This window comes from Phragmites australis, chromosome 14, assembly GCF_958298935.1.
Source record: "Phragmites australis chromosome 14, lpPhrAust1.1, whole genome shotgun sequence".
Lineage (NCBI taxonomy): Eukaryota > Viridiplantae > Streptophyta > Magnoliopsida > Poales > Poaceae > Phragmites > Phragmites australis.
In genome coordinates this window covers 7,183,679-7,255,767 of record NC_084934.1, presented here as the reverse complement: position 1 = coordinate 7,255,767, position 72,089 = coordinate 7,183,679, and the positions used below count along the sequence as shown (strand labels likewise).

At 43.3% G+C, this 72,089-nt stretch overlaps 3 protein-coding genes across 3 annotated transcripts in view; 2 read left to right on the top strand and 1 right to left on the bottom strand.

Moving 5' to 3' along the window:
- Positions 1 to 17,551: 17,551 nt before the first annotated feature.
- LOC133890205 (GDSL esterase/lipase At5g03610-like) lies at positions 17,552 to 18,336 on the top strand. The gene is made up of 3 exons (XM_062330659.1): positions 17,552 to 17,665; positions 17,757 to 18,030; positions 18,119 to 18,336. Exons 1-3 carry the CDS (start codon positions 17,552 to 17,554, stop codon positions 18,334 to 18,336), a joined length of 606 nt encoding a protein of 201 aa, XP_062186643.1.
- Positions 18,337 to 37,792: 19,456 nt separating this feature from the next.
- LOC133890049 (uncharacterized) lies at positions 37,793 to 38,455 on the top strand. The gene has a single exon (XM_062330490.1). The coding sequence runs from the start codon at positions 37,845 to 37,847 to the stop codon at positions 38,247 to 38,249; it is 405 nt and encodes a 134-aa protein (XP_062186474.1). The 5' UTR covers positions 37,793 to 37,844; the 3' UTR covers positions 38,250 to 38,455.
- Positions 38,456 to 69,785: 31,330 nt separating this feature from the next.
- Positions 69,786 to 72,089, bottom strand: part of LOC133890882 (exocyst complex component EXO84B-like) — an 8,445-nt gene continuing 6,141 nt past the window's right edge. Inside the window, exons 5-7 of the mRNA XM_062331503.1 lie at positions 71,861 to 72,049; positions 71,656 to 71,789; positions 69,786 to 70,223 (exon numbers count right to left, since the gene is read on the bottom strand). Of these exons, the coding sequence (XP_062187487.1) occupies positions 70,061 to 70,223; positions 71,656 to 71,789; positions 71,861 to 72,049 (486 nt within the window). The 3' untranslated portion in view covers positions 69,786 to 70,060. The remainder of the gene's footprint in view (positions 70,224 to 71,655; positions 71,790 to 71,860; positions 72,050 to 72,089) is intronic.

The following is a 72,089-nucleotide window of genomic DNA, read 5'->3' as shown; positions in this document are numbered from 1 at the left end:
CTAAAAACTTCTCACCCGACATTACCAAAAGCACATTTGAGTGGATTCATTTTTAGACCATACCGTCATATTCTTCCAAAGGCTAAACGTAAGTCAGCTAAATGAGAATCATCATCATCCGATTTAACAACTATGTCACCAATATATATTTCTAATATGGCACCAAGTAGATCATGAAAAATTAAATTTATAGCCTTTTGATAAGTAGCACCAGTATTTTTCAAACCAAATGTCATAACCAGTCACTCAAATAGACCAACAAACTAGGACAACGAAAAGCTATTTTAGACATATCTTTCTTGTCCATAAAAATTTGATTATAACCAGCATTACCATAAAAAAAAACTAATTATTCTATATTTTAAAGTATCATTAATTAATATATCGGCTATAGGCATAAGATATTTGTCTTTAGAAGTAGCTTTATTCAAATCTCTAAAATCAATGCAAACTCGTAACTTACCGCTACTCTTCTTCTCCACTAATGATGTTGGAAATCCAATTAGCATATCTGCATAGCCTAATAAATCATGCTTTCAACTATCGATCTATTTCTTCTTTAATCTGATCATACATATTAGGATTAAACCTTTTAGGGTACTGTTTATAAGGCCTAAATCCTGTTTTAATAGGCAACCAATATTCTACTAACTCTCAGTTAAGTCCCGGCATCTTATGATATTTCCAAGCAAAACAATCAATATACTCTCTAAGCAATTCGATTACTTTAGCGCCTTGTAATGGGCTTTCATATTTTTGTTTACAAATATCGGCCTTGGAATACTACCATCAACTATATTAACTTCTTCCAATAGATTGGCTGATGAAAAACCTTGACCTAGCTTATCTAAGTCATCTAAATCTTCAATGTCCTCACAAATATCGTTCTTATCAGACCGATATTGCTCCATACGCTTGTGTAGCCATTCTAAATTTCTATCTCTACTCATTGATACATCATGTCATTGAGCCAATTATCACAAGTCGACTTTACAACCACGAGTATAAATCCGTCCTTGGAGACACTAAGAAAATCATAATCTAAAAAATTAAGACCCGACAAGCACTCGGTATTGTTGTATCTCCAATCGACTAAAGCATCGATCAAAGCAACATAGGGTGAAGTATCTGCATAAATTATCTCTACCTCATCAACCACCCATTGAATTAAAAATTGATGCAAGGTGGAAGGCACATAACCATTTGCATGAATCCAATCACACACAAGAATAACACTATAGTTACCTTACACCTCGACGATGAAGAAGACGATGGATAATGTCTTGCTTCTAATAGTGAGCTCTATAGAGATCGCACTAAATTAGTTTTCATTAATTCACTATATCTCTACCAAGCTTCTTAAAAATTGAGTATGATATCAAATTTATAGCAGCTCCACCATCAACAAGCATCCTAGAGATCGGCTTCTCATTAATATGACCCTTCACATATAGTGGCTTCAAATGTCGATCTTGGCTTCTCAAAAATAACCTCCTTTGGCCCTAAATCCAATTGAGCTACTTCACCTTCATCTATAGCACGAAATTCTGAAGATAACATAAAAATCATATTTATATCTGTACCTTTAATCGGTGAAGCATCATTAGTATGCACTGGCAAATCATCATAATCAATCAAATCCTTATCTTCCTTGTCTTCTTAAAGGGGCTACTATAGGAGATGTCATTGCATTTATCTTTGGTCTCCACACTTGCTTTGTGGGTTGCATTGGCTTAACTTCATTGAAAGTATCATCCCGCAACTTTTTAGCTTGCTGCTCCATTAATTCTTGCTTGCGTAGCCGCTGCAATATTCTCTTTTTCGTGTGAGATAAGCCGGAGGGACACCACTTCGGATGTAGATACTTAGAAAATGGTTTGCTGTTACTTGCCTCATGATTATCATCCTTGGAACATAATAAAAAATAGTAGATATATTTTCAGATTTGACCGATTTATTGGTAATAATAATCGGTCCCTTGCCAAACTTTTCGGCAGCCACTTTCATTGAACCAATTTCAATAATATCAGCAGCAGTGGTCCTTGTTTCAACAACATTAAAATCTGAAATTTGAGTAGAAACTCACTCTCCTTAACCCGGTATATTTTCTTTACACTCTTAGCTTGTCTAACATCACTAAACCAATTTGTATGCCCCAATCGGTCATGGGCAAGACGTGGTACTCTATCAAAAACTGGCCTATGTGGTGTTGTCCAACTCGAGGAGGAGGAGGTATCCACATACCGTTGTAACCCCAGAGAGGAAAAGACATCAGAGGAGGCATCCATGGCCATGGCACCGGCCCAAGTGGTGGGTGAGTAGCAGCAACACAATCCTCATTTGGTGGTGGGTGAGTAGCAGCAACACAATCCTCATTTGGTTGATGATGATCATGCACTTCTTGCTTCAAAGGTGATCTTGGTCGCTTGAGATTATTTGGCCGATTCACATGAGTTTGGACGGCTTTATCCTTTTCATACTTGGACAGAAGTTGCTTGAAAGTGGTTTTGAATTTCACAACCTTGTCATGTCCCTCTGCTTTATTAATCTTCCACCTACCAACCTCCAGATTTTTGGGTTTGATCATCCTAGCACTGCCATGCCCCCCGTGGGTCGAAGTGTTCAACACAACTTTGATCAATTCCTTGCCTTCGGGAGTCTTCTCAAGAAGTACTTCTCTTAGCAAATTCTTGTTACCTCCCAAAGGTTTTAACCTATCTTCACCAACAATTACATTTTTTTCCTTTAGGTGTTTCGGCTTGAGTTGGCCAAATTAGAACACTCTTGTCTTGGAGATCAATAACTTTAACCGGGAACAGTTGCTTTTCAACTTGCATCTCTGAGAATTTTAATTGTTCTTCGTTAATGGTCGATTGAATTTGTCGACAAAAAACATTGCAATCGTTAGTTGCAAGAGAATAAGAGTTATGCTATGTACAATAAGCTCGCTTCCTCAATTCTTCTAATGGTGAAATCACATGACCATGAGGAAGCCCAATATGTCCTTCTTGTAGCAAATAATCAAAACTTCTTTCACACTTTGCTACATCAAAAGTAAACTTAATTTTCTGTTATCGATTCTTGGGAGTAATTGGCTTAAGAGCAGAGCAAACGAATGGTTTGGACTTAGAAGATCAAGCCCATTCGGCTACACACATATCAACATCATCATGGTCCGAATTTTCAGACTAATACTCAAGCATATGAACATTAGGATGATCAACTCTAAATTTATCATTTGATTTCTGAAAATTCTTAGACTCTTTAGTCCGGCTTTGTAATGCCAGAGCTCTTGCCAAAACTTGGCTAACATCCTAAAATTCATAACCTTCTAGCTTTTCCTTAATATGAGACAACAAACCCGAATAAACTAATTCGGATAAGTCTTTTTCAGAAAGTGTCAAGTTAAAATATCGGTTTTTTTACATATAAATCTCCTAATATAATCAACGACATATTCATTATATTTTTGCTTAACCGATGTCAAATGTGAGAGTCTCAATTCAGTATCAGTGCTATAAAAATATTCATGGAATTTCTCTTCTAATTGAGACCACACATGTACGAAATTAGGAGCAAGACATGTAAACCAAGTAAAAGTGGTTTCGGACAATGATAAAGAAAATAATCTAATTTTCAGTACATCATTGGAACTAGCTTCAACTAATTGTGCAAGAAATTGGCCTACATGCTCCTTAGTTGTCCTATTATCGTCCCCGGTAAACTTCACAAAATCAGGAACTTTAAAACCACGGGGATATGGGATTGTGTCATAATGCTCGGGATATGGCTTTTGATATGCATGAGCTTTCTCCTAACATCTAAGCTAAATTGTTCTCTCAAAATAGTATCTACTTTCTCTCACATGATTTTTGTATAATCAGCCACAAGCTGATTAGTATTAGCTACTAGTTCAAGTGGTGGTGTAGGTACGTTCGGCACATAAGAAGTGATAGGAGGTCGTATGGTAAATTTTTGTTTAAGTATCGGCCCATAAGGGATGTCCGATCCTTGTGATGGTATAGGTGGAATATTATATGCTACGGTTTGATAATAAGGTGTTTGCATATTGGGATAACTTTTGATTCTATAAGCTTGAGCCGAAGATGAAGCATAAGGTTTAGCATATGATGTTTGATATGAGTTTTGTATCACATCAGTTTTAATTGCAAAAGAAAGAATATGATTAGGTGCAACATTATCCGGATTAGTTTGGCCATCATGAGGATTATTTAAATACGCATAAGAAACACTAGTTAATGCATTAACAACAGTAGGTACAATTGGAGCACTAACATTACTAATGGTATGTTTTTTTAGATTTTGTTCCTCATGAATTTGCAAAACTAAAGGCCAAATTTTCTCAGCCAATGTATCATCAATCATCTTTTTTATACTATTAGCCATGGTTGCACCAACAGATTGATCGATCATAATAGCAACCTCTTGATGAGAAGAAGAGGGCGGAGAACTCACATTTGCCTGTACCTTCGGGCTTTGGTCGACAGGCGGTGTGGAATCTCCTTTCTTGAATACGCCTTGCTGAATCTTTACATAGCGCAAAAGAAACTGTTGCCAACGTTGCTCCAAGTCGGCTTCGATTGCCAATGCGCCTCTTCAGGCAACTCGTCGTACGACGCCATAATGATGTTGTTTTTGCCAATATCCGAAGTAGGCATGGCTAGGGCTTTAGAATTTGGCTATGAGAAAGCCGAACAACTCGGTCCCCAGCAGAGTCGCCAAAAAATGTGTTGATACGAAAAGATATCACGCCAAATACTGAGCACATCTTGTATACAACCCGGTGAGCAAATCCAGGATACCCCGGTCGTGGCGCTGCGTTGTTGGACCTTCGTGGTAATCTATGCTTGGGAGGAACCCTATCAGAGTGTGGATGGCCGATGACTTGCCCTTGGTCGTTGAGATCAAGAACAGATAGCAATGTAGATTGACAGAGAGAATATGACTATATAAGCTAGGCAAAAGAGATAAAAATGAAAGGTAGATTGTGTTTTGATCGATTGGTTCATTCTTTTAATTGGTCATGACCCTCTCATATTTAAAGGGTGACAGATCATAGCTGTAAGAGATCGGGACTCCTAATTCAAATTGAACAAGACTTACATATATAATTCAGCTATGACTTTTGACCTTCAAACTTCTATAACTAACATAACTTTCCTAATCGACCACGTAAACTCCTATATATATATATATATCCGAGTGTCTTTTATTGCAACTCAGCCTTCTTAGATTTGACTAGATGCTTGACGTATCCATATACTTGAATCCGACCAGCTCTTCTACCTATCCAGAGACCAACTGCTGAAACAAACTGTGGTCACTGATCGCGCTCACTGATCGTGACCACTGATCATAGTCACTGGTCGTGGTCATGAAGTATTGTTTACCGGTCGGATTTACTGGTCATTTGGTTAAAGGTACTGTTCATCTAGCCGAGTACTGTTTACTGTGGTCGGAGTATTGTTCACTGTGATCGAAACACGGTTCCTTGTGGTCGGAGTATTGTTCATCGTGGTCGGAGCACTGTTTATCGGTGGATGTATTGATCACTGGTCGCCCATTAAACTAGTCATTGCTGCAATGACCGTTATAAATACCGAATCTTGTCATCAATACAAACACTACCCAAGTACAGTAAGTTGATATAGTTGAATCTAGTGCAATCTCTTTCTCAGACACTATCATGGATCAGAACGGGCCAAGCTAAGAAAAAGATGTAGTTATAAGCATATACTAATTCGGTAACTTCTTATCTGTCTCCTCTACACTCCTCTCATCCAAATGTGTTTTATAGACAAATTTTTGGCTTAATTAACCAGGTCGTCTCGGTTAAACTATCCCACTTCATCAATATGAGATGATGACCAAATCATGAAATTGAAGGATGTCACCTTTTTTTTTTCTTGAAAAAGTCCATATGGGCGACATGTGATTTAGTGGGTACGACCAAAGGACCATGATCTCACATGGTGAGCTAATTCCAAAAACTAGTAAAAGCATTGGTAGATGACCCACTGACCACATCATTCTCTAGACCACTAGGGAAAGCATGAACATATGCTTAATGGTATGATCCTGGATCGGGAGGACGAAATAACATGGAAATGGATGGCGCATAGGGTTATACAGAGCAAACTCCACTTTATTTGTTCCAGTTCCAAGGCTCGTACAACGATTTATTTTGATGATCACGATCTAATTTCAGCTGTCTGTAGAGTAGCATCTCCCTTTTAAATCTCATTGCCATCTGTTGATCATCGATCTAGCACCAAGACGATATACTATAACATTCCTCATGCGACTTAAAAAGTCAAACGGTGCAGTTCACGTGGGCACATAGCTGCACGGTACGGCTGTAAAAAAATTGAGAACTCGATTCACCAATTCGACATCAGCTCGTTTAAGATTCGAAAGCCTGACTCAGAAGTTCATAAGCCTAAACAAGCCGAGCTAGAAGCTTACAAGCCTCTTATTCTATTCAATAATTTAATAATTTATATATTTAATTAGAAATAGAGAGAAAATTTATGAATTTTAACTATTCACTATAAAAAATTATTTTTTTAGACACATAAAGTATCTTTTCACAGACGGTTCATTTAAAAAACTACCTCAATAATTGGCGAGGACCTCCTGTGGTTACGAATGGTTTGTGAAAATTTATCACAGGCGGTTCACATAAGAAAACACCTGTAAAAATAACTATTTTTTACAGACGGTTTCTTATATGTACCGGCCCGACTCAGCCGGACCGTGTTGTGCCGCGCGCTCAGTCTAGACATAACCTATGGCATCGTACCATGACTGGACTGTGTCTACAGTATCGAGCCTCGAACCGGTCTAAGTAGACATAGCCTATATAGACAGCTCTAAACTACTTAGAAGAAAAGAAGGACCTGCAGCTGTGCAGGCTGATGCACTAGAGCTGTGAGCACAAGGCGTGTAGTTGCGAGCATGGAGGTCAGTGATGACTGCGAGTAGTGGAGCACGGAGGTCGACAAAGGCGTCAAGCGTGGCGAGAACGCGGATCGGCGAGCCGCGCGAGCTTCTACATCTGCGACCTGCGTCGTTTTTTTACAGATAGGAGAGGCATCTGGGCCTAAAAAGTCAGCAGATTTTTCGTTCGTTAATGGGCTGCCTGCTAGTACTAATAACTAAGTAATAGCCTTGAACTCCATTACCTGCCTAAAACAATTGCACGGAGAAGGGTGAAGGGGGGGGGGGGCGGGAGGCGGAGCCCAGGTTGGCCGACACCTGGCTCCGCCTGTGGGTGCCAAAGGTTCGGTTGCATGCGTGCCTTTGCCTTGCAGTTCAGGCCTCCGCGCGCCGCGGTAACATGAATGTGCCGGCACGTCCATGCACGGCAAAAGAAAATCTGAAACAGAATGTCCAGAGAAAGCCGTACGTTCCAAGTGCAAGCGTGTTCGTTGGACACTTGGCCTTTGTTGGGCGAACTGAAGCAGCGACGGGGCCACCAAGTGCATTGTAGCAGGAAGAGGACACGATTGTTCGGTATGCACGATCAGGTTATTGTTTTAATCAAGATTTTTAGTTTAGATTATCCAATCCTTAGTTTCAACAAACAGTTTAGATTCGATTCCATCCTGTTTCCTATATATAAATAGCTACGCACGTCGCTGCCATTTGCATCTCACCAGCGCAGCCATTTTTTCGTCTACCTCACGCGCTGCAAAGATGAAGCTTCATTTCGCCATCTGCATCGTTCTCCTTCTAAATGGTGTGCATGCTTGATTGTTTTGCTTTTTCTGTTCTTAGAGTTCGCTATCAATTAATAATCAACATGACGTGCGCTATTTTAATTTGCATGGTCGCGTAGCTGCTCATATAGAGTCCCGGCGGCAGGGTGCCTCCGACGACGCCGACCAGCGGTATAAACTGTTCGTGTTTGGTGACTCCTTCGCCGACACCGGCAACGTCCCGATGTCAGACAAGAGTGGCACGTCGCGTGCCTGGTACTACCCCTACGGAAGCTCGGACTACGACCACGACAAGAAACCAACCGGACGCTTCTCCAACAGCATGGTCCAATCTGATTTCGTCGGTACGTAAGCAAGCTCAGATCCATCTATATCTTAGTGAAGCACTCGCTATAACCACGTAGAATTTCTTTGTTCATCACTAGACCTATTCGCCATGCATGTATGCGTCTTAGCCATGTCTCTCTTGGTCGTTTGCAGCGAAGATTCTGGGGCGGGACGAGTCCCCTCCGGCGGAAAGGCTAAGGGGCCAGAACGGGGTCGACCCGTTTGGCATGAACTTCGCCGTCGGTGGCGCCGGCGCGTTCGAGGTGTCTCGAGAGTGTAACACCCTACTTTACAACCAAGCCTATTTATATATAAAAAAGGAAATTTTGGCAGTATTTCCTCTATAGAGAGGTATAACTGACCAAAAGAAATATCACAGGCAGGCAGAAACAGATATAACCAGCATATATATAGAGTCCGTCATGACGCTACCAGCGTCGAACCACAACATAAACAAAAACAAACGACGGACCATCAGACACACCACTTGTATACACCGGTTGAGCTATCGACATCGTGATAAGTTAGTGTGTGCAGCTACCGAGATCCATCCCCAAAATGTACGTCAACATCTAAACATACCTGTAAAGAAAACACGGGTGAGATTCGAAAATCTCAGCAAGTGAAAGGTACTTTAACAAAAAGCTATTTAGCCACAGTTGAATATGCTAACAATTCTAAATAGAAACTAGTAATGAAACAGACCGCCAACACCAGGAGAAACAGTTATGACTAAGAAAATCCAACGATAACATTAAACATTTTAACATTCGGTTGGTATAAGCCTTCAGAGCCGCATATATATCTATATACATGCTAATTAAAGAAAATAAGATTTGATATGAATAATTCATTGAATTTCACAAGAAGACATAACCATGCACATGACATGCTCTTCTCACCCTTACCCCTCCTCGGGTAACGTAAGGGTGTGCACCGTACCCCTTCTCGGGTGACATACGGTACTGTACCGGTACGGTCGCGGCCAGAAGACGACGACAAACTTCCAATGCATGAGACATATATGTATGACGTGCTTCAAGCATAACCAACATAACTTCCGGAATATGCTTGAGACTTCAAAAAAAACATCGCATACAACACTAATGAACAACTGCAGAATGGCATATTATGCCTACTGCACTTCATAAATCAATCATCGAGTAAACTTCTGGAAACGTAAACAACATAGTACTCAGTCCAGAATCAGTCATTCAGATTAGATGAATGCACTGTAATTAAAGAATGTAGGCAACCCAATATTAGGTTAAAGCATAGTCATACAATACATTCACTTGCCTTTACCGACGATGAAGAAAATTCGATCAAGAACGTCCGGAAATAGTACCACCTGTACAGGTATGCTATTAGCACTAAAACACATTTAAAACACATAAAATATGAAGCGTCAACTCTACGCTTGAAAACGTCGCGTCTTCGCCTATATTCCGGACAACTGAATAGAGAACTGTATCACAAGAAATGATACTCTATTTCCAATTCAGAGTCGAACCAAAATCTCACTAATTAGACTTCGCTCTGATGATCGAAATAAATACTTCGACTCGGATATCGTATCTTCGAATCAATAATGATTATCGAAACGAAACAGACTATTGATCACATGAAATAATACGACAGGAATTGATTGATTTGATTTAGTCCAACCACAAACATCTAAGAATTACTGAGAAATCACCTTCGAAGGATTGACGACGAATCCGACAAAATTCCGAAATTTCCAATTTTTCTCTTTTTTTCCTTTTCTCTTTTTCTTTTTCTTTTCTTTTTCCTGGCTTCTCTCCTGCGCTGGTTTGCTTGCTTCTCTGTGCTTGCTTGTTCTCAGCTGCTAGCACAGAGGCAACGACAGCCTGCTTGCTTGCTTGCTTCTTCACGGCGGTTGGCGTAGAGCGAGCGCGACGGCACGCATGACGGCGCGACGCGGTGGCCCGGCGCGACGGCGGCGCAGGCGCGTGGCACACGCAGCAGCGGCGACGGCGTACGGCAGCAGCGCGCGCACACAGCAACAGCCACGGCGGCGCAAGCGCGCAGCGCAGCGGCGAGGCGCAGGCCGGTCAGGCGGAGGCGACGTCGGCCGGCGGCGCGCAGCAACCAGTGGCAGCGAGCGGCCGGCGCGGCGGACGGCAGCGTACGGCGCGAGGAGCTCGGCAAGCAGCGTGCTCAGCAACGAGGAGAGAGAGAAAAAGGAAAACGGTGGAGACGTCTGGATGGATCGGCCGGTACTTATCTTCTTTCTTTTTTTTTTTTTTTTAAAAAAACAACGAACGGTTTAAATTTATTGGGCTTGCTACGGGTCATAAAGTGCTCGGAACGGACATATGAATAGCAAAATGGGTTCGTCTCGACGAGATGAACGCAACCACGGTCTCCGATTGTCCATATGAGCAACGGATCAAAAAGTCAAATTTTGGTCAAATCTCACTTTTTTTCCTCTCTCAAAAATTTGGTATTACATTCTCCTCCCCTTAAAGGAATTCGTCCCCGAATTCTGCCGCTTCCATGGCACTATGGAACAGAGGTAAAATACTTCAAAACTTATGACTCACGAGTCTCAAAGAGCTCAGGATACTCCTTGCGCATTTGTTCTTCGAGTTCCCAAGTTGCTACTCGTTCTGTTTGATTTGTCTAAAAGACTCTCACAAACTTGATAGTCCTCCTCCTCGTAACTCGCTCTGAGGAATCCAGGATACGTACCGGGTGGTACTTTACGGTCAGATCTTTCTCTATCGTGATTGATTCCACATCAACTTTATGCTCCGGGTCTGTCAGATATTTTCTTAGCATAGAAACATGGAAGACATTATGTACTCCATTCATTGAGTCTGGTAACTCAAGATGGTATTCCAAACTGCCTACTCGGTCTGTGATTAGAAAAGGACCAATGTATCTCGGGTTAAGCTTCCCAGAGATACCAAAACATACAACACCTTTAGTTGGCGACACTCTGTGAAGAACATAGTCACCAACTGTAAATTCTAGGTCTCGTCTCCAGATATCTGCATAGCTCTTCTGTTGACTTTGAGCAGCCAACAGGTTCTGACGTATTTGGTATACCTTCTCTGAGGTTTGCTGGACCAAATTTGGATCAAGTAGTGATCTCTTTCCAACGGAATCCCAACACAAAGGGGAAACACACCTTCGACCATACAAGGCCTCAAAGGGAACCATCCGAATACTAGCTTGATAGCTATTATTATAAGCAAACTTTGCTAAAACTGGGATACAAATTTAGAATCCCGATCTGAAATGATCGGTTTTGGCACATCATGCAACCTCACTATTTCCCTGATATACAAGGGAACCAAATCATGTGCCGAACTGGTTGTCTTCATTGGAAGGAAATGTGCGGATTTGTAAGCCTATCCACGACAACTCAAATAGCATCTCTGCTTCAAGGTGAATGAGACAGCCCAACAACAAAGTCCATAGTGATATGTTCCCATTTCCATTCTGGAATTTATAAGGATTGCATTAATCTTGCAGGTCTTTTATGCTCAGCCTTTACTTGTTGGCAGACACCACAAGCTGCAACATACTTAGCAATATCCACTTTCATCCTTTTCCACCAAAAATTTTGTTTTAGGTCTCGATACATTTTGGTTCCATCCGGATGAATTGTATAAGGAGTCCGGTGGGCCTCTCTCAAGATATTCATTTTCACATCTGCCTTTTGTGGTACACAAAGACGTCCTGTGAAGCGTATTGCGCCATTCTCATCAATGGTAAATTCCTTTGAATTTTTTCATCGAAGTCCTCTTTCGAACTTCTAAAAGAAGACGATCATATTGTTGAGCTTCACGTACACACTCAGGTATAGCAGATTGGATGATCATTTGAGTTTCTTTCTGCACAGTGCCAGCCAAGCAAAAAGATATCCCCATCCGATCCAAATCCGAATGTAAAGACATTATTGTTTTAGGTACACTTGTGCTGCTAAGGCATCAGCTACCATATTTGCCTTTCCGAGATGATACTGAATTGTCAGATCATAGTTTTTGATTAATTCTAACCATCTTTGTTGTCTCAAATTCAGATCTCTTTGAGTGAAAATATACTCGAGACTCTTATGATCAGTGAAAATATCACATGACTCACCATACAGGTAATGCCTCCAACTCTTCAAGGTAAAAATCACTACAGCCCATTCTAAGTCATGAGTGGGATAATTCTGTTTATGAGTTTTCAATTGTCTGGAAGTATATGCAATTATTTGATCTCCTTGCATAAGCACACAGTCAAGTCCAATTCGGACAATATCGGTGTAGACTGCGAAACGCTTGCCACTCTCAGGCAAAGCCAGAAAAGGAGCGTTCACTGACTTATTCTTCAAAGTTTGGAAATTTATCTCACATTCATCAGTCCATACAAATGGAACACACTTCTCAGTAAGTCTAATCATAGGCTTTGCAATAAAGGAAGAATCTTGTATAAAATGTCAGTAATGGCCAGCGAATCCAAGAAAACTCTGAATCTCGGTTACATTGGACGGTCTTTACCATTCCGTTGCCTTCTCACTCTTAGAAGGGAAAACGAATCCAAGAACACACAACATTTCTGCTAATACTATACCAGCCAATTATGAGACACTCTCTTCGACTACTTATAAAACCAAGGCATTAATTGCCCAAAAACATCCTTTTTGGTTGATGAAATCACACCAAAAAATATTATTTGGCTAACTCCATAAACTCGGGTCGAAACCCCCCAATAAGAATATAAACCTTCTTCGCTTCAACTTCAACTCCTTCACAGGAAGGATCAATTTAAAACCTTTATGGTTCCAGATTAAAGAAACATCAACACTTCACCTCTTCTACCAACATCACTAACTCCAAAAAAAAAAAAAACAAGTGCGGGTAGATCTACGCAAGAGACAGTCACAATGTTAAGATATAAACCTCCAGTTGGTCACTCTCATCCCGATGTATCACCAAGTCTAGAAGAGGTGATCAGGAGATTACAACCACTTACCTAATTCAATCCTTCCAAACATCTAACGACTCATCCTTCATGGTACAAGTTTAGATTTGCACTTTCCAACTTGAATACCAGAACACTTCCATCCAGAGGCAGTTGGACCAATAGGTAAACTGTGTTGACTGGTATATTCAAAAACATGCCAAACTGGCATACTAAAGAACTTCACATCTTGCTCACATTCCCAGGACAGTCATACTATCGGTAACCACGCCACAACTTCTTCAAAGTAAAATTGCATGCAAAAACACATCCTCCTCAAAAGTTGAAAAGACATCGGTTAATCTAACCGACAAGATGATCACTGCGGAAAGCTCATGGAGAGGGTTGAAAATATGACTTCTGCAAACTCAACCCTGTTAATCCAACTCCAATTTAATTATTTTGCGAATTTAGTTTAGCAAGCACCATTTGCAACACCAATTTACCATCAACGGGTTGAGCGTTAGCATACAATGCTTCTCTCCGGGTCCTTAGAAGGCATACCCTCTCCTAAACAGCAAACAAACTACAAAGATACACCCCAACGGTTCATCCTCTTTCACAACACTCCTTTAAACAGGGAAGCAACCCTTAGCTCCCAAACATAACTCTAATCTCAGCACTTAAATTCCGGAATGAACTCCACTTTTACAACTCTCTTCCCTTGAACCAGGGTTTAGATAGACTTACTCCCAATAGAGGCAAACTTCCAGTATATAAACCCACTCAGGCAACTCTCAGTCAAATCTCCATTCTTAGAGAAAACTGGGTCACCAACAGAAATTCAAAACTTTCAAGTCAGAAACTAGTCAATTACTTCTTTAACTTCATTCACTCCACAAGAGCCAACAAGAAACAAAGTTCTAGAACGGATCATGTTAAAAATCTGTCGATAAAACACCACGACAAGCCCTAACAACACCTTCGGTTATTAGGTCAGGAAAAGTTCAGGCGACCTTAAATTTCAATATTCACTCAACGAGCAAAGCTCACCAGGTTCAATTAATAATGCTCCAATGGTGACAAGCCAATATAGCATCCTATCATGATGTTATAGGTCATAGACTATTCAACAAACCCTTCATAACGCCAATTCTCCTATAACCCAAGTATATTCTTAGCTTCAAGCTTCAAAGCAAACGAATCCCCATGTCAAAGATGACAGGTTTAGCTAAGCGATATCAGAAACATAACACGATTCAACCAAAATCTCTACCTCAGCCCCACAAGGGTCAACCTTAGGTATTTCAATTGTGAAACCTCACAAAACAGGTTTGAAACAACTGATGCATCCTTAAGGAAGGTGTCGCTCCATTAACATCACTTCGATACAAATCAGTTGTATCAACGCAATCGATATCTCCAACTCCCATAGCCAGTGGACTATTCCACAAAGGCTAACTTAACCAAAATAACTACCTCAAATAATCATTTCAAAACATGCATAGATATTCCAACCACAAAAGATTATTCTCAGATATTAAAGAAACTGACACATAAGATATGTAAACATTTCAACTTAAACACGAGGTGTTAACTAACCCTCAACACATCAACAACTAGGGTACAAGTCTAGCAAAAGATTAGAAAAAAAAAACTCCCAGAACCCTATTAGGATCTCGCTATCAACACATCTTCACACAATCGACAAAAAGATCGCCCCGACTCCATGGGAAAAGAAATTCCTACACCATTCTGATGTTTAGGTTGAAAACATTATCACCTTATCTTCTATGGTAAGGCACACATCGATCCATTTCTCCGACATTCCAAGAACGAATAGTTAGGGTCAACGATATGGGGGCCAGTCCATCTCGTACCCAAAACATTCGGTCTGTATGTGGACAGTTGGATCGCAAACCTAACTCTTGGTCAACCTCACCTGGCAATGCAGAAAAGGCATCATGGGGGCCCTCCACTTAACCCATCTGCAGTGCCATACACCAGTTATGCTATTGATCCTCTGAAGCTTCTCAGGTTCTAATGACCAAGGTAACTATTTTAACGCCCTGACAAAAACACCATTCCAACGGAACTGACTCCAACAACTTAACAATATATATCAATGATAAAACACTAAAGAATATGTGGATAATCAAACAAGTAACTTCAATAGTACTTATCTGAGATAGCGAACATAAGCGAACAAAGATAAACAAGACGTATGCAATGAAATGCATCCCATACCCATCCTATTTGTGCAAGTGTGTCAGGTTCGTCATTCCATTACCTAGGATCTAAAGCCTAGGCTCTGATACCAAGCTGTAACACCCTACTTTACAACCAAGCCTATTTATATATAAAAAAGGAAATTTTGGCAGTATTTCCTCTATAGAGAGGTATAACTGACCAAAAGAAATATCACAGGCAGGCAGAAACAGATATAACCAGCATATATATAGAGTCCGCCATGACGCTACCAGCGTCGAACCACAACATAAACAAAAACAAACGACGGACCATCAGACACACCACTTGTATACACCGGTTGAGCTATCGACATCGTGATAAGTTAGTGTGTGCAGCTACCGAGATCCATCCCCAAAATGTACGTCAACATCTAAACATACCTGTAAAGAAAACACGGGTGAGATTCGAAAATCTCAGCAAGTGAAAGGTACTTTAACAAAAAGCTATTTAGCCACAGTTGAATATGCTAACAATTCTAAATAGAAACTAGTAATGAAACAGACCGCCAACACCAGGAGAAACAGTTATGACTAAGAAAATCCAACGATAACATTAAACATTTTAACATTCGGTTGGTATAAGCCTTCAGAGCCGCATATATATCTATATACATGCTAATTAAAGAAAATAAGATTTGATATGAATAATTCATTGAATTTCACAAGAAGACATAACCATGCACATGACATGCTCTTCTCACCCTTACCCCTCCTCGGGTAACGTAAGGGTGTGCACCGTACCCCTTCTCGGGTGACATACGGTACTGTACCGGTACGGTCGCGGCCAGAAGACGACGACAAACTTCCAATGCATGAGACATATATGTATGACGTGCTTCAAGCATAACCAACATAACTTCCGGAATATGCTTGAGACTTCAAAAAAAACATCGCATACAACACTAATGAACAACTGCAGAATGGCATATTATGCCTACTGCACTTCATAAATCAATCATCGAGTAAACTTCTGGAAACGTAAACAACATAGTACTCAGTCCAGAATCAGTCATTCAGATTAGATGAATGCACTGTAATTAAAGAATGTAGGCAACCCAATATTAGGTTAAAGCATAGTCATACAATACATTCACTTGCCTTTACCGACGATGAAGAAAATTCGATCAAGAACGTCCGGAAATAGTACCACCTGTACAGGTATGCTATTAGCACTAAAACACATTTAAAACACATAAAATATGAAGCGTCAACTCTACGCTTGAAAACGTCGCGTCTTCGCCTATATTCCGGACAACTGAATAGAGAACTGTATCACAAGAAATGATACTCTATTTCCAATTCAGAGTCGAACCAAAATCTCACTAATTAGACTTCGCTCTGATGATCGAAATAAATACTTCGACTCGGATATCGTATCTTCGAATCAATAATGATTATCGAAACGAAACAGACTATTGATCACATGAAATAATACGACAGGAATTGATTGATTTGATTTAGTCCAACCACAAACATCTAAGAATTACTGAGAAATCACCTTCGAAGGATTGACGACGAATCCGACAAAATTCCGAAATTTCCAATTTTTCTCTTTTTTTCCTTTTCTCTTTTTCTTTTTCTTTTCTTTTTCCTGGCTTCTCTCCTGCGCTGGTTTGCTTGCTTCTCTGTGCTTGCTTGTTCTCAGCTGCTAGCACAGAGGCAACGACAGCCTGCTTGCTTGCTTGCTTCTTCACGGCGGTTGGCGTAGAGCGAGCGCGACGGCACGCATGACGGCGCGACGCGGTGGCCCGGCGCGACGGCGGCGCAGGCGCGTGGCACACGCAGCAGCGGCGACGGCGTACGGCAGCAGCGCGCGCACACAGCAACAGCCACGGCGGCGCAAGCGCGCAGCGCAGCGGCGAGGCGCAGGCCGGTCAGGCGGAGGCGACGTCGGCCGGCGGCGCGCAGCAACCAGTGGCAGCGAGCGGCCGGCGCGGCGGACGGCAGCGTACGGCGCGAGGAGCTCGGCAAGCAGCGTGCTCAGCAACGAGGAGAGAGAGAAAAAGGAAAACGGTGGAGACGTCTGGATGGATCGGCCGGTACTTATCTTCTTTCTTTTTTTTTATTTTTTTAAAAAAACAACGAACGGTTTAAATTTATTGGGCTTGCTACGGGTCATAAAGTGCTCGGAACGGACATATGAATAGCAAAATGGGTTCGTCTCGACGAGATGAACGCAACCACGGTCTCCGATTGTCCATATGAGCAACGGATCAAAAAGTCAAATTTTGGTCAAATCTCACTTTTTTTTCTCTCTCAAAAATTTGGTATTACAGAGAGGCACCGACGCTCGGCGAGCAGATCGACAAATTCATGAGGCTGGTTAGGCACGGCATCATCGACGAAGACCTCAAGGATTCGGTCGCGCTGGTCGCCTTCTCCGGCAGCCACGACTATGCACGCGTCAACATGTCCAGCTACGCCGACGTGAGTGCCAACACTGGTGAACCGATCGACAGATTGGTCGGCGGACATGTGATATATTTTTCACGCGCTTGATTACTTTTGCTGCTCGCAGATTGTTGCCTTGGCCAAAAACGTGGTGGACACGATCGCCGACGGCGTGGACCGGCTGCAGGAGCTCGGTGTGCAGAAGGTGCTGGTGAACTCTCTGCCCCCGCTCGGCTGCAGGCCTTGGTGGTCTAGGTCGAACAACTACACCGCTTGCTACGGCCCCCAGGACGTGGTCACAAGCGTCCACAACGTGTATCTCAAACAGAAGCTGGGTGAATCGGATACCATCCTCCTGCTCGATCTCAACACCATCTTCATCAACATCATCGTTAGTCAGGGTACGGTGTTCAACCGCGTGCCTTCGTCTCTCGGTCACCAAAAACTAATCGCACACTACTAATTTTTCTCAAAATCACATGATCGCAGGTTCGTCTCCATTCAAGCACAGGTTCACGCCATGCTGTGATAGCTTCGACCCGGTCGGGTATTGTGGGCAGGAAGACGAGGATGGAGACGTGCAGTACAGCGTATGCTCTGTCCCAGACCAGTCTTTCTACTGGGACTACATGCACCCGACGCAGGCCGGCTGGAAGGCTGTCATGGAGCAGCTGGAAGAGCCCATCAAGGGTTTCCTAGATATCTAAATATCTATTGGTAGTTAACATGCGTGGTTGCAATCACGCATGAGTTTGTTAATTAGGTTCTGTATTAATTAGCTTCGATCGATTCTGTTAGTGTTAGCTTCGGTTCTTTCCATGAGATCTCGGTATTTAGTTGGTAGGGATATGCAATTGATAGGTTATAAGGGTGAGTGGTTAGTGAGTCGAACTGCTAAATTGCCGTGTCAGTTGGGCATATTTTGTTTTCCTCGTTCGGTTGGTCGTTACCAAATATGCACTGGTATAATTTTTACAGCGATCTCCTTTCTTTGCAAGAATATTACTAGAAAGTAACTGTGTGAAAAAAGCGTAGCGAGTAATTCTCCATGGTGTAATTAAACCCCACCAAATGCGTCTTTCAGTGTAACGCGCTCGCATGCGCTAGGCTCTTAACCGTGAGGTCCACACGATCGAGAAAAATGACGAGCCCTAGCTCCAGACCACTGGTGCAATGAAATCTTGCGCTAGTCCATCCACCAATCATACGTTCAGCAAAGAAACACGCTGGATCTCGTTCTAGCTCGTACGCTGGTGGTGGGCATGGCAAGTGAGCCGTGAGCGAGCTTGCATGCATGTGTTTGCACCAGCGTCATGTGTTTACGTAAGTAAGTTTAGAGGCGGCGAATACCTGCACCTGCCGATGTATTTAAGCATAGATGTTAATGAATAATTCAGCATAGTGAATGGGCTGTGAACATCCAGAGGGACAGCTATGCCTCTTATATTGGTCACTATCCAATATTAACGAGCCTACTGAAAATAAGTCGAGTTTCAGTCAAATCGAGATCAAGCTCGAGTTGTCTCTAAACTCAATCGGCAACTTATACTCGCTTGAACTTGCCATGTCAGGCATGCTCAAGCTTGCTCGTTGACAGTCCTATTGCATGGATATGTGATTGTTATCCGGATTCTGTGTAATAGTAGTTTATTATGGGATGATTTGATAAATATTGGTCACGTGATACGATGGATTCATTCTAAATTTCTAATGCTAATATGATTTTATTCAGAGAAGCAACTTGTAGCCATCTCTCTTGCCCAACCCTCTATTTGAACGATGTCACTGCCAATCTGCCATCATAAGCGAGTTCGGCTCCCTGCTTCTTGCATCTTGTCGACACCTGTTTACTGACCAGCGACATCGATCGAGCTCCAAGAAGCACCATATGGCAGAAACAAAGCAAGAATCTTCTTCTCCTCTCCACGTCGTGGTGTTCCCATGGCTCGCCTTTGGCCACATCATCCCCTTCCTCAAGCTCTCCTAGCATCTGGCCAAGCGCGGCCACGTTTTTTTTGAAAGGAGGGTATGAGATCTGCCATTTATTAAAGAAGGAAGGAAAAGAGAAATATAACAAGGTTCACCGCCAAAAGACAGATTACAAATAGCAACAACAAGAAAAAGAAAGTAGCAAAACAATTACAAAATATGAGCTTACAAAGTAGGAAAAACCGAGCGGCAACACAGGCTAATCAACCAAACACCATGATCGTTCCTATCTTTGTTGAGGCCACTTGGTCACCTTCATCTCAGCCTCGAGGAACATCGCCAGGCTGAGGTGCCAACGTCCCTCTGGAAAAGGTCGAGCACCTCAAGGCGGCCTTCGATGGGTTTGTTGAACTTAATTCTAGTCGTGGGCCTTAGGGACTCGATTGAAGTTTGAAGTCCTGGTCGTAACTTGGAAGGTTCATTCGTGCGGTGTGCACGGGAGTAGTCAAAGTCGGATCGTGGGATGGCATGATTCATTTTAGGATTCAGAGTTAGCAGGTCGCTATAAATATGAGTTGTAATCTCTAGTTTCTGTAAGCAAGATATAGAGTCGTGCAAGTTGTAAGATAATAGAGTTAAAAATTTCCTCCAGAGAGAGCTTTCATTTGTGGTTGTTCTCATCGAGTATTTGTCTTTGCGTTCTCGCTGGGAGGCTCGCATGGTCGAGCAAGGTGCTGGTCATGAGACTGGTCGTTCTCTCGACGTAGTCGTGCTCGACTGGTCGCTCGTGCGATCTAGACGTGTATACTGATTGGAGGTGTGGTCGCTCTCTCGTACTGGCGGGTCGTCGAACTACTCGTGGTTGGATTTTGCTAGTCGCTCGCGTGATCAGTAATCATGGGCTGGTCGTTCGTGTGGTCGCGCGTGTGATAATGTGGGTCGACGAGACCCAACATCTGGTATCAGAGCCAGAACGGCGTATCACTAACTTGAGGTCGCATCTCTTTCAAGCGCTCCCGAAGGATCTCTTGATGCAGGTGGCAACGAAGAAAAGTACAAAGGAGGTCTGAGACTATCTCAAGACAAGGTTCATAGGTGCGGATTGCGTCAGGAACACGCGGCTGCAGACGTTGAAGAGGACTTCAATGCTATGCGCATGCAGGAGGGAGAGACGCTAGACTAGTACGCCGGAAAGCTCAACGCTATGTCCGTCAGATATGCTAATTTGGGGGAGATGCTCGATGACGCTGCATTGGTCAAAAAGCTGTTTGACACTGTGTCGGATCGATTCCTAGGTATGATCGTCAAGATCGAGCAGTTCTATGACCTCGACAAGATGCCATTCGAGGAAGCCATGGGGCGGCTGAGGGCGTTTGAAGAACATGCTCGCCCGCGCGCTTCCAACAACAATAGCACCGGCAATGGCCAGCTCCTTCTCACTTAGGCTGAGTGGAAGGCACGACAGAAGAAGGATGGCAGTGACTCCTCATCGAGCAACAAGGGCAAATCCCACCCTGTTGTAGATAGCAGCTACCACGACCGGGGTGGTCGTGGACGCGGCAGAGGTCGTGGCAGAGGTGGTCGTGGTGGTACGTCACGCAATGACGAGGAGAGCGGCTCGGGCAGCGATCACCGCAACAAGAGCCAAATCAAGTGCTACAACTGCTACAAGATGAGGCACTACGCAAACAAGTGCAAGGCACCAAAGAAGGAGGAAGAGAAAGGCGAGACACATCTCACCCATACTGATGACACCGAGCCAGCCTTACTGCTAGCAGTGTCAGAGGAGTCAGTACCGTGACGCTGATGCATATCCTCCAACTTGTCGAGGGCTCTATCGACCTCAGCGTACAGGGCGGCGATGAGGCGGTCCTGCTCTCTCAGACAAAGATCTGGCTCATTGTTGACGGGCACGAAGATGACCTCCAGACTGCCGGACGGGCGTTGCGGGAGCACGCGCTTACGCGGGGTGATCATCATGTGGGCCATCTAAAATTTTGAACAAGATAGAAAATTAGTAACAATTTTATAAAGAGCAATAGACAGAGAACGGGAAAAACTGAAGGGGAAATAATTTTCAAAATTAGTTTGTACAAACATAGGTCCTTAGCACGTCCTTTCTATCAAGGATGCGTCCTACGATCAACCTGGCTCTGATACCACTTCTGTAATATCTAGTTTTAAAGGAACAAAATCGAGCACAACACATGTATAATAGGATCAAGTTTCCATACATGTGCTACATCATCAGTGTATCATCACAGTGTCGATCGGGGGCACTCCAGCCTAGAACAGCGACTCCGGGTCGAAGTCGTCCTCGTTGAAGGTTGCAGCTTCATTGACGGCTTCTGAACAGTAGTCGAAAGCAAGAAAGGGGACAACGAGTGTGAGCACAAAGATGTACTCCGCATGTGAAGGGGAAAACATGCTATGGGGCTCAAGTCAAGGAAACAATAGACACAAGTTAACTGCACTAAGTAACTATGATCTATGACTTCAACAACAGGCAACCTATTTACTAGGTGAGAAGACTCAACTGAAACAAAAGGATTGACTCTTCAGATTCCATCCGCCTACCAAGACTCACCAGGTAATTCCATTACCCGGCTATAACCAACCATACCAAACCCTGATCCTATCTAATCCTGAAGAAGTCCAAGTTCGCACTTGTCCGTGAGCATGGCTGATCGACTAGATAGGTACTCCACAGATTCTGCACAGCTTTCCCCACGAGTCGTGATTCCCGTGTTGCTTCACACTTCCGGGGTGTGCAGTCGGGGTCTCACTATAAGGCCTTTACAAAGCTCCCGCCAACTTGCAGGCACCTACTGAGGTTTCACCGCTAACAGACGATTACATCGCTGCAGAAGCCCCCTCTTATGCCACTTAACCGTTCGATGGTGCCCACAGAGTTAGAGGGGTGTCTAATTAGTTGGCCAGACTATACCCATATAAGCCTTGTGGTTGTGCGGATTCATTTGTTTACATGTTCAAGAACCAATCCTTAGGACCCCACACAGGAACAAACACCAGCCTGCTGTATAGCACCACTCCAAACCAACCATCCTGTAGGATCCCTATACCATGTTGCTAAAAGATTACCATACCGATTTCTTGTTGCATAGTTCATTAGTCCAAATTAACATTTCCCCAACTTAGGACTGCACTAGAGAATACTACCCATTTAATCTATGATCCATCAATGATGACAAGGAATTATGATTCAAAACTAGTAAACCCTAATGTGGGATTCCATTTAGACAATCATGTAATTGAAGGAAAAAAACTACACATGAAATCCTAAAACAGGGGGGAAATGGTCAAGGACACTTGCCTTCAGTGGAGGATTGCTCAAAATCCTCGAAAGCTTGATCTTGGAGATTACCGAACTGCTCACCTCCTAAGCGATACATAGGAAAAAGCACACAAGGAAAAACTCTAAGAACAGTATACCATACAGTACTAAAACTAGGTAAAAACTCTATAAAAATATTCTTCACGTCGCTACGAACACTTGAGCGTGAAAATCACCCAGATCGGAACTACGAGCAGAAAGTATTGAGCTTTTGAAGTTTCAGGGGCTTATCTGCAAATTTAAGTTGATTTTCGATAATAAAACGAATTATTTTTATACTGGAAAAGTTATTTATGACGTCCTAAAGCAAAATCTATTTACTTTTCTATTGGAAAATCTCTTGGAAAAGGCTCATGAGCCTGTGGACCACGGCCTTAAGGCCGGTCCACGGGTCCACGGTGGACCGAACTCCTTAAAACGAAGGGGTACGCGATTGTTGTCGTCGAATGAGGATCGGATGGTCGGGATTTAACCGGGCCTTGGCCAGCGACGCTGAACACGGGTGGGCGGCAGCCGACGGTGGCGGACGACTGAAGCTTTGCTGGAGATGCGCGAAATTGCGCATCTGGCCACGGATTGTGACGAGACAAAGGGCAAAAGAAAGAGGGGAGCACAGGGATCGTCACCGAGGGATTGGCGACGGTGGAGGAGGTCGTAGGAGGGCCGCCGACGGAGACGGGCAATTGGCGGAGAGACGCTCCGGTGAGCGTCAGGAAACATTGCTCGAAGTCCTGCGACACCAAAGGAGCAACGAACGAGGTCAAAGAAGGCTTGGCCACGGAGAATTAAGGCGGCGGCGAAGTTCTCACTGGCGACAATGGAGATGACGGCGTTGGGGTCGAATCCGTGCAAAATACAAGGGGAAAAGGGTGGAATGAGTGTGGAATCTCACAAGGAAGGTAATGGAGGGCATATTATACACGAGAGAGGGAGAGGAGGAGTCGGATTTGAGGGGATTTGGCCGGCGGCTTTAAAGGGGATAAATGCGACGGTTTGAGCAATTGAGAGGGCCATTCAAAGGGGAAAACGGTTGGGTGCTTTATTGGGAGGGCGAGGATCACGGCCATGCGCTTTGATTGGCTAGTGATGGCGTGGGGGGGGGGGGCGATTTGAAACGGCCGCGTGATTGGGGCGGTCGGGTTCAGGCGGTGGGAGGAAAAGGAAGGGGAGCTAGCTCGGACGTGGGCGGCTCGGGCGAAGCGGCTCGGCTCGGGCCGGGCCCACCTGGCAGCGAGACGGGACAGGAGGGGGCCGCTCGGGAGCTGGAAGGCCGGCTCGGCTCCGCGGGCCGACGCGGGGAGAAAGGGGCGGCCCGCTCGGGCGGGGAGAAAGGAGAGAGGGGAGGGAAGTGGCCCGGAGGGAAGGAAATCGGCCCAAAGGAAAATTTTCCATTTTGCAAAACCTTTTTTTTAGATTTTAAACAAATTTCAACAGAGGTTTTACATGAGGAACTTCTAGCGAATTTTTGCAAACGTTTTCCAGGCATAAAAACCTATTGCAACTAAGACGACATGGATGCATCAAACTTGTATAACCTATGGCCAAATTAAATTTAGAAATTAATCTCTCTATAGAACAAAGTTGCAACTCCTATTTAAATTCTAGCAAAATTTTAAACTATTTCAAAAATTTGAAATTTAGGGTGTTACATCAATCGAAGAGATCATCCCCGTCCTTTAATCCGTTGTATGATCCAGCGCCCCTCAATCGCAAGCGAAGAAATCCTCTAGTACTGAAATTAAATCTCCCAATAGTCGATAGTTTTTCTATTATTGAACATATGCCTACTAACACCGGGTTTGCATGGGTGGCCTTTCTCAGGGGACATCTGGTGCATCCTTGCGATAGCCACCTCGAGAGAAAGCTACATCCGATAACTTGACCAAAGGGGTAACTCCTACCGAGTCAACGCCATTTAATTGGTTATCCTTTTTAAGGACCCACTCTATAAGTCTAAAAAATATTGTTGGTTGATTCTTTACAAGTTGCGCATGCCTTGGCTTCATCTGGCTCCCAAGTTACTTCTTTGACACAATCGACCTCGGTTATTGGTTCAATGACAAAGAAAGTAACCACCAAAAGGCAAAAGTCGAGCATCATTTCACGCTTTTCGATTGCAAGAAGGTTTGTCCTAAGTCTTAATCTCAGCTAGCAACTCTTTTCTCTTTCCCTTATTCTGTTGATTACAGACTATCTACTCTGGAGGAGGCAAAAGACCAAACTGCCAGCAAGTCGACCAGTCGTCCGACGTTGATCTCTCTGATTAGTCCATCTCCAGCTCTAGCCCCCTAAGTTGAACATCCTATCTCGAGCACACCTGAAGAAGGCCCACAGACTAAAAAAGCTGAAACTTTAGTATTGGTCCCAACTAACGACCCTTGGGAAGTAATAGAGGTTCTCCTCTAGGCCATAGGTGCTCAAGCAACTGTCTTCAAAGACAACTACGCCGATTGCCAAATGGAGCTTAAAGCTATCTAGGAAAGAATCAAGCTTAAGTCCACCCTCTCGTATCATATTTATGTGATTCGATAATCGGGTGACTAATGAAAGTTATTTTTCTATCTGCTTCCTCGGTCCTTGAGTCCTCCTATAATAGCAAGGAAGCCCTTCTTTTCGATGCAATGAAAACCATCGATGGCAATTCCAAATATCAGGAAAAACTCAAGAACGATGCGCCATGAGAGCTGAAAGAAAGGCCTTGGAAACTGAGTGGGATGCTGCTATCACCGAGCGAGATGCTATTGCTATTTAATGGGATGCTATGGTCTCAGCACTCCAAGAGTTCAAGGAACAAACACTCGACCGCATGACTCAATCAGCCTCCGTAAGCACCGCAACGCTGCTTGGTATCCTCAAGAGTTACAACCCTGCACTCGACACTTTAGTAGTGATAGTGGGGTTTAACTATACCACTAAAGAAGTAGCAAAACTTGTTCTTAGCGTCAAGCTTGTAGTCCCTGCCTTTGTTGAGTCACTAGGGCTCAGCCTATCTGAAGATGACAGTGAGAGGAGTCCCTTGAGTTAATTGTTCGTTTAGCTCAAAACACTTGCAACTTGGTTTATGATCTGGTAATGTCTGTAATAGTACTATCATTTTACTTATCTAACATGCTACTACCTGCTATTCTCTTGCTAATGAAATAGAGTTAACATGAGTAGATGCAATAACCGATAAGTACGTGCTATAACCATTCTCAATACTAAATAACTCTGTATCCATTAATATATGAAAACTCAACTAGACAAAATGTTAGATGCATGGCACTCGAGTAACCACATGAGATAACCACAATAATAAGGAAAAGACTTAATGTAAAACTTAGAAACAAAAAACATGATGGCCTTTCACAAACTTTCACCGACTTGCGTGCTTAACCAGCGTACGGATATGAACTCGACAGAGGACACACATGAGATTGACTAAAACTTTAGAACCTTTTTTAGCCATTAGGTGTAGTTGTCCGTCATCAACCCACATATGCCTGTATTGGCTCTTATCCAAAGTAATCAATGCAAAGCCGGATAAACTTTAGCAAAAGATATATACAAAATTTACAAAAAGTATGGTATTATTATGTAGCCTCTGACTCTATGGTCGAGGAGAAGATTACTCGATCTAAGAGTAGAAAGGAACATACCTGTGTTATTGAAAGTGTATGGTGTTGTAGTCCTTGACTATCTACTTGATGATTGGAATGAGTAAAGAGTATAGCCATAGCATTGAAAGTACGCAATGTAGCCTCTAACTCTTTGTTTGATGTGATAATTAAGGCAGGGAGTAGAGCATATGCACCAAAATATACTTGATGTGGCCCTTGTCCCTTCTCTCCATGACTGAATTCGAGTAGAAAGTGGAGCATAAGCACTGACATTATATGATATAGCTTTTGGCTCTCAGGTTGGTATGATAACCAAGAAATAGAAAGTGAAGCAAGAAACACCAAAAAAGTATGATATAGCCCATGACTCTCCATTTGATAGCTAGATCGAGTGGAGAGTAAAGCGTAAGTATCAACTTTCATTTCTCGACCACGTACTGGACGATTCCAGCCCCAGAGCGGGTGGTTGAGTTATGTTATGGTCATCGAGTGTATTTGAATAGCCGGGTAGGTGAGCATTAAAAACCCACTCTCGTTCGTGCTCATTTTCACCGTAGCCTTTGATTTGACATGCAGTAATAACTACGCACCTCTCTTTGCAGAGATTGGACAAGTCACAATGTCTCAACGATACCTCAACTTCCGCCAGATGTGCCGCGCGACTGAGGCATCCTCGTTCTCACACCCAATGATATCGAATCTTGATAGCTCCGTGCATATAGTACGACCCATTTCCATGACTATAAATGGAGTGAAAATTGAGACCATTGGTTTTTCACCCCACCTCCTTCCTTTTCTCCCAACACGCCTAATAGAACTCGTAGAGCTTGAAGCCATGGCGTCCACTCCACCGTCGTCTCCCAACCCCGTTCCAGAAAGTGAAGAGATAGGGTTTCTCACCCCAAGGCTCCTCAGCATGGCTCCTCCAGGAGTCATTATTGTTTCTTGCAACGAGGAGAAATCGATCGAAAGTCCTAGGAGAAGAAAGAACAAAATGTCCATCGGAGCTTGCTGTCCCTTCACCCACCACCTCCAGCGTTTCCTTGACGTTGATGCCACGGAACGAGTGACACAAGAGTTGGTGACATGAGACACAAAGGAGGGAGATGAACATGGTTGTGATCTTGATGAGGTCATTGACCAGGTCACTGACCAGGTCACTGACAAGGTCTTCGGCGATGGAGCGTCTGATCATCCGGTGGTAGAGAAAGTGTGGTCATCCTCTCTGTCGACAACCGCTAGATCACCTTCGCACTCTACAGAGGGGCACTCGGCATCATCAGGGCTAGTCAGCATCTCCAGTAGGGTATTTGCCTTGGGCACTCTCCCTGGCCCTTACGTTGGCCAGCGTCGGGTCCCTGACTCTATCGGCTATAATCTAAGGGATGAGTATAGAAGGCTCCTCGACTCATTCAAGGGGGAGTAGGACCTGCACTATTTGCAAGAGCTAGGTGAATACTTTTTGTCAACTTTTTTGCACTAGCCACGCATGTTAGACAGAAAAGAAAAAGTATGTAATTGAGTAGTTAATCAAATCAAATGTAATTGACTTACCTGTAATTTACCTTTTCTACGAATGAAGCTTTCGGAGTTGATCGATATTCCATGAGTGCTCGAGTATCTCATCATTTGGAGTAGATAGCTGCACTGATGTAGGTCGGGTAACTTCAATCACTATATAGGGTCCTTCCCACTTGGGTGATAACTTATGGCGCCTAACTTGTTTTTGCACATTTCGTAGAACAAGATCCCCAGCAGTGAGTTTTCTGGGCTGAATCTTTTAACTATGATACTATGCAATGCTTGTTGATACTTAGCCACTCGAAAAGATGCTCAATCGATACTCCTTGAGTAAATTGATGTCATTCACTCGTAACTGCTCCTGCCTTTCCTCCAAGTAACTTTCCACTCGCGATGATCTGAACTACAACTCAGTCGGGAGTACTGCCTTTGCTCCATAAACTAAAAAGAATGGAGATTTACTAGTGGCCCTATTAGTCGAAGTACGAATGGCCCATAAGACCGAGGGAAGTTCTTTCACCCAGCATTTTGAGTAAGCCTTTAGCCTGTCGAAGACCTGAGTTTTGATGCCCTGCAAGACTGTACCATTAGCATGTTCAACTTGACCATTACTTTGTGGGTGAGCTACTGAGGCGAAATAGGTTTTGATGCCAAACTCTTCACGGAGCGCAGTGAAGGTCCCACTTCTAAACTGGCTACTGTTATCCATAATTATCTGATATCCATAATTATCTAATACAGAATACCGAATCGAGTAATTATACTCCTCTTGAACTTCTTAGCCCCTTATACGGTTATTTTTCCTATGGGTTCGGCCACGATCTACTTAGTGAATGTGTCGATAGCCACGAATAGGAACTTATAACCACATTAGGCCCTTGGGAATGGTCCGAGGATATCCAAGCCCTAGACAGAGAAAGGTAAAGAAAGAGGAATTGTTTGCAGAGCTTGGGCTGGTCGAGTGGTCTGCCTTCCAAAAATTGGTAGCTCTAGCACATTTTTACTAGCTCGGAAGAATCCTGGAGGGCAGTCGGCCAATAGAATCCCTAGCAAAAGCTTTTCTGACCAAGGTGAGGTAATACACATGATTACCACACATGCCTCCATGGATATCAAGCAATATTTTATTGCCCTCTTCCTATGTGATGCACTTCATCAAGATTCTATTACTCCCCTTTCGGTAGAGCTTGCCGTTTACCAAAGCATAGAGCCTGGACTTACGAGCCATTTTCCCTACAGACACATCACCATCAGGGATGTCTCGACCTTCGAGATAGGCTTGGTATGGAGTCATCCAAGTTGATTCACATTCATGTAGTGCAGCATTCGTCTCTACGGGTTCTGCCTCGCTGACTAGACCAGATCGCTGGTCAAGTTGGGTAATATCTATTTGTCGAACTATCAGAACAGATGGTCTGAGGAATTTTTCAATGAAGACTCCTATAGGTACCAGATCTCGGGAAGAAGCGAGTCTAGCAAGTTCATCCGTGCCGCCCCTTCCACTCCTCCTAATGTGTGTTACTTCTAACCCTTCGAACTTCTGCTTGAGCTTTTGCACCTCATTTAGGTAAGCTACCATGTTGTCGTCCGAGCACTGGTACTCCTTTTGTACTTAGTTTACGACTAGCTATGAGTCCCCTTTCACGAGAAATCACCTGATTCGAAGTGATTCAGCTATGCGGAGCCCATTTACCGGTGCCTCATATTCTGCTACATTGTTGGAAGATTAAAATCAAATTGAACAACGTACATGAGTTTGTCGCCCGTTGGAGACTTAAGTATAATGCCAGCCCCCGAGCCTTGAAGTATAAGCAACCCATCGAAGAAGAGCGTCCAGTGATCTTCGACCACATTTGGCATTGTTTCTTCAATGCTTATCATTCGGTGATGAATTCTGCTAGTACTCCTGACTTCACACTTGTGTGTGGCACATATCCGATGTTGAACTCATTGAGCTCAACCGCCCACTACGCGATTTTTCCAGTAGCCTCTCTATTGCGTATGACATCCTTCAGCGGATACATCATCATGACTGTGATCTTATGTGCTTGAAAATAGTATCGTAGCTTCCAGAAAGACATCAAGACTGCATATAGCAACTTCTGCACTTGTGGATATCATAGCTTAGCATCATGTAGGACTTTGCTCACATAGTAAATAGGGTTTTGGACCTTAGCCTTTCTCTCGGGGCTTTCCCATTCGGCCACTAGGACCATGCTTACAACTTGTGGGGTAGCTGCAATGTACAAAAAGAACTCTTCTTTTTCATTAGGCGGTGTAAGTATTAGCGGTATCGATAAATACCTTTTTAAATCGTAGAAGGCGCGCTCCACTTCTTTCATCCACTCGAACCAGACGTGTTTCTTCAACAGCTTGACGAAAGGCATCCCTCGCTCACCCATGTTAGAGATGAATCAACTAGAGCTACAATGCATCATGTTAATTTTTACACTTCTTTCAGTGTTCGAGGCGACCGCATTTGGTCAAGAGCTTCGATTTTTCCCAGATCTTCAATGCCTTGACTTGACACTAGGAACCTGAGAACCTTGCCGGACGGAATGCCGAACATGCATTTTTTGGGATTAAGCATCATACGATACTTCCTGAGACCATTGAATGTTTCCTTGAGATCGACAATCAATGCATCTTCGATTCTGGACTTGACTACAATATCATCAACATACGCTTCTACATTGCTCCCAATTTGGGGTTGTAAACTGTTCTAGATACACAGTTGGAAGTAGCACCAATATTTTTTAAATCGAAAGTCATATTTACATAGCAGAATACACCAAAAGGAGTGGTAAAAGCAGTTTTCTCTTCATCCTCTATTCCCATGCTGATTTGGTGCTACCTTGAATAGGCATCTAGAAAAGAGAGTAATGCACAACCTACCGTGGAGTCAACGATCTGGTCAATGTGATGAAGAGGGAAAGGATCCTTGGGACAGGCTTTGTTGAGGTTGGAGAAGTCGACACACATTCTCCATCTGCCTTTGGCTTTCTCGATGAGGACAGGATTCACCAACCATGTAGGATGACGAACCTCTCAAATAAAGCACGCCTTTAGAAGTTTGCTGACCTCCTCCTGGATGCCTTGCTTCATATCCTCCACAAATCTTTGCGACTTCTGCATCATGGGTTCAAAGTCGTGCTTAACGGCTAGTCGATGCTTGATCACCTCCCAAGGGACTTCGAGCATACCAGACAGTTGCCATGCAAACACGTCTTGGTTTTCCTAGAGGAAAGTGATGAGCTTGAGTTCCTACTTAGGGTCGAGGTTAGCCCTAACCTTAATTGTCCTGGCTGGTTCAGACAGGTCGAGGGGTGTTGCCATGACACCACCATCAATCTTCTTGTCCTTGACACCGTCGTGGGAATCACCTTTGGCAGCCTTATTGGACTTGGATGTGTCATTAAGACTTACGAGCTTGGAGTCCTTGACCTCAACGATAGTTTGATGCTTCTGCCACTTGGAATTCGTGCCCTTAGAAGTGGTTGCCGCTCAACTAAGGTGTTCGACCATGTTCAGGCTCTGCTTGTCGCATTTGACTGCTGCACATTGATCTCCCTTGAAAGTTATAATCTCTTTGGGACCTGGGATCTTGAGTGCCTGGTATGCATAGTGCACCACGATCATGAACTTTCCTAGCATTGGGAGGCCCAGGATCATGTTGTACACCATCTCGAAGTCCGCGACATCGAAGGTATGCTTCTCTATACAGAAGTTGTCGGGCATGCCAAATGTAACCAGCAACTTGATCTGGCCTAGGGGCATGGTCGATGAGTTAGGGGTTATTCCATGGAAAGCATCAACTCCCACCTTAAGCTCCAACCTTTGAACTCCCATCTTATCTAGGGTCCTGGTGAAGATGAGGTTAAGTGAACTACCCTTGTCGACCAATGTTCGAGAAATTTTGATGTTAAGGATAGTCAGCTGGACCACGACCAGGTATTGACTAGGGTGTGGAACTATAGCCGAATGATCAACTTGATTGAAGGTGATCGCAACCTCTGACCACTTGAGGTATCGAGTAGGCCCAGCCAGAGCCAAATTGACCTCTTGTTCAACCTCCTTGTACTGCCTCTTAGATTCATATGCGGTGGATCCTCCAAAGATGTGTGCTAGACTTTGGTCAGCCTCGTGGAATTCGGGCTCGGTACCGTTAACATTCGACTTGGCCTGTTTTTTGTTATGCTCAACAACAGCGGACTTAAGCATTTCATCGACCTTCTTCTTGATGACATGGCATTCGTTGAAGTCATGTTGGCTGGTCTGATGGATGAGAAACCACTTCCCACCACCTCGACTCAGGCCTTTGTTGTCCTAAGTGTTGCGCGACTTGCTCCTGCCGACCATGGCTATGGTCCTATCTGGACTCTTGCACTTGTCGATGAGTTTGTTCTTCTTCCCCCTGTTCTTCGAGGACTGGGGCTTGTCCGTGATAGCTTGAGGGTTCTTGGCATGTACATGGGCTTCCCCTCGCTTTGCACACTTCTCAGCCAACTCAAAAAGCTCTCTGATCATGTAGATCTTCTGAGTAACCATCTTCCTGAGCAGGTTCGTGTTCCGGACGCCTCGCTTGAAGGTGATAATGACTGACTCGTGGAGATATCTGGGGTCATGTTACGCTTGTCACTGAATCGGCGAATGAAATCGCAGAGTGACTCGTTCTTGCCCTGGTTCAGTTGATGGAGATCATTCTCCATTCCTGGGCGCTCAAATGTACCTTGGACGTTGGCTATGAATCGAGCCTTCAACTCAGCCCACGATCAAATCGAGTTAGGAGGCAGGTTCAACAACCAGAACCTGACAGGTCCATCAAGTGAAATTCGCCGCCCACTACTCTAGTAACCATGGTATAGATCTGTAACCACTCGTTAGTGTTGATCTTCCCAACATACTTTAGGATCAGGCTTGCCTTGAATTTCTCGGGCCATCGTATTGACCGAAGCTCATGTACAAAAGCTTCACAGCCTCCATCGAATTCTTCAAGAGGAGGTGGGAGAGGACTATCACACTTGTTCCTTTGAGCAAGGGAGTTACATCGACGATCTCGTCCTGGAGATCTATGATCGTAATAACGATGGTCGTCCTCACGACGTTCCTCACGATGGTTGTCTATCACTGTACATAAATCATACTGATAGTGAGGAATACGATTCCTCAGGTCATCCTGGTTCCTACGCTTATGGGTAGGGCAGCTATAGTTTGGTCCGCAAAGTGGTGCTCGGGCTTGATCACCTGAGCTCCCCGCCTGGTATCCCTCGACTTGGGGATGCTCGCGTCCGTGGCTCCTCGAGCTGGCGCCTTGCCAGTTGGGGTGCCTAGAGTTGCTATGATTGTTTACTTGAGCAGCTTGGATCTAATCGGCATCAAGTAGGGACCTGACCAAACTAACCATAAGGGTCAAGGGATTTGCTGGATCCAAGTCCGAAAGGGACCTTATAATTAGATGGGCTCCCTAGATATTAGCATCCAGAGTGCTAAAAACATCGCTGCCCGGACTCAGCTGTGGTTGAGATGCTACTCTGCAGTCACTATTCTGAGGGAGCTTGTTCCTTGATGCTTGAGCTGCTGGCGGTGGAGGTGTTACCACTGGAAATCATCATTGAAGACTAGCAGGTACCTAACCTCCTACGGTCTATCGATGGAGAGTTGTCTCAGGGACACGTAAAGCTCTAGCCGTAGATGTCTCTGGTGGTATTTCACTAGCAACCCCGATACCATGAGCGGCGGTTGCCACTGCTAGATCCTTGAGAATTTTCGTGCCATTATTTACCATAGCGTTTGGATCTACCGGCATTGGGTCAACAGGTGGGATATTGGCTCCTCTGGCCATTAACATGAATCGATCTGTTCGTTTGCTCTGGGTGGCGGCGGAGTCGTTGTCGCCACCCTCATCACTGTTGGTGTCTGTCGGTGACATGGGAACCGGGGGTCCCCGAGTCCCGAGGCCAGGACAGCAGAGTGCCATGTGGCGCCCTCCCTCGGGGATTATCTCCCCGAGGTCCGAGAAGACCAAGTTCCGAGAGAGGGTGCTCGGGGCCATGAATAGTGGCCCCGAGCACCCGAGTTCCCCGATGACCCGAGAAGACCAAGTTCCGGGAGAGGGTGCTCGGGGCCATGAACAGTGGCCCCCGAGCACCCGAGTTCTCCGATGACCCGAGAAGACCAAGTTCCAGGAGAGGGTGCTCGGGGCCATGAACAGTGGCCCCCGAGCACCCGAGTTCCCCGATGACCCGAGAAGACCAAGTTCCAGGAGAGGGTGCTCGGGGCCATGAACAGTGGCCCCCGAGCATCCGAGTTCCTCGATGACCCGAGCAGACATAGTTCCGGGAGAGGACGTTTGGGGCCATGAACAGTGGTCCCCGAGTACCCGAGTTCCCCGAGGAACAAGAAAGGGTATATCCGGGAGAGAGTGCTAGGGGGTATGAACAGTAGTCCCCGAGCACTCACAGTCCCCCGAGGACCTGAGAAGTCCTTCGCCGGTGGTCCCCATAGGGGCTCAGCGGTGAGGTGTCAATTGGTGAGAGGCCCAATGTTGCATTTAAGAGGGCGCGTGGCCTGTCACTTCCAACCACTCCCTCCACGCCTGCTGTCAGTCCCTGCCACTCCCTGGCAGGGAGGCATGGGGACATTTAATACGCTGGTCCCATCGTGCGTCATCCGGTACGCCTCGAGATAACATCGCAGGGCTCGAGGGATATCGCATGCCGCTCTGCTGTGTTAGGCTCGCTCTGACCGGGTGGGCACGCGGGGTGCTCGGTGGCTGCCCGATGGGCCCTCCCCGCAGCACCCATTGAAAAGCAGGATGATGACGACAAGAATGAACGGGGTCGCGTTTTCAACCCTTCCCGTAACATCAAGCTGCAGTCCATGATGGTTGCTTTCCATTTATGGTGCCTTGAACTCGCGCCACCCTTTCTGGGCACGCTACCCACCCCGACGGGGTATAAAAGAGGGGCGGGCTCCCTGGAGAAGGAGAACTCTGGATAGATAGACCGAACTGAGAAGATCGAAACACACAGAAGACAACGACTTCTTCAAGACCGAGACAAGCTCACGAAGCTCTAGATTTAGACAAACATCCTTGTAACACAAGAGATCCTCAGAGAGGCATTCCCTGAGCATTTATAGCATACACACAGGAGTAGGGTATTACGCTCCATGCGGCCCGAACCTGTCTAAAATCCCCTGAGCATTTATTTCCTCCTGCATCCGATCATCCAACCCACCTGCATCTCATTTACTCCCATTTATTTCACGTATGAGGTAGATTCAGAATCATCCCCCCGGTTGAATCTCAAAGGGGGGCCCTCCGGATCCCCGCTTGTGGAGTTCATCCTCCGACAGTGTCTATGCACTGGAGAACATTAGGCTCCTTGGGATCCCACTCAAGATTTCCTACCTCACGGTATGCGTCCAATGGCCTGGACTCGATAATACTGGTGCGGATCAGTTCACCTTGATGGTCCCAATGGAAGATCATAGTTCTGAATGGAATCTTCGATCCGGCTAGGGGCGATTCCAGGGTGATCGTTGTTGACCCGAAGTGGTCATAGAAGCCGACGTCAGAGAATCCAGTGCCAATGTGCACTCGAGACATACCAGTGCCAATGTGCACTCGAGACATAGTCGATCTTGAAAAGTATAAGCCCCTACCTAGCGCACCAGCTGTCGAGGATTTGTTCATGGCAATGTGTCCGAAAATAATGGGGTTACCTTCGTGCATCAAAGATCGAATATGAAGCGAGGCACACACACGATGTATACAGGTTCGGGCCTCCAGTTGGAGTAATACCATATGTCCTATGTGGATAATTATGTGTATGTATTCACTCGAGTATAGGTAATATGGTTAACCTATCACAAGGCGTATATCGGATCTAGTATAAGCTAGTTCTAAAGTCACCGAGTTCCTTCTATGCTAAATTCTTGATGCCTACCTCCAATATCCAAGAGAAAAAAAGTCCCCCCCAGGGGATTTGGGTCCCCTCCTTATATAGGGGTGATGTACCAGCTCCTATTCAGCCGTAGTCGATAGGTAGTCCTTTTACTTATCGTCCAAGTAGACAAATCTATCCTCGGTACTAGTCTTCTCGAGTTGGGTAAGCAATTTAGGCCTTCCTAGTATATATCTTCTGGATTCTGGGCGTATCAGGTACTGCGGATTTAGTTTCATAATATCTGGAGTTGTTAGGTATGCTTACAACATGCCCCATCCGTATATGGTATACTTCTTACACGTATATACCCATAGTTAGATATTCGACACTGGTCTTCTCACATCTATTCAAAAGATCGAATAATTTACACATTTTTGCCATCCACTCTCGTCCTCTAGCCTCCATGTCTCATTACTAGCTACAGATACAAGACCTACTTTACTAATAAAAATAAACAAAGAAATTAGGAGGAAAATTAGTGGCTAATCTCCTCCTCCTTTTTCAAATCCCATCTGAATCAAACTACTACATCACTCCTAGCGTATCCACATTGCCATACCTTAAGTTTATACTTGATGTTATCGCATCCAATGTTTGTGTTTTCGTTGCAACGCACATACACTTACCTAGTTGTAGGTAATTCTAAAGGACAACTTAAGAGACATTGAATTGGTGCAACACTGACAACTACTATCGGCAAACCGCACCTTACTTGACATAAAAAATGCTGAGAAGCAGGGGCTATTAGTCTGTTACAGCATCTCCAGAAGACCATGTATTGCACTCTCCATCCCACCCGGTAGCCAAAATGAGCAACTTTTGGTCTCCAATAGAGCTTGTCCACGCTATTTTGAGAGGTACGCTATCTCGCTCCTCCCCACATGCCAGATCTAGTCTCCCTCCCCCACACCATCTTCCAACCGCCGTGTGCCCCCGTGCACTCCCGCCACCATTCGGCCTCCGCTGCTCCACCCCGAGCCACCGACACCTCCAGCCTCCGCGGCCCTGCCCGGCATCCCGGTGGTAGCCTTTATGGAAGACGTAGAAGCCTACCACTGCTAGGTTGACCTTGACATCAACTCTGTTCTCGCCTTCCTCCAAGAAAGGTACATGTCCCCTCCCCTTTCCCTACCCATTGGGACAGATTGATAGCCTAGGGATCTTAGCATACTTGGATCGTGCTTGATCCAAGATTTGGGTCTTGGGTACTGCTAGAGATTTCGCGTCCTTATGGGGGCGAAAGGGTAGCCGGCATGACCAGCACGTGAGGCGACATCACTGGCCTGGAGCTGAGATGGCAGCCGGTCCAAGCAATTTGAGCTCAGATCCCATGCCGGGTAACTGATCATGGCAGCCGGTCGCCGAGGCTCGTTTTTAGCACTGCGGCCTCAGGTACTGCTTCCCAGTAATCAGTATGTGTGCTGAGCTAGGACTGTAAGCAGCCGCAGCTCGATCTCGGTTCTCCAGCGAGTCTTGGATGTTAACCATACAATCACACAAATCTTTGTGTCGACTCTTGAAGCATCCAACCAGATAATCAGACAGACAAATCTTTTGTATGTAGTAGCATTTATCCGTATATGTCTCTCCTAAATTAATAAAATTCCAATTAATGAAATGATTGGCGTTGGACTCCTCCGAGACGTGCCGTTCAACTCCCTTCCCCACCAACCACCCTTTATTTTCGCGCCAAACTCCCTCCTATATTAGGACCAACCAAAACAACGACGTACGGACGTCAAGTGCAAGCATATCATCGGTGCCATATAAGAGAAGCCGAGTTCTTGCGAAGATACGCCTCGCCGTCGTTGAATCCATCGATCTTTCTTCCAACAGAGAGACTTGTATCCACCCGGCCGTCGATGTCGAGGCTGCAGAGGTCGTCGGTGTCGTTCCGGCGGCAGGGCTCGTCGGGGCGCATCTGGGACGACCCGCTGAGGAGCCTCGACCTCAAGGGGCTGTCGATGTCGACGGCGGTCGTGGCGCCGCTGCAGGCCGGCGCCAGCATACTCGCGGTGGACCCCTCGCCCCGCGCCGCTCCGTCATCGGACCAGGCATCGTTGCGCCACGGCTGCGGCGGCGCCTCCTCAACCGGCATCATTGCGGAGAGCCCAGACGTGGTAGCGTCGGATCGGTCGCCGGCCAGCGTCGTCGTCCACAGGGTGCACGGCGCCCGCCACGAGAGGCCCGCGAGGCGGCGGCGGAGGCTCTCGTCGGCGTTCTGCGCGTGCATGGGGCATCCCCCGGCGTCGCATGCGCAGCAGTAGGGTGCGCCCGCACGTGTGGCACGCGGGAAATATGAATATGTACGTATGAACGTACGTGTCGTACAGCTGACGCGCGGCGACGAATGCACGCTTCGGATTTTCGCACTTCTGGTGCATTGTGTTGTGCATATATGATGAGTGATGTACGAGTTGTAAGATTTAACGTGTCCTCTTCCTATCAATGAGATAACGCATGCGCTAGTGCATACGAGTTGTAAGATTTATTGTGTCCTCTGATCTTCCTGTCATTGAGACCTTTTGTGCAGATCACAAATTAAAAAAAAAACTGATCGCCATAGAGACTAAAAGGTCTCGGCGAACACGAATCAGACTTCTTACCTTTCTGTGCAAGTTGTCAGAATCACATATAACAGACCGGAGGTTTTCTCGTAGGATCACAAATGGTAGAATTGATGCGAAAACTAAGAAATACATCGACAAATCATTGTTTATCATCTATCATGTATTCAACACTAATACATGTGTAAAATTATAATTCCATAACTTCCATTTACAAAAAATATTGTACAAACGAAATACCATATGTAATTCGTGCTGATTATAGTGACATGATTAGATAAAATGTAAAACATTACAATTAATTGGACATATAGGTAATTTCTATAAGAAACCTCCAAAATTGATAGAACTAGGTGTGATCGTGTGAAATTTTTTATCACGATCCTAACAAAATATTGGTAGAATCATAAGAGTATTAAGATTCGACCAAATCAAGACTTATCTTAGGATCGGATTTGGTGTGGTCAATCTTGGATCACAAAATCTTAAGATAGATACAAGATTCCGACATCATTGTTTCTATGTGATCCTAAACTCCGCGCAGTCTCCCATCCCCTATCATCTCTGGCAAAGCTGAGCCCACATGTGAGCACCGTTACCGCCATGGCGCCACCGACAAAGTTGAGCTTGCATGCTAGCACATTACCTGCTTCAAAGAGTGGGCAACCCCTTCTTTTCCATACATATGAATACACGCTAGAGGCATCACGTTCCGTCGCTCAAGGTGGCCGGACTGTTGTCTCCGGCGGCATCATGGCAGTGGGGAGATTGGGAGATAGACGGGCTGGGTGATGGTTCTAAATCTAGGCGAGAGTGGCAGTGTAGGGAGGAAGGGAGCTCAGGTTTTAATGTGTTGGGCATATGGCGCGTTGGCCTTGGTTTCGGGGTTCCACTACACCACAAGGCCACAGGAAACAACAACCAGAAGACAAGAAACAGCATATTACAAATAGAGGACTTTTACAGTACACCTAAATGAGTGCATACCGTCTATTTTTTTCATCCGGTGGCTTAGATTGGTCCAATAATACTCTATCGCCCATCAGTATCATAGGTATCATTAAAGAGTATCATGGGTATCATAAGAGTAGGATTGGAAAAAAAAAACTATAATAAACTTGTAAATTATATGTTTAATTAGAGAAGATCAAAATGTTAGTTTATTCTTCGGATAAGCTTTCACTTATTCTTTTCATTTCATTTATTAGGGTTTCCACCCTCCGTCGGTCAGTCGATGATGGGTGGCGAAAGTCCGAAGTCCGGTCAGTCAATGACGTAATTACCCCTAAGGGTATCAAGATAATTACAATAATACATACTAAAATGGACGGTTGAATCATAACAGTGATACTCTCCATCATCTAATATCATGGTGTACCGTAAATGTTCTCTACAAATAAGGTACAAGATTTGGTAACTAGTTGTTGTGCTTACAAATATATACGCCCAAACTGCACATCATCAGAATACATATTAGGGGCCACAGGAAACTAGAAATTCCAGGAGAATAGCTTGCCAAATTGTACTACAACACTGCCAAACTGATCATCACAGAAGAAAGGCGCTGTAGAAATCAAACATGACATGACGAAACCTAACATGACAGGAAACCTAATGGACCATGTCTAGAAGGCAGTCAAGTTGGTTTATTGTCATCCACTCATAGGAATCGATTAACACAGAGTAGGTCATAGGTTGTTGAACGTATCGACATAGGTACAAGCAATGATGCATCACTTCCCATATTAAACTCCCCACAGAACAGCCAGCAAGCGAAGCAGAACCATCTTGACCTGAGCAAGCCAAACAAGAAGCATGACAGATTTGCAGAGTAGAATCATCACTATCAGATCTCATATGGTTGATCAAGTACTAAACATTGTAGAGTTGCGTTTTGGCGTGTCCAAATCGTATCCCCTGCAGAATCAACCGAAGCAATCAGTTCCAGGTGACACCAGCAGCAGGAAATAATATTTTTAGATTTTGAGTGTTTCATTTTGAAAACCAATGTTACTTTAGATCATTTGGCGAACCTTCTCTTCAGCAAACCTGATGATTTGCATGTTTCCTTTATTGCATTCACTCGTTAATTTCCGCATAACCAAGGCATTTGGATCATTATCATCAATCTGAACAAGTATGTGGCAACCATAATTATAGGACCTTGAACGGTTTCTAAAATGGAAACAAGACAAGAATTGAGAGTTGTGCTAAAGAAGATGAATACTCCATATCATACCTTTGCCTCAAGTAACGAAGAGAACTCGTAGAAAGCAGTCTACACATCGGGAATTGAATTTGTCTCACCAATTATTCTCCACTAGTTGGAAATCCAGTCAGATTAGGATTTGATTTAGTTTGGCTAGAGATAAGAGATAGAATTGATTAGTTTAAATTAGATATAAGAGTTAAAGATATAATTAGTTCAAATTAGAGATAACGAGGGTCTTGTGTGCCAACTGGGATTCTCCCAAGCCAGCTATATAAAGGAGTCGGCCCTAGGTCGAACAGATGAATAAAGAGTTTATTCTCCCTTATCTTCCTCCTCTCTCTATCCTCTCCGTTGCTTCTCCCTCTCTCTCTATTATGCTCCCTACGACCCCTCTGTTCTCACTACTATAGAAACAGTTGCCAAAGACAGGTGGTAACTCATTTCCACAGGCGTTTAGCCACCAGCCTCTGGTCGAAGGCTTGTGAAAATAGACGATTGTCATAGGCGCAAAATAGATAGCTTGTGAAAACCTATTACCAGAGACGGTTCGCTTAAAGAACATCATGTGGTAATAAGTTTCCACAGACGGTTCCTTAAACGGATCACCTCTGATAATTAATCTCCAAATTGACGATTTTTAACCTGAAAAAACCAAAAAATTTGGCCCAACCAAACGCCCCCCCTCCCCGTGTGCTTACCATCCCACCACGAAAGTATTAGTAATACTAATAGCATATGTGGTCATTTTGATCTCTTCTATCTAAAACTTAAAATGATTATTTGGACACCTAAATAACCTTAAATGAAAAGATTTTCAACTACAAAGTTGTATATATCGTCAAGGGCTATAATTTCCACATAAAGTTTATCCTCATCTGACTTTATATGAAAAAGTTATAAATTTTTAAGATAAGTTATCATCTATTACCAAAAGACGGTGCACATAAGAAACTGTCAAGACCTGTTTAAGGAACAAATGAATCTCTTCCATGTGCCGAGCCCAGAAAATAATCCCAATACATAGTGATTTTATTCATGATATACATTATAATATCCATAACTTAATCGATAAATCATCTCACAAAAGATCCTCAATGGTTGAAGAACCAAATAAAACTGCAGCGGATCCTAAGCATATTATTCATCTTCACTGATAACTCCACAGGCAAATTCGACGGAGAACACCTCCCTAGAATTCATCCTCCACAAAGTCTTCCAATTCTTTCCCAACTGAGTTTTTGTTTATAGCAAGTGTGAGCATATGTCGTACGCAGCAAGTTGTGAAGGAATAATATGCATATGAAGGCTTTAACACAGATAAGGCTCATTGACTCTTTTGCAGAAAACAACATTTAAGTAAAAATATTTAAAGCGATAATAATTAAGTGAATAGTAAACCACCTCAAGATTCCATCCATCTTGACCTAACCAACTGACCACCTCAACCAAGATTCTAACCACCAAGGTTGAACAACAAACACCTCGACCGCGGCTCCCACCACTAAAGTTGAACTACAGACAAAGTACCTCAACCACGATTCCCACCATCGTGACTGACCCACACGTCAACTATGGTTCCCACCACCACAGTTGACTACACTAACTAAATCATCAAGTTATAATCATGGTAGGTTTTCTATGCCGCTCGTGACCATGAGTACAACTAAATATTCAGTTTTAACTCTATAAAGGTTGTACTTTACCCACAAGTCATGATCTCCTTTAAGCCCGCATCAGCTAGACACTTATACACTTCCGATGTGCGCGACCAGGAAACCACTACAAAGCTTTTGCAATGCCCCTTTCAACACATGTCTACCTGTTGAGGTTTCACTACCGCGTGATTCCACCTCAACAACGAAAACCCCTTCTTACGCCTTTCGGATCTCAAAACATCATTCATTCACTGCTCTTCTGCCTGGTCTATACTATACTAAGAGTAAGCAAATTACTTAGCTAGGCATATCCTATACTAGTCTTATGGTTGTACTATAAACATAGAAAGATCACCCTACGAACCAGTCCTTAGATTTAAGCATGACTACCGCTTTCCCATCCATACATCTCATCATCCCAGCCGCTCAAATCCATATACCATGTTGCTACAAAAATTATTCCATCATATTTTATCATTGTTGCATAGCACCATTATCAAGTTCATGGAACAATTATCATGATTACCATCCCAAAGCAAGGCTAATCATCATCTACCCTTTCGTAACCCAAAACTATACTAAAACGACAAGAATGATAATAAAAAACTAGGGTACAGCCTACTCCTGGGATTCCCAACAAATTATTAGCATGCATATTTACAAAACAAAACATTTTAAATACTAGGATAAATATGATCGAGAACACAACTTGCTTTCACTCAACTTAGTTGGGTCTTCAAAGTCTTGATCTTGAAACCTTTGCAGCTCCTCCAGAACATTGGTGTCTACTCGCGAAAACAAACAAAAAGGCACACACCAATAAACACCAAGATCCAAAAAGAACCAAATATCACAAAACAAATACAATCACATACAAGATCACATTTTTTCGAACAATCCGACTTAAGAACGGGTCAGAACGGAGCTACGGTTAATAAGTTACAATTTTCTAAACATCAAAACAGGACTAAAAAGATTAAATATAGATGAAATTATGTTGTTAGGAATTTTCCAGTATTTTATAAAGTCATCTATGATTTTTTGGATTTTCTAGGATTTTCCTAGAATTTATTAGCATCTACTTTAATTATTAAGCTATATAAAAACATTAATCATAATTAAACAACACCACAAAAACATTATTCAACATTACTAAACTATTTCAGATTTTATCCTATTTATGGATTTTCTTATTGTAGAAAATATATTTGTTGGAATTATTCAACTAAGGAAACATTATATATATAATTATAAAACTACTAAACACAATTAATTAAACCTATAAAACATTATTAAACATTATTACAAATTAATTTCCTAATTTATTATTATTATAATTATTTTTACACTGGAAACGTAAATATTGCACAATATACATTAATTATGATGTCATCACACAATTAAAATAATTAAAAAGAAAAACAATGCTGACTGGGCTTGACACATGGCACTCTAAGCTGACATGGCATGACACATCAGCGAAACGACTGACGTGGTAGGCTAAGGTGGTGTGATGACATAGTTGAGGAGCTGATTGGGATTGTGCGATCCATATGGCACTTTGCTATTGGCTAATGAATGGGTATGGAATCTTTTAATCTAGACCGTTTAGATTGGATCCAACGGTTGAGAATAGATGGCGCTGGCGACAAGGAAGAGACGGTGGCGGAGAGGCTCGATATGGTAGTGCATGGCTAGAATCTCGCCGGACTTGAGCTCCAACTCAGTGGCGACAATGGTGAGCGGCGAACAAGCATCGCCGGAGAGAGGCAAACTCACCTAGGGTGTTGGTTGGCTCCGGGAGGCGGTAGGACGGGTTGGCGGCGAGAGGGGTGATGAAGGCTCTCAGAACATCACCAGAACAGTTGCCTTGGTGGACCACGATCGACGGTGAGTGGCAGCACAGCACCAAGGGCTAACCACAGACTCGGTTATGGTGCATGTCGTCGTCGGTGATGGCTGTGGAGGGCTGGCGATAGCTAAGGGTGGTGGTGGCTTGTGGATCTCGTCGGAGAGGTCTTCCCGAGAGCGAAAACTCGCCGATTTGTTGGGCAACAAGTGCGGCATGCTTTGGGGAGAGTGTAAGGGTGGATATATATAGGTGAAGGCTCCCCTATGTCTATCTCTACATGGATTTGGAAAGGGCGGCGGTGGCTCAATCCTGAACTCAAACTCCTCATTTTAAACACGGTTCGGTTGCAGATAAGGTGGCAACATGTCACAAAGATGGCATGGACTCGACTCGGGGAGCTTCTAGATTGTTTCTCATTTGGATTAGGTGTGGTTGCGCATTGTGGTGCACATGCTCGATCTCTTGTCGGAGTTGGACTCCGGCTTGAGGTGGGAGAAGGACATGGCATGCGAGCCCTGCATGTCAGTGGCTCGGTGGCAACAGCATGGGGTGCGATAGCAAAGGCCGAGGCACTTGCCCGAGAGTGGCCCGGAGAGAGAGCACTAGGCTGGCTCGGGCTTGGATCGGCTGGGTTGGAGGGTTTCAACCCAAATAGCCTTCTTACATTTTTCTATCTTTTCTATTTCTATTCCCTCACACAGATACTAGTAATACACGTGTACATAAACATGTACACCATATACTCTTCTCGATAAACCTTATATTGGCTCACTTAAACAGTAAATCAATGAACAATCAAACAAACAAATAAACTACACACACAGATATATATATATATATATATATATATATATATATATATATATATATATATATATATATATATTATAGGAAAATAGCCCTCAATTTAATACACATATAGCACACATACACACTTAAGAAATTTTATTTAGTTTTGCAAACTCTTTCATTTTCTTCAGAAAAAGTTTTTAATTTTCCTAGTTTAAGAATTTAGGCTGTTACAGGAACCTCATGTGGAAATCATCCTATTTCCAGAGGCGGTTCGCATAAGGAACCGCATCTGAAAATGACCTTTTACACAAGTAGTTCACATAAGGAACTACCTGTGGTAATTATCCCATTTTCAGAGGCTATTGTCGTAAGCCGCCTATGGAAACCTATGGAAATTTGTTTCCACGGGCGGCTTGAAACCGCAAAGGCCTGCTCAGGCGATTTGTGATATGAGCCACCTGTGGAAAGATGCCCTAGGTGTCCCCAAAAATAGTTTTTGTAGTAGTCTCTCTCTCTCTATCTCTCTATCTCTCTCATGATTACTAGAGGTAATTGCGGCACCTCCCAGTAGGTTATTCAAGCCTAAGCCAGTTGTGAAGCACCGGTACAATCTAAGAAGGTGAGGCCTTATGAACTTGGTACCAGAGATGCTAGGTTCTGACACTGCTTAAGGCTCCAATTCACAGGCCATGGATGCATTGAATTAGCTCGTGGCCGACATGAAGTTGCTGATGGCTTTGCAGATGGATGAGATGGCTTTGCAGATGGCAGCTATTGAAAAGAAAACTTCAGAAACAATAAGACAATTGGCTATTCTGTAGACCACTTTGTCATATGTTCTCTTGGTGCCACAACAGCTAGCTATGTTAATACCATCTTTGCTGGTAGCCACAACATCTCCAGCACTCCTACCCCTACCGCAACAGCCCCCTTACGCCACATCCATCTGTGCCGCACTAGCCATCTGCCCAGCTACCGCCCACTACCACCATCCAAAACATTCAATTTCCCCACTCGCCATCCTTCATTCCTATCTTTCATCCTCCCCAAATTCCATCTGTTTTGCAGATTAATCATACCATTGTCCAAGGTTATACAGGTGGTAACACAAGTGTCCCCTACTTTCATAAACTAGAGTTCCAACTTTGACTGGTTGAACCGCTGCGACCACTTCTTGTGTGGTCAACGTACCCTAGAGAGCAACAAGGTTTGGATGGTGGCCTACCACCTTGCCGGCATCGCCCAACATTGGTACTTTATGCTAGTGTCCTCCGCTTTGGAACAATCCATTGGGACAATTATCACATCTGTCTTGCTTGACAATCATTGAATCATATAGATGGTTTAGACCCCCGTTCCATGGCACAACAAGTCCAACTATTCACTTCTAGGTTGTCAAATCGTGTTTGTATATATGTCGAGCTTCAGGATCAACAAGACCTACAGATGGTTCCACATCCACTACATGTTCCCCAACCTGCGCATAAGCCAGGCCGGTGCCACCACAACCATTAGCACCTAATCTCCCTAGAGCACAAGGGGTGGCCCTAGGTCCAGTGTCCCCATCTCTACCGCCGTGCCCTTTTTGTTGTCTATCATCGTCTGAATTGGCAGAAAGGCACAAGCAGGGGTTGTGCTACAACTGTGATGAGAAGTACATGCATAGTCATCGCTATCAGCACCTTTTCTACATCGAGGTGATCAACTACGATGACGATGATGGTACAGAACATGCTCTGAGCGTGTGCACAGATGAAGCAGCCATCTCCCTTCACATGCTCACAGGCATCCGCGCAAAAGAGATGATGCAGCTTTGTGTCATCATCAACAACCATGGGCTTCTTGCACTAAACTCCGGTTCTACCCACAACTTCATTAGTGAGTCGTTGCTTGCTCGCATCGGTCTTCCTATCAAGTCGGTTCCTACTGGCTTGAATGTGGAAATCGCAAACGGCAACAAGGTGGGTTGCCTGGGTCTTTGTGCTAATGTGCTTATGCGCATAGACCTAGAAGACTTCACGGTGGATTGCTACACCATTCCATTGGGTGTCTATGACAACATCTTGGGGTTTCAATACCTACGAACCTTTGGGCTGATCCTGTGGGACTTCAACGACCTTTGCATGGCATTCTAGCTTGGCGACTGCCAAGTCTTTTCGAAAGGCTTGGAATCCCCTCATAAAGATATTCAGCAGATGGAGGCTAATGCATTCCACGATGATGAATTGGAGGGTCTTCTGTGGAATTTTGATGGTTTATTTGCATAACCATAAGGCCCACCTCCACAACACTCACATGATCACATGATCCATATGTTGCCTGATACAACTCCTAGAGCAGTGCGCCCATACCGTTACCCATAGCTACAGAAGGATGAGCTCAAGCGCCAATGTGACGCAAATGTTGGCTCAAGGCACCGCCCTAGCAATTCAACATTTTCTTTGTCGGTGCTCCACATCAGAAAAAAGGGTAAAACATGTATGTTCTGCATTGATTATCGTGCGCTAATGAGCAGATAGTAAAAGACAAGTACCCTATTCCAATGGTGGATGAGCTTCTTAACGAATTACATGGCACATGAAACTTCACCAAGCTCGACCTTTGCTTTGGATATCACCAGGTACGCATGCACTCTGGTGATATCACAAAGGCGTATTTTTGGATGTACCACGGTCAATTCAAATTCTCTTTTGGTCTCACCAATGCATCGATAACTTTTCAAGCGTTGATCAATGATGTTCTTTGACTGTTTTTGTGCCAATTTGTTTTGGTATTTTTTTATGACATCTTGATATATAGATTGTCTTGGTTAGTGCATATTCAACATGTGACAACCGTGTTCAAGCTCCTGCACCAACACTCGTTCCTCAAGTGCTCCATGTGCATGTTCGCCGGCCGTGTCATCCGTCTCTTATTTGGGCCACATCATCTCAGCTAACGGGTGTCTATGGATGGCGACAAGGTGCAGGCGGTGTAGTCTAGCCATGCCCCCATTTTGCCCAGGGATTGCACAGCTTCCCGGGTCTCGCTAGATACTACCACAAGTTTATTTAAGACTTAGGCATCACAGCAACACCACTGACAAAGCTCCTCAAGAAGGACATATTTCAATGGTCGTTAGAAGCAAACTCAGTGTTCCAAGCTCTCAAGGAAGCTCTCTCCAGCATGCCAGTGTTGCAGCTACCTGACTTTGACAAGCTCTTCATCATCAACTATGACGCTTAGGGTACGGGCTTTGATGCAGTGCTACACCAAGATGCTGGTGCCTTAGCCTTCTTCACCTGACCATTCGCCACTTGCTACGTCAAGTTTGCTGCATATGAGTGCGAACTGATTGGCCTGGTGCAAGCAGTCCGCCATTAGCTGCCCTAGTTATGTGCAAGTTTTGTGTCTTCATAGATCACTACAATGTCAAGTTTATTTTGAATAAACACTTGTCCACTATTCCGCAGCACCATTGGATCAGTAAGTTGTTCGGATTTGACTTCATAGTGGACTCAACACAGTGGTTGACGATGTTCCATCATGATGTTGACCAAGGGGAACTCTTAGCCATCTTAGGACCCACATTTCAAGTTTTTAATGACATTCATTGTGACGTGAGGGCCAACACTGAGATAGTTTCCACGTGTGATAAGATTTTAACCGGAGAATTGGGTGCACCGTGCAGTTCACCGATAGCTTGATCATGTATGGTCATTTTGTGTTCCTTCCCACATAATCCACATTGTTGCCAGCCTTGCTACAAGCTGCACATTGTACTAGCCATGAAGGTGTTCAGAAGATATTACATCACTTGTGTTCTGATTTCTACGTGCTGTATTATTGGCAACTCATCCAAGACTTCATTCAAGCATGCATTGTCTGCCAACACAACAAGATAGAGACATTCCACTAGGCCGGCTTGCTACAACCTCTGGCGATCCCTTCCATCATTTGGGTGGACATCTCCATGGATTTTGTGGAAAGTCTGCCCAAGGTGCACGACAAGTCCATCGTTGATTGCTTCTCCAAATACGCACACTTCATCGCGCTCAGACACCCCTACACCTCTTGCTTCAGGGGCACGTGCCTTCTTTGATGACATCATCCGCCTTCACGAGTTTCCCTCCTACATTATGAGTGATCATGACCTAGTATTTACAGACCACTTTTGGAGGGGCCTATTGAAGATGGCGGGTGTGAGCCTCCACATGAACATGACATTCCATCCACAATATGATGGATATACAAAGGCTGTCAATAAGGTCATCGCAATGTACTGGAGGTGCACCATGGGAAACTGGCCTCACACTTAGCTGGAGTGGCTTCCTTGGGCTAAGTACTGCTTCAACACGTCATGTGACTCAACTTTGTGCACATCACAATTCCATGTGGTCTCTGGGAGGGACCCACCAACGCTCCTCTCATGGACACAAGCTAAAGCAAGGGTAGTGGCTATCGACGACATGATTCACGAACGTGATGAATTTTTAGTGGCAGTCCATAAATGTGTTCTTCAAGCACAGCAATACGACAAGACGTATTATGATACGTAGCATCAAGAGATGATATTTGAGGTGGGCAATTGGGTCTGGCTCCATCTTCTCGATCATCAGGTGTAGTCCCTATCTGCATACCCATCAGGCAAGCTCAGTCCATGCTTCATCGAGCTATTCCAGGTGGCAGTGCAGATGAGTTGAATGGCCTATCGCTGCCATTTTCCAGCAAGTGCAAGCGTCCATGATATGTTCCATGTCGACCTCCTCAAGCACTACCATGGTATGCTTCCAGATGTTCCACCGGAATTGACACCCTTGGCGAGTGATCGCGCCATTCCGGTCCATGCTCAAGTGCTTCGTGAAAGCCTCTGCCGTGGCATTTGGCATGTCCTGGTCTGATGGGAAGGCATGGAGGTGACAGAAGCTACCTAGGATCCCGTGGAAGATTTCAAGAAAGACTACACATCAGTTCAGCTCGAGGACGAGCTATTTGTCGATGTGGGAGTGATGTTTTGACTGGCAAGAAGTATAGTAGTCACAACAAAGGTGGCTAGTGGTGGAATCAAGGGACTCCAGAGTCACCACTAGTTGGAAATCCAGTCAGACTAGGATTTAGTTCAGTTCGGCTAGAGATAAGAGATAGAATAGATTAGTTTAAATTAGAGATAAGAGTTAAAGATATTGTTATTTAAAATTAGAAATAAAGATAGAGATAAAAGAGGGTCTTGTAGGCCGGCTAGGATTCTTCCTAGCCGGCTATATAAAGGAGTTCAGGCCGAATAGGTGAATAACGAGTCTATTCTCCCCGTCTTCTTCCTTCTGTCTCTACCCTCTCGGCTACTTATCTCTCTATGTATGTTTTGCTCCCTGCGACCCCTCTGTTCTCCTCTCTCTCGTGTTATTCAAGCCTAAGCCAGCTGTGAATCATAGGTACAATCTAAGAAGGCAAGGGCTTATCACCCCCATATCTAAAATATTATATTTTATGGTTTTCACCAATATATTATGATATAATTTAGTAATCAAATTTGCTTCATATACACCGTGCTATGTACAAAATGAAATACTAATCACATAAAACTACTACTCTATTTGTAAAAGGATATCTAGGAGAGGAAACAGATCGAATACGGATAGGATGGTGCACTTTCCACATTTGTATTTATATTTCAAAATGAACACTACTATAGAACAGGTCAAAAGTAACGTTTTATCAGTATCGGTTCAACAGTTACAGTTACTGAAGATGTATCAGTACCGGTTCTTAAACTCTCGCGTGTGAACAACGACTGAAGAGCTAAAAAAGGGCACTAATAGTCACTATCAGTGCCGATTCCAGCCATAAATCAACACTGATAAATCAGTATAAGTGTCAACTCCAGCCACGAATTGACACTGATACATCAATATCGATTCTAGCCATGAAACATCACTGATAGTTAGTATTATTATCAGTTCTAACCACGAACCGTCACTGATGATTGTTACTATTACAACTTATCTTAAAAAATTCATAACTTTTTCATACAAAGTCGGATGGGAAAAACTCTATATAAAAATTATAGTACTCTATGAGATCTACAACTTTGTAGTTGAAATTTTTTTAATTTAAGATCATTGAAATGTCCAAATAATCATAACAAAGTTTCAGCCGACCACCGTAGTCGATTGGCAGCTTAAAATTCATAACTTTTTCATTCAAAATTGGATGGTAGAAAACCTTATATGAAAATTATATGACTCGAAGAGATCTACAACTTTGTAGTTAATAACTTTTTTATTTAAAACCATATAGATGCATAAATAAATATCTAAAACTAGTACAGAGGAAACACATACTTGACCACGAACTTTTGGCTTACATCTAGTGTAAAACTAGTATGAATCAATAAAAAAGCCACGCACATGGTCACAAAGTAGAAAACTACAAATTTAAAGATTTTTATCTTGAATTTAGCAACTCAGATTCATAAAACGTCTGTACAGCACTGACTTTCAGATGTAGCACTATGTCTAAAAAAAAATATTATCAGATAAATTAGAGAATGTCAGTTTTTGCCTAAAAACTTCAGAGGTTCTGTCGAGCGTCTTTCCAACCTTTTTTTAGGTCAATGAAGGTACAAGTCTAAAGACATATATAGTTTTTGGATGGGTCTCGTCATTAGCTTCGAAAGTAGAGGTCAAATATCGAAATCGGACTCTGTATGTAAAAATTATGACTATTTTACTGAACACTGTATGGATTAGATATGAACTCTTTCGTACGGAGTCGGATGTAGACAAATTTTATACAAACATTATAGTACTCCCCGAGATATACAACTTTATAGTTGATAACTTTTTTATTTCAGATCATTTAGGTGTTCAAATGATCGATCAAGTAATCAATCAGAAGATGCCAAAAAGATTGATTTTGGTATTATACTCACGAACGAATGAGAGCTGAGATGGTTATAGGGGTCACGCGTATACCTGCTGCGAGGTCGTGAGTTCGAGTTCTGGTTGCCGGATGCGAGCAAAAATCGGGTGACTTGCGAATGGTTGGTCCCAATCGGGTGAGTAGTAATTGGTCGGGTGCCTCTGATCGTTTTTTTTTTTTTTTTTTGCAGTTTTCAACCCAAAAATGTTAAATCAAGGATCGACTATTAGTTTCGGTTGGAACCACCAATAGGCACTAATAGGTGGACTATCAGTGCCAGTTGGTGACTCTAATCGGCCCTGATAGGGTTTTTAGTGCCGGTTCTAGAATCAGCGCTAATAGTCATTGACTATCAATACCAAGTAATCAGTAGTAGTTCAAAACTTACTACTGATGATGATTTTGAACCGCGACTGATGGGGTGTTCTGCTGTACTGGAATACGAATACAAATTTGAATATCCTCGAATACCAGTACATTAGACTGTTTGAATCTGAATCCGAATCCGAATATACATTTACTTCGATTTACTGTGAATATTCTACATCTTTAACAACAAATTACGAAATAATGATTTTATATAGGACGAGAATGGCGGCAATTTAACATAGCGCACTAATATTTTAGTTGTTCAGGGATCGGATGAGTCATGGCTAATAATATAATGACATTTGACACTATATATAACTATGTATAGGTGTCAACATGCACAAAACCCCTTATATGATGTGAATATTACATATAGACTATATATATCTAACCGTAACCTCCATCTTCGTAGACTTCGGAAAGTAACTTGAATGACTATAAGGGAAAGCTGTTAATTTGATCTGGGAAAACCTACACCAATAATCTTTTTCACATAACATCAATGGTCAATGGAAATTGTTGCTGGTGGGAACCTATCAAATGGTGATGGGATCGCATTATTTGTCAAGAGGTACATTTTTTTTCCCAAAAAACCTCCAAAAGAGAAAAACTGCGAACACTAACAATTGATGTAGCACGGAATATATTGAATAGGGCTACAATAGAAAGTAGAAAAGAGCGTTAACTTTGTAATTGTCAGAGCATATGAAACTCTATAAGGCAATCCAAGGGTTGTAATTAATTGACAAGTCTGAATATATAGCATAGCTGGGGGTATGGCACAAAACGGAGAATTGCAAGATCCTTTATCGCAGACATGTACGGAAGGCAATCTTCAGCATGAGTTAGACCATTACTCACCATCCCATTCAAGTACTGTACTGTCTTTGCTGAATACTCCTCATATTTGAAATCCTGAATTGGTATATAAGAAAAGTGTATAAAATTAACAAAAGAAACTTCCAAGGTAAATAGGATATTTGAATCACCCTAGCTACTTCACTGCAAATGAGGCTGAATACATGTTTAAGAAAAAGAAATATCTGAATTTTTTTAGCTAAAACAATATATCTCAGGTCAAAGAACCAAAGGTATCACATTCTAGTTATTTGTAATAAACAAAACAGACTTGTAGAACGAGATAAAATAGATTAACTGGTGATTTGGTATATGTTAGAATAAACACCGCCGAGATGATAGTCGGACAGCGACAGCGGCTATGAGAGCAATTAGACTATAGATTTGAGATACTTAGAATGACTTATATTAATTCTTCTCTTGGTTGATTAAAGGATGTGCCGGTTGCTTCTTTATATGGAGAGAAAATTACAATCCTAATTCAATTATAACTCCTAACTTATCTCCTACCAAACATACATCTAAGCAGTCCTAATTCAATACAACTCCTAATTTATCTCCTACCAAACATACATCTAAACAGTCCTAATTCAATACAACTCCTAACTTATCTCCTATAAAACTTATCTCTAAACAAATTAATTTGAATCCTAATATATCAATTGATATACTAACTAATCTATCATAAACTCTTTGATCTCATGCCACTGTTACGGTTCACACGTGTGGTTACTGTTCATGCACGTAACAAATACACCCCTCCTTGCAAGACAGCTTGTCCTCGAGTTATGATAGCAATCATGGCGGTAACCTTTGATAATCCCAGGTTGATGCAACCTTTTGACTTGCTAGAACAGGGTGGAGGCGATGTTGTTGCCACATTGGGCATCACCATGGCACCCAATGTGCAGCCCTTCATGCATGTGACCATCCAGTGCGATACCACGGTCACCGCAAATAGAGTGTACGTCAGCATGAACACCATCTCTTGTTGTGCTCGTGGAGACAACGACCGTTATGCAAACACCGACTCTTGCATTTGCTATAGTGGCCACTACTGCACGGGCAACGTCTCTTGTTTTGGTTGTTGAACGGTGTTAATTAAGAGCCCTCGCCGCCTCATCACTCCGCCCCCACACCCGCCTCCTTCACCAAACCTGCCTCCCTCTCCATGACATTTCCTAAGTCCCGCGACGAAGAGCACCCCCTGCCTCTTAAAAAAAATCAACCCCTTCCCATGACTGGCGTTCTTCATCGCTTTATCAATATATCTTGTTTTCAGGCACTGAAGATTATAGGAAGCAAAGTAAATTTAGGAATCATAAGGGTATGCCACTCTAATCCAACGATCTAACCATGTGTGTTCGGTGAATAGGCACTGAAAATTACGTGAGATGGCTAGCTTGATATAAGCGTGTGGTCACTACGGGTTTCGAGATATATCTAGTCGCATCTGGTTGGCAGTTCGGTTCTGTTTCCTTTCGACCTTTCAACTCAAATAAGAGAAACATGACTGTACGTCACTAAATCATGTGTTAATTTACAGCACATGATTTTTTTGAGATTATTTGGAATACTAATACTTATGTAGCTCATCTAAAAACTTCAAAAAAATAAGGAGGTAAATAAGTAAAAGATAAATAGTTTAGACGGTACTAGGGCACACCCACACAGGTATACGTTTGTGCGTCCGGCTTGTATTTGAAGAAAAAAGATAGTTAAATTTCTTTGTAATCATATCGTGTTTTTCTTTCATGCATTTAGGTTGGATACTAGGTTTAAGGACGAGGCTGCTTTATAACAGCTTCGATGCAACACATGGGCTGTCATATTCTCAATAACGCACAATAAGTAAAAACGAAAAATATTGGATTTATGAAGCCTCAAATCAAGATTCTGACTGTCCATAGCCTCGTTGGTAACGCGAGATTTTCGTGAATCTTGTAGGCGTGAATTATTTCCCATGAGAATTTGCGATTTTTTTACTGAAAAAAGATTAACTTAATACTAAATTGATGGCTCGTATTACTATCTTCATAGTGCATACGGAAAAATTAGAAATTTCGAAATAAAATGAACTTCTTCCAACTTCTTACTGCAACCGAAAAGCTTTAAATCAAGTCAAATACATTTATTGTACCAGACTATCACAATCAGCCCATTAATGATGGCCACAAAGATAAGACAGTGACTTATACAGCGAAAATGATACTATTAGATTATAATTATGATTTTAATAATTAATAATAATATAATCAATGGGATTGTTATGTTTGTCAAGAATATATATTAGTAGGTCTCATAGATGCAATACATAAAAAAGTCACCGCAGTCGTGACAAAGTTTTGTCGAATTGAAAAAATCCCAGGAAAATATGCCTCACCAGATGATCTGGTGTTGTAGATATTAAGCTCACCAGAGTATATTTGACAAAAGGGGAGAGACCTGAAGACCTCATCGGAAGGTCCAGTGATTACCAAATGTGCTCACCGGAGCAATTCTTCCAGAGAATGGTATTATGCTGAAGAATGAAGACTAAGCCTCACCAGATAGTCTGGTCATCAAAGTATGAAAACACCGGAGTGATTCTGTCCAGAAGGCAGAATGGAACAACCAATCGGATAGTCCGGTGATCATAGGAAGATACACACCAGAGCATTTCCACTAAAGAAGGTTGTAGCCATGGAAGATCAAAGATCAACACACCAGAAGGTCCAATGATGAAACAAGGCTACACCAAAAAATACACCGAACAATAAACAGTGCAAAGAGGCAGAATGAAGTTCAAGGCATCGGATAGTCCGGTGATGAAGTGATGTGTACCAGATGCTGGCACCAGAGCAATTTACACAAAGAGGATACAGTTGGCTCGAATGCTAAGTATAGACTCATTGGATAGTCCGGTGATAGATATGAAGTATACACCAGAGTGTCCGATGTTCACAGAGGCTTATGTGAGGGTTCCGATGGCTAGTTTGTGAGAGTGTACTCATTGGATTATCCGGTGTTAGTACTACTGTTCTCATCGGATCATCCAGTGTTAACAACATTTCTGAGCCATTGGGTTAACGACTAGTGCGTGGGTTTGATGCTATAAAAACCCCTTCACTCAGTCATTTGAGGTTGTGGGAGTCCTGAGAAGTTCATGCACACATGATAAGACATCCAAGCCACCGAAGTGCTTAAAGTGATCATTCAAGGCGATTAAGCACACCATTAGAGAGTGATTAGTACTTATAGGCCTAGAGAGTGTGTTGCTAGGTGATTGGTGCCTAGAGATTGGATCAAGGAGTGATATAAGCTTGTACCTCTTAGTACGCTTGCACCTTAAAGTCTTGGTGACTCGTCAACAAACTTGTTGACCCTCTGACTTGGTGTGGAGTGGCGACGAGAAGCGTGTACGGGGACGCGAAGACCCTTGCCTTGGTGACTCAAGCTCCAAAGTGATCACGGCAGCAAGGAGATGGAAAGAGAGGCTAGTGGTGAGACCTTGCATTAGTGGCTTGGTGGCTCATCCGGGTTGAGACCTTGTCTCTGTGACTTGGTGTCTTAATAGCTGTGACCGGGTACCAACCGAGACATATCCTTGGTGGTGCTCCAACGTGGACTAGGGGTGACATTTCTGCCATCGATACCATAGGATAAAAATCCCTTCTGCCGAGTTTGCTTTCTCTACCTTATTTACGTTTTCGCATTTACTTTCTTACAATTTACCTTCTTAGATAGGTTGCAAGCTCTTTTGATTAGTAGAGTAGACTCACTAGATAAATCTAGAGCACATTTAGATAGAAATTGATATATGTTTATCTTATATAGTTTTTGGAGCCGAATAGATTATAAGTGTCCTAATTCACCCCCTCTTATGAAGTTACCGATCTCTTCAATTGGTATCAGAGTTATGGCTCACATCTATCTCTAGAATTTGTGTTAGAGCTTGATACCTTTCATAAGATTGCACCAATTCAAGTGGCATTTGAGCCTTAGTCTCATTCTGATTGGTTAGGCTTCATCGCCGAGTGAGTTGTGATGTTCGGGGTTAGAATGGATCTCTATAGTGCTCCACTTTTAGATGGCACAAACTTCCCCTGCCAAAAAAATCTAATGACTTATTATTTGCAAGCTTAAGGGTTAGATATTTGGAGAGTCACCGAGGAAGGATTGATGCAATGCATCACCAACAAGGAGAGACAATTAGATGCATTGGCAAAGAGTATCCTTTTATCATCTATATGTGTTGATGCATTTAATAGTATTTATTCTCTCACCAATGCATATGATATTTAGACTAGTCTCATTGAAATACATAAAGGCACAAAGAATGTGCGCAATGAGAAATATTATGCGCTTGTTACTAAGCTCAATGGCATCAACCAATTACCCCATAAAAGTGCTAATGACATGTACTCACGTTTAAATATTCTTGTCAATGAGATCAATAGGTTAGGTTTGACGCCAATTAAAGATGATCAAGTTGTGAGAAGAATACTTAAAGCTCTTCTTCCAAAATATAAGTTGATAGTCTCCATTATCTACGATAACAATGACATTAAGAAGATGACGCCAAATCAAGTGCTCGACAAGATCACCGCCCATGAGATGACAAAGAACATAGAGGTGGAAGTTTCTTCCTCATCCAACACCAAGAACCTTGCTCTCACACTATGTAAGAAACCAGCAAAGTAGACACCACATTAGTGACGGCTACTCAACACGTGTCAGTAATGCCTATTAGTGACGGGTCCAATAAGAACGTGTCACTAATGTCCCTTCTGATCGGAACCAGATAGACCCGTCACTAATGAGTGGTCATTAGTAATAGGTCGTAACATGACCCGTAACTGATGATAATAGTGACAGGTCAAGTTATGACCCGTCAATAATGACTAGGTCATTAGTGACAGTCGTCCTAGACCAGTCATTAGTGATGGATCAAGTTGTAACCTGTCACTAATAATAAGGTCATCAGTGATGGCTCGTCCTACATCAGTCATTAGTGATGGGTCACAACTTGACCCGTCACTAATGATCCAATCACAACTTGATCCATCACTAATGTCCAATCATTAGTGACGGGTCATCCTATGCCAGTCATTAGTGACGGGTCAACTTGTAATCCGTCACTATTGACCAACTCCAATAACTAATGACAGTATTTGCAAATATTTTTATTTATTTTTTCTTATTTTTTTCTCACCTCAGCAGCACTAGAATATGAATAATTGTACATTTCTGCTTTGTTTGATGTAAGGTGTGGCAGCTATGGACACAAACGCGTGTTTCGAAAATGGTGCATGAACTTCTAGGGGCGAGAAATCAATCTTCCAAGTCATTTTTTTGGCCTCAAAAAATTCTCCAAACCCGACCGTGTCAGGAAGAAATGGATGTAACTTTTTTTAGACATCCATAGAGTCAACAACGTCAAAATCAGAGTTTGTATGCAAAAATTATGCCCATTTTAATGAATGCACTCTGGGTCACCTATCAAATTATAACCCTCGACGAAATTTGGCACAATTAGTCATTAGTGACAGATTATGGTTATGACGCGTGACTAATAACCTTTAGCAAAGAAGGTTAAAAGGATAAAATATCCGATTTCTATCACAACTATGTGATAGCAGATGTGGTAAGGTGGCTACACACGCAGTCGGGATAAAGTTTGGTCAAATTGAATAAGTCACAGGAAAATTTGCCTTACCGGATAGTCCGATGCTGTGGATGTTGAGCTCATCGGAGCATATTTGACAAAGAGGGAGAGAAGCCTGAAGATGTGATTAGCAAGTGTGCTCACCGAAGGAATTCTTCCAGAGAAGGGTGTCATACTGAAGAATGAAGGCTAAGCCTCACCGAACCGGTCATCAAAGCATAGCAACACCGGAGTGTTTATGTCCATCCGATAGTTCGGTGATCAGAGGAAGATACACACCAGAGCATTTCCAGCAGAGAAGGTTTGCAGCTATGGAAGATCGAAGATCAACATGCTGAAAGGTCTAGTGATGAAGCAAGGCTACACCAAAAAAAATACACCGGACAATGAATAGTTTAAAGAGGCAGAACATTTCAAGGCATCGGATAGTCCGTGATGAAGTGATGTGCACCTGATGCTGACACCGGAGCAATTTACACAAAGAGGATGCAGCTGGCTCGGATGCTAAGTATATACTCACTAGATAGTCCAGTGATGGAGATGAAGTATACACCAGCGTGTCCGATGTTCATAGAGGCTTGAGTGGGGATTCCAACGGCTAGTTTGTGAGAGTGTACTCACCGGATGATCCGTTGTTAGTACTATTGTTCTCACCAAATCATCCGGTGTTAACAACTTTTCTGAGTCGTTGGATTAACGGCTATTGCGCGGATTTAAGGCTATAAAAACCCCTCCACTCAGTCATTTGAGGTTGCGGGAGTCCTGAGAACTTCATGCACACATGAGAAGAGATTCAAGTCATCAAAGTGCATAAAGTGATCATTCAAGGTGATTAACCACGCCATTAGAGAGTGAATAGTGCTTATAGGCCTAGAGAGTGTGTTGCTACGTGATTGGTGCCTAGAGATTGGATCAAGGAGTGATCCAAGTTTGTACCTCTTGGTACACCAACACCTTGTAGTCGTGGTGACTCGCTAGTAAATTTCTTGACCCTCTGACTTGGTATGGAGTGGTGACAAAAAGCGTGTACAGGGACACGAAAACCCTTGCATTGGTGGCCTAAGCTCCGAAGTGATCACGATGGCAAAGAACCAGAAGAAATTCTAGTGGTGAAATCTTGCTTTGGTGGCTTGGTGGCTCATCCGAGTTGAAACCTTGTCTTTGTGACTTGGTGGTTCAATAGTCGCGACCGGATGCCGATCGGGATCATATCCTTGGTGGAGCTCCAACATGGACTAGGGGTGGCATTTATACCATCAATACCACAGGATAAAAATCCCTTGTGTCGAGTATGCTCTCTCTACCTTATTTATGTTTCCGTATTTACTTTCTTGCAATTTACCTTTCTAGATAGGTTGGAAGCTCTTTTGATTGGTAGAGTAGACTCATTAGATAAACCTAGAGCACTTTTAAATAGAAATTGATATAGGTTTATCTTGTGTAGTTTTTTTAGCCGAATAGATTCTAATTGTCCTAATTCATCCCTCCCCCCTCTTAGCACGTCACCGATCCCTCCAGACTACTGTGATCTTCATTCATCCCAGTCTCTTGGATTAATAGTGTCTTTGTTGGAGAGTCATGATGGATGAGTTGGCGCATAAAATTTTTTATGGATGGGATGAGTCAATTTTTTGTTTGATTTGTTAGATAGGATGATTTAGTTTTCTGTTTAGTTGGAGTGATAAGGGTGAACATGATAAGGCAGTTTTCCATTTGGTTCGATGGATGTGATATGCTGAGTTGGTTGTGATGATTTCTTTATTAATATGATGTGGTGAACTTACCCCATTTCTGCAGAAATTTTATTTTATTTCTTTGAGTTATCAGCTCCTAGAAAAAGCTTCAAAACTTGCAAAGCATAGAACAAAACAACTTCACTTTTTTTTTTGTTGTGAATCAAACCGGTGCTCACATTTACATTAAGGATCACAATGCCTCCTTATAAGGCAGATTGGATGTTTTTGACAAAGAAAGCTTTTATTGAACTCAGACAATTACATCAAGGTGATGCAATCACACTGAGAACACTTTCGGTCTCTGCATAACTAAGATGCACACAACTAAAAAAGAAAAAGAAAAGAGAAAACACAATTAAAGTTTAACAAAGGTGTAAGCAAGAGATGCTAATGCACCCCAATCCTCCGACTAAACCGCCACCCATAAACCTGGGTACAACACACCCTGACCACATGCTCCAAATGATGACATGCCATTGTAACCATATCCCGAGCATCCGGCTTTTGTAATATAGCCTAGGTAGAGAGCCAGTGAGTACATAGGTAGATAATCTGCAAAGGAGAAGAAATATTTCTCTTATCAAACACCATATCGTTCTTGCATAACCAAAGTGACCAGCAAGTAGCAGCTGCCCCTAATAGGACTTTTGATTTGAAGTCCCTCCTAATACCCCATAGCCAAGTAACAAACATATGTGATATACTACGAGGCCAGAAACGGTCTAGAAGACACTTGTATGATAGACCACACAGTGTGAGAAAGACGGCAGTCAAGGAACAGATGTTTAATTGTCTCTTCTTGGTGACAAAAACAACAGTTCGTACTCCCTTACCAATTGCGCTTAGCTAGATTATCCTTTGTCAAAACTACACCTTAGCGTAAGTACCAAAGGAAAATTCTGACTTTGAGTGGCACCTTCAATTTTGAAAGGCTTTTGTTAACATTGGGAACATCACTATGCACTAAGGAAAGATAGTGAGATTTCACCAAGAACTACCTATTCGGAGTTAAGATCCAACAGAACTCATCATGCTCCTGAGTGAGCGCAATATTAGCGATTCAAAAATGTAAAGCATTCCACGCTATTAATTTTGGTCCTATAAGGTCCCTTCTAAAAGAAATATTTGGAGAGAAGGTTTGGAGGACTTCTACTACAATATCCTATTTGTTCCTTACTATATTGTGCATGCATGGATATTGTTCTCGTAGAGTTGAATTTCCCAACCACTGTTCTTCCCAAAACCTAATATGGGTGCCATCTTTGATTGTGAAAGTTCTAAAGAGGAGAAAATCTTGCTTCACCTTCATAAGGCTGGTCTAGAAATATGAATCCCCAGCTTTCCAATGGACCTGCGATAGGGGTTTAGAGCCCATGTACTTATTGCGAATTAGTTGTTGCCATATTCATCAGATGTTAGCAACTTAAAAAGCCATTTGCTAAGTAAGGCAATATTTTTTAGTATCTAGATCCTAAATCTCTAGACCCCTTTCATCTCTGGATCGGCACAAGATGTTCCATTTAGCAAGGCGGTATTTTTTCTTTTGATCATCACTTTGCCAGTAGAACCTAGAAAGAAAATAATCAAGTTTTTTAAGAACCCCCTTTGGTATAGCAAAGAAAGACACCATGTACAAGGGCAGACTGCTAAGCACTAAATTTATAATGTCAATTGCCCACGAGTTGAAAGGTGTTTTCCCTTCCAACTACTGAGTCTCTTCTCCAAATGTTCTTCAACCCCTTTCCAATCTGCATTCCTTAGTTTCCTATAATGAATAGGAATACCTAAATACCGCAAAAGGGAATTCACCAGTACAGCATCCGAAAAGCTCAGTGTATTGCTTGGTCATGGCTTGGGTGTTGCCAAAGCAAAATAATTCACTCTTATAAAAATTAATCTTAAGACCTGATAGTTGCTCAAAAGAACAATGTAGTAGCTTCGTATTGTGAGCTTTCTCAGGGTCATGATCCATTAAGAGTATTGTGTCATTGGTATATTGTAGAATAGAGATACTATCATCTATAAGATGAGGCACCACTCCACTTATTTAACCATCTGTTTTGGCCCTTTTGATGAGAATGGCTAGCATGTTAGATACAATATTGAACAACATTAGGGAAAGAGGGTCACCTTGTCGGAGGCCTTTTTCATTTGAAAAAATATAATTGCTACACTACCTCCCAAAACAGAAGTCTTAATCCAAGATATCCACTTTAGCGAGAAACCTTTCATCTGAAGAGTTTGTAGTAGGAAGGGCCATTTGACATTGTCCTAGGCCTTCTCAAAGTCAACCTTAAAAATTACCACGCAGATTTTCTTTTTGTGCAGATCATATATTGTTTTATGTAAGATGACAACTCCCTCTTGGATATTTAGTTCTCACATGAACACAATTTGAGTTGCACTGACCACTTGATCTGCAACGGAATTAATCCGGTTTGTGGCCACCTTTGTGAAAATCTTGAAGTTGGCATTCAGCAAACAAATAGGTTTATATTGCTAGACTTGGTTTGCCTCTTTGATTTTCAGCATAAGAGTTATCACCCCAAAGTTGAGGGTAAACAATGGCAGTTCACCCACATATAATTCCTGGAATAGATTCATCAAGTCAAACTTGATAACATCCCAGAATTTCTTGTAAAATTCTATCGGAAACCCATATGGGCCGGGAGCTTTATTGTGTTCTATGTTGAACACAGCATCCTGAACTTCCTTCTCCGAGAAGGGTGATGTAAGGAATTCATTCTCCACCTTCGAGACATGAGTGACGTCCTCTTTCCTAGACTCATCAAGAGAGAAGGAATTGTCCTCTGACAGCCCAAACAAAGTCTTATAATAATTGGTAATATATGCATTTAGAGCGGTCTCGCCTTCGATTTTGCCTTCCTCTTGCTCTAGGAAAAAGATCCGTTTCTTCCTATATTTACCATTGGCAACCATCTGGAAGTACTTGGTGCTATTATCGCCTAGCAAGACGTCTATCACCTTCGCACGGTGATACAACTTGAGTTCTTCTTCAAGAAGAAGTTTGGCCAGCTGATCTCTAGATTGAGCAAACTTCTCTCTCTCAACGTTGGTCAGGCCATGTATCTCAGCGGCAATAAACAATTCATCTACAATGGACTAAAGGTTGTACTTTTCTTATTTGTAAGTGCCACTGGTATGAGCCGCCCAACCCCGTAGATGTTTGTGCAAGGTACTCATCTTGTTATTCCATCGTTGGGCATGGTTTTGCCCTTTTACCGGCTTATTCCATATTTCCACCACACGGTCATGAAAATCATCTTGAGTGAACCAAGCAATTTGAAATTTGAACTGCTTCCAGTTCCCTAGTAAAGCCATCATTCCAGTGTCAAGCAACAGGGGTGTATGGTCTGAAACACCTCTATCCAGAGCATGTACAAAGACCAACGGATACTTAGACTCCTATTTCGTAATCATAAGAACTCTATCTAACTTTTTATAAGTTGGATTAGGAAGGAAATTTATCCAAGTAAATTGTTGACCCGTTAAATCAATTTCTCTAAGATCAAATCTATCAATGACAATATTAAACAAAAAAAGGTCAACGGTCATCATATCTATTATTATTATTCTCTCTACTATTCCTCAAGATATTGAAATCCCCGCCAATCAAGGTTGGAAGGTGGTTCTACTGGCAGGCAAGCACTAGCTCTACTAGAAAGCTAGATTTGAAATCATCCTGCACGGTCCGTATACCACCATAAGGATCCATTTAAATTTGTCTATCTTATTGCTTAGATGGAATTTGACAACAAAATTCCCCCTCCGCATTCAGAGACAAATCTAGAGTGGATGCATTAACCTGAGAAGTATGCCTCCAGACCTACTGTAAGGAGGAAGACAACGCCTCACAAATCTAGAGTGGATGCATTAATCCTGAGAAGTATGCATCCAGACCTGCTGTAAGGAGGAAGACAATGCCACACAATATCAGCGCCACCTAAAATGCGAGCCTAATTCATTCTTTGCATATTGCTCTTCCCTTTCTCTAATAAAGCCAGAAAATCCAAATTTTGCTCCCTAATACCATCAGAAACATTTTGATATTTAGCCAAATCAGAGAGACCTATGCTATTCCAGAAGATGCCTTTCATTGGTAAACATTTTTATTGGATTTCTTGCCGTTGTTCGGGGCCTTTTGCCCTTTTGTCTTAGAGGATGATTTAGATTTTCTAGCAGTAGCCATAAGGTCACAGATTTTTGTGCCTAGATCCGCATCATCCCAATCGACCTTTGACACATCCTTAACCAAGTGAGCAAGAAGGGCACCATCAGGTTTGGTGTCCTCATCATCACTTCTGTTAAAGGGATTCATCTCTTTTGTGAAACCATTATTTAGAAATTTATTCATTGCTGTGGAATTAGTTTCCACCTTCATTCTGTCTACTTCTACATGTTTCAAAGCATTGATAGATAAAGTTATTTCATTGCTACAACTATCCAATGAAACACATAATTTAAACAAATTTGAAGTAAATCTATCATTAGGTTCGAAAGAAATAGAAATAGCGGAAGTAGATTGCGGCATACCTAAATTAGTATCACAAGAGATGGTAACGGAGCATGGTGACTTTGTGAAGTAAGTCACCATCCTATCTTCACTAGAGAATCCATATTATGGGCAGCAGCCTGCTTCATCGCCTTGACCATGGTATCTTCATCAGCTACAGCGATGTTGTCCGGTGTGAAGACCGCATTGGAGTGGCCACTTCGACGTAGGCCATCAGACGCCACCTGAGGGGCCGCCACGGTGGGTTGAGGATCAGCGTGTCCCTTGACCCCACCACCCGCGCCCAAGGGTGCAGGTGAGAGTGTGGATCAAGGCTTCCACGATGTAGGTGACCCTAGCTCACACAGGGATAGTGAAGAACCCAGCTCGGTCACCTGAGCCGATGCAGCTACCTAAGGTGTCATAGCCATCTGGAAGGCACGACCACAAAGATGGCACAACATCCTTAGATGGCGCATCCACCTTATCTCGCATAGCCACCTGAGATGGCCCAGGGAATGAGCAGTGAGGAGGAAGTCTCACGCCCATGACCAATGGTAGCCGGCGTAGTAACCACTGAGGACTGAGATCGAGAGAGAGCAGGCCAGGTAGCATCATCCATGATGTGCTCATCCCCGGGTGCCGGCTAGGCAGAGGGCCGCTGTGTTGATGTGGCCTGTGGCGCGACCAAGCCACCTCGGACCAGAGAAGTAGAATGTTTTGGCGCATAGAGCCACCGGATGGTCAGGCAGAAGGTCCAGTGCTGCAGGAAAACTGGGTGCTAGATGTTCCAGTGTTATTGCTAGTGGTAGCATCTAGCACAATGGTTGTGGCTATGCGAGGCACGGTGGCAGCATCACCACGGACCGGCCACCCTACGAAGCCACCCACAAGAGACTCAGTGGATCCTCCCTCTTAAGGCCCGTCGTACTCCTCCACATATTAAGGTCGAAGAGAGGACACCATGAGCTTAACATTGCGACTGTTCATGCTACTCTTCATGACGTGCTCCACCTGAACCACCTATGGCACACCTAAGAGCCCAGTGAGGTCTCCTATGTCTACCGAGTATGGCCCTCAGCACCCTTCGAAGCATCCAATGTGGTTCCCTCAAATAGGGCACACAAACGGCTAGACTGGCTATCCACCACCACCGGTGCTCGACTAGTGGCGGCTTGCTTAGCCTCCAAAGGCCTACTAGTTGCATTCGCATGCTGCAACTTCAGGACTTCTTTTCTTGACGATGAACCTGAGCAACCAGAAATGACCACCTGCTCTTGAATGGCAGTGATCTGCACTGCCACTTATTGCGCCACCTGAACGGCACCAAGCTACGGCTTGTGCGTAACTTCCTGTAGAGACGCGCTGGCGGTAGAAAGTGCATTCACCAGTGATTGGCCAGTTGGCAAACCGGAGAGATCAAACTGACCAACTGGTGCCAGACCATTTTCTATGAGCGGCCATGTTTGGTCACAACCTTCTTGTTAAAAGGATTCACCGCAATGAGGCTTGGTGCCACTGTACCGGATAGCATACTCACCAATGCAGCCCCATCCACCTGCATACAGACATAAATAGATTGTTGTTGTTAGCCTAAGAATTATTACCTTTTGCTTTCTTTTTTGCTTGGTCTTGTGATGTGACATGATCATTGTCAAGCAAATCATCCTCATCACCATTAAAATCAACATCAGAAGGATTGGGCATGGGGCCATCATTAGTGACCAAGCCTTGGTCTTCGAGTGTGAAGATGATTTCATAACCAACACGGCCAAGCACCACATCTGACTTAGTAGGCAACAAATTGGCATTCATAAGATCAATCTAGACTCGAACAATGCCACACCTCATTAGGCATTCCATGTCAATTTCCAATGGGGCACCTATCATCGTCGTTATAGCCCAGATTGCCATATAATGCTGAAAGGCCAGAGGAATACCCATTATATGCACTCAAACCGATTCCGGATGGAATAACGGGCTCGGCTCATCGGATGACTTCCATTATCCAATGGAAATAGTAGCCTATTGAGCTTTGAGATGGAACTCAGCATCCACCATCTTACTCAGCTCGTCTGAATTCAAAAAAGCCACAAGATAGCTATCTGCTCCCTGTGAAACTGCCTCCCAATTCCAGTCAGAATGGATCCTTTGCCGATGTTCATTCTGAATGATTTATGTTGTTACAAGGATACCTTTAACCTTGACTAACACAGTTGGTGGTGATTGCAGTTCTATACCATTGTGACCGGATTGAACAACTTGGAAAAAAAACCCAGTTTATGAGCACCAAAACCGAGCATCAATGCATTACGCTTCGGGTGCTTCAAAATCGGGTACTTAGTGGAAATGTGGTTGTCATGCTTGTCGCAAATGACATAATATAGAATTACCTCACACTCCTCCAATGAGTGCCCCTTCATCTTGCACCAGAAACAGTAAACTTTCTTTTGTCTATGCTTGCATTCCTTTGCTTTAGAAGCCAAAGGCAACGGACCTGGGGACGCAGTCGTACTGGGCAAAGTTGAGTTACTTCCCTCCTACACCCTCAAGAAGCCATGTGATCGACCTGGGTTGCGTCCTCGCCTTCAAACCGAGAACCAAGGCCAGGGCGCCCCTCAAAGGGAGGACAAGTCGAGGGGCCAACACCGAACGTAAGTGTCCACCTTGGCCAGAGCTAGGTCTGGCTTGTCCACCGAGCCCACCGAGAATGCCAGGCGACTGGATATTGGATAGTGACTTGAAAATGGGGACAAAAGAGTGTGTTGGCGTGGTCCGGCCATGATGCAGGGAACGGCCTACTTCGGGTCGTCCAGACCCCCTAGCCGTGGCACCTGGTTAGCTATCGATAAGTCCACCCGTCACCTTTCCTAGTTCGACACCACATTGGCCACCGGCCGGAGCACCGGCGACCCCCTGGCCCTGACCACCACTAGCCGCAGGAGTGGAACCAGTGCCAATGCCTGTCATTGCCACTTATGCATAGGATGGAGAAAGAAAGGAGTAAGGAAGAGAGGTGATCAATTAGTTCTACTAGAGATGTGAGCAGGTTGACGTCGTCTAGCACAAGAAAGGTGATTGTCCACAAAAGGAAGCATGTCGCCTCCAGAATGTACCAAAAACATCATTCCTGCTACGGCTGCACGGAAACAGCTCGCTTGCCATGGAAATCTTGGAATCCTGCAAGGAAATCACCGAAGATTTATCAGCCAATTGACAATCAGGCTTACCAAACAAATTCGCTGATTTTTCTCCAAGATAGAAGTCCCGCATGACCACCACAGATTCCGCCCACCGTTTGGGGAGAGGTCCATGCCAAGGTCACATCAACTATCCCCAGCTCTTCCCATGCTGGAGCCCTTTCCCAGGAGCTTGAGAAGGAATTGTCGGACTCAGCGATGGGTCAGCAGCCATAGCTTCAACTATGCGTGAGGCCAATGCTGGAGTAGTAATACCATTGACAATACTCTCCTCTGTGCGCAAGATATCTTCATCAGAAAAACCAGTGAGGCGAGCCGCCTAGATAGTCTTCGATGTTGATGGAGTTCGTAGATCGTCGTAAACCTTCACAAAGTCAGTCAATGGTGACAAACTGCCATCCATGCAGTCAGCCCCGTCAGTGATAGGGATCAGTTGGAAGACGGACGGGGAACAGCCTGAGCGAGCCATCACTGTCCGCAGCCTACAAGCGCAAGGGGAGATTCCAATGAGACGACAGGGAATACCCATGTCGACGGAGCATTGCAGATGCAGAGCCAAAATCGCCTCCGTAAATTCCAAAATTCAAAAAAAAAAGCCAGCATATTGGATTTAGAAAGAACTATTTATCTCTACTAATGACATATCATCTCTAACTAATGACTTAGGCACCGGCTGCCTCCTTCCCTACCATGCTCCACCACCACCGCAAAGGCACCCGCTCCCTCCCTTCCTCCTCAGACTCCCTGGTCCGCAGAGCATCTCAAGAGCAGTAAACTTGCAAAACAAAAATCTGAGTAAAAACAGGTTAAGAGAAGAGTATATTTCTTAAATTGGGCCACCCTCCCCGATCACATTCTCCTTGGAGAGCCCATTCGCGGCCTCCTCCAGCTCCCAGAGCGTGAACCAGCAGCCCCACCCGAGGTGCGACACATCTTGCGTGGCACTCCCGGTGCCCCTCGACATGTTCTTGAATTTCATAATTCGAGTTTTCAGATATTTTGTTGTTTAAAATATAACTAATAAGCCATAATAAAACCTACATTTTAGCAGCAAGATTGAACCCGAGCACCTGAACCAATCCAGCGCTAGTTTTTACATTTTAGCCAGTTCCCAGCAGTTTCCGAACACTGATCAGAACAATAATTCCACCTACGTTGTACCAGCATAGCCGATCCTAAGACCAGATTATGATAAGTTTGACGAGCCAACGTATTAAAAAAAACAGCCACTCTTATATAGATGAAACCCAAAAGAAACACTGATCAGAACACGGTATCAAAAATTCAAAGTCAAACATGTATGTTTTCCAACAATGTTTGTATCGGTGGTACCAGTACTGTTAATCATTTTCTAAAAAGGGAAGGGAAAGAAAAGACTTGCTTCTGAGATTGTTACTGGCCTGTGCAGTAAAATGTAATAGTGGTTTACTGGCACAAAGCCACAAACTAAATAATTCAGAATTCATTATTCAAAGCGCCATTCCTGCATTCATGAACCGTGATGTGCCAACTGACAAGTGTAAAATTGATGAAAGAATGATACACACTGATATAAAGCTCATGCCATATGGCCATGCAACACTTGCAGGCGTCAGCTCCTGGAAACAGTGACTCAAGATTTCTTTTTCCTAGGTCAAACAATCATCCATCTATACTAGCACTAGCACAAACAGATTTTGAAGAAAAAATAGGGAACAAAGACTGGAGGAACAAGGCGAAAGAATATACTATCAATTGTAATACAATGATCTGCCTACAAAAAAGACCAGCTTGCAAACTAGGAGCTGCCGTGGGATCTGAACGAAGACATGGAGTGCGCTGAAACTGAGGCAGTTGGGCTGTTTATCTCCCTGTCCCCATTGGCAACTCTACCCTTTCCACTGATCATGCTGACAACATCATGAGCGACATCCATGAACCAATCGTCGCCTGGAAGGACACTGCACAAAAGGAAGGATATTGGTTGAAATTGAAGTTTACAGTAGAAGCAACTTCTGTGAGAATCTTCCTCATGGCCTCGTAGGCAAGAGAAACCCAGATTTAGCTACTAGATTGCAATCCAAATCACAGGCAAGTCGTGGTAATGACTTCCGACCAGGGAACATGAGGGGAAGATTTTTCTAAAGCATGACTGAAGTAAGAGTAACTAGAAAGCAGCCTTGTTAGTATTCAAGTACAGCAAGCTAAGTTTGAAAGGTAGCCGGCATATTGTGACGGTATTCAGTAAATATCGAAAAGCACGAATCAGCTACAGTTCAGAAAATGTTTCATACAAATTATGCCATACCAATCTTTGTGACATGGTATAACAATAATCTAGATTCTGCAGGCTATAATGTGGTGTTATGATCCTAGGATCATTAAGGGGTAAACATCCGCTGGAGGATAGCCAGACGGCATTGGCTGCTATGGAAGGGATTAGACTATAGATTGAGGAGATATAGAATATTAGGAGAGACTTAGATTAATTCTTCTTTTGCTTGATTACAAAGGGTGGTAGTCATGTACCTTATATAGATCTAACTCTAACAACTTGACTAACAAACTTTAGATATGATAAGAGCCTAACAAACCAATAGATATACTAGCTAATCTAGCATAACCTTCTGATCTCGTGCTATAGTACCATGGCTACTGTTCACGTGCACGTTTACTGTTCCTGCGCATAACATATGGCCAGTCCTTCAGCCAACAAAAAAATATGATATTGTTTCAATATATTATGCTTTAGTTCAGCAGACAGTTACAACACTACATTATACTGGATGTATGACCAGATGTGTCACTATTGTGTAGCCTATGGGCAGCTAGCAACTTTCCCAGGCCAAGATTGCTGGGCTTTCCGGACAAACGAGATAGATGCAGACATGACTTATTCTATAATGTTTTCTTTTTCAAAAAAAATATTTGAATAATTCATTTGTAAGAAAAATAGCACATATAAGGCCAATGCCAAAGCCATGTGAATCAGCTAATCATTCATCAAGGTCTTCACTAAACGCCATATTTCTCAAAACCATCCCAGTGGGGACATTTTGGTTAGGTTACTAGATAGCAGCCAAGCTGAAAATTGTGGTTATTGTAAGCCACAACGGCGTAAGATCACTGGGAAGTCTAGTCTACAAGGGTAGCAGCCTAAAGAAATGATATAACCGCAAGTTATTTACTTATTCTTATCCTCTTACTAGTTTTCATTAGGGAGGATCATTAGTAATCCAAACTTTACAAAGCAAAACACATCAGAGCATTGACTTCTCTAGACAACTGAAGTACATAATGAATATTAGAAAAAACAATTGCTAAAGTTTGCAGATAACAAAATTGTTATTAATTCTGAAGCAATAGAAGGACAAACATGAGACAGCATTGTACCTATCAGGGTTCATTCCAGTAGCAGAAAATGCAGCCATTGCTCTATCAATGATATCCAAAATGACTTGGTGTACATGTCTAGACAAAAAACGACCTTGCCCAAAAATGATGACAAATTGCATATCCAGGTAGAACTGCAGAGAAAGGAAAATTTTAAAAATAATAGTTGTCAGATGGAAGGAAAAAAAGGAGGAAAGGAGCTTACCTGCTGAAGGCCAAGGGGACCCAAAGGCTTTGGTCCCTGTTCAATCTCTTCCCAGAAGGCCTGGTCCTCTGAGAGCCACAGTATGACTGTCTCAGTGAGGCGCATCATTAGCAAAGTAGCGAATCTTTCTCTACCAACAAACATTTCTGCAGCTATGCCTGCCATCCTGTTTAGCTTCGCATACAGTTCCTGCAATGTACACTAAATGAGATGCTTCCAAAGACTATTA

What these genes read in the sequence shown, in the direction of transcription:
- LOC133890205 (XM_062330659.1), top strand. Translation starts at nt 17,552, where the DNA reads ATGAGGCTGGTTAGGCACGGCATCATCGACGAAGACCTCAAGGATTCG. An exon ending in ACATGTCCAGCTACGCCGAC is followed by an intron (nt 17,666 to 17,756) that starts GTGAGTGCCAAC and finishes TGCTGCTCGCAG; the next exon opens with ATTGTTGCCTTGGCCAAAAA. An exon ending in CAACATCATCGTTAGTCAGG is followed by an intron (nt 18,031 to 18,118) that starts GTACGGTGTTCA and finishes ACATGATCGCAG; the next exon opens with GTTCGTCTCCATTCAAGCAC.
- LOC133890049 (XM_062330490.1), top strand. Translation starts at nt 37,845, where the DNA reads ATGTCGAGGCTGCAGAGGTCGTCGGTGTCGTTCCGGCGGCAGGGCTCG.